The sequence below is a fragment of the Andrographis paniculata genome, unplaced genomic scaffold (genome assembly GCF_009805555.1).
Source record: "Andrographis paniculata isolate CXL003 unplaced genomic scaffold, ASM980555v1 Contig89END, whole genome shotgun sequence".
Classification (NCBI taxonomy): domain Eukaryota; kingdom Viridiplantae; phylum Streptophyta; class Magnoliopsida; order Lamiales; family Acanthaceae; genus Andrographis; species Andrographis paniculata.
Window position 1 is genome coordinate 679,344 of NW_026137627.1, and position 51,661 is coordinate 731,004.

The following is a 51,661-nucleotide window of genomic DNA, read 5'->3' on the forward strand; positions in this document are numbered from 1 at the left end:
GTCTTCAGGTTTTGTTTTGATGCTTTCTGAAGCACATTTCACTTAAAAATTTCTAAGTTAATGGCTGATATCACTTGGTAGCTTATTCTGTGAAATTTTATACTTTATTAACGTAATTATAATGCATTTTCTTGTTGCACTAGGGGTTCTGTTCCTCTCATTTTGTCACTACCATCTACTGTCCTTTCCACTTCCAAGAAAGATCAGCTAAAGGTCTGTTATCTCGAATTGCTCATTCAAATTGATTGACACTTACAATTATCATTTTCATTTCTCCAATTTCTTGTCTAGGTTTCATGCATACTGTAGAACCCTTCATTGCTTGGTGAATCTAATGTTGATTATTTCTGTATAATGGTGTTTAGTAAAAATATCGATGATAATAAAGTTGGTTGTTTGATTACGTTCTGCTTAATGTGTCATTCGGCATTGCACTGTTCAAGGCTTTACTTCTAGCTTATGAATTATGATACATTCCCTATTTTTTAGGTTCGGGTCAGTACAGCATTGGGTTCTCATCCTCCTCCTCTCTCAGTCAAGCTCAGACAGATTTTTTCCTCCAATTCGAAAGATGCCTCCGTCATAGACCAGGTATGCTTTGAGATTGAGCTGCAAAGAACTTAGAATATTCATACATAAAAGTTCTAAATCACCTTAATTTCCGAGACTTGTGGATCGTGTAATGCAGAAACTCAAGTTTGATCCTAGCACTTCAGTGCATGTCTTGGAAACATTACCAAATGGCGTTGATGTTGGAAGCCATGTCTTTTCTTTCGAGGTACTTACCCACTCGTTCTCTCACACACAAACCATCTAAAGATTGTACTTTGGTGTATTTATTACATCAGATAATATGATGATCTTCAATTCTTCATGTAGTAACACGTGAAGATTTATATATCCAATATATAAACACACCCTTTGACTACTTTGTTTAGGTCTGCAATTTACTTGTGTTTCCTTCTCTGTTGATAGGTTATATTTGATGACCCAGAAAGTAAGAAAAACTACGTGACTGGTGGGCGTAACAAAGTACCTATTCATGTTACTGGAGTCATTAAGGTTGATGCTTCTGAGATTGCAGTTCTTGATAGTGATCTTGGCAGCGTTGAAACCCAGAAAAAGTGCGTCCTTACTTTCTATCTAATTCATAGCACAGAGTGCTCATCCTTAATTATTCATTTTTGTTTGATTTGTTTACTCCTTTGGAACTCTGAATGCTTCTTGCGGGTGTCTATTTGTATATTTGATTAGTTTACATCGTTTGAAAGCTGTTCTTCCCATGTGAAAAAGTAATATATATATTTGCATGTGACTGTCTGTAATATATAGGGCTTGTTTACTTGGAGTTTGGTTTTATGTTTTGGTTTGAATACGATGTTTTGGAAGAAGAAATAATATATTTTTATAGGAAATCGTAAGGGTTGCATAGCATAGAAACTGTAAATAAACTCTACAGTGTATTTTTATAACATTTTTATGTGTGATTTGTCTACCTTCCCATTTTAGTTTTGGTGGTTTGGATGTGTTTATCTAATTGTTCGTCACATTGGTCTTCCCTGCACCTTTTATCAATTTATTTACTCATTTTCTTTTTCGTGGTTGGCTGAACATGACTGTTATATGTTAGCTACAATATTCACCTGTAAGAATTTTACGGTGAAACTGAAACATGAAGGACTATAACTCACATTGTACCTTTTTCTGTGCTTATAATCAGGCTGGAGTTACCGGGAGAAAATGCTGTTTCTCTATCAGCTAACCACCTTCAAAAGTTGCGGCTGTCCTTTCGCCTGACTTCTCCTTCCGGACATGCTTTCAAACCTCATCAGGTTTGTTTTTTCTATTATTTATTCGAAAGCACACACACATAATATATATATATATATTTATTATCTGTTCCTATTACCATGTTTTATTCAGACATTCCTCAAGCTTAAACATGAGAGTGGAGTTGAACACATCTTCTTGGTAGGAAACACTGGGAAGAAATTCGAGATTATATTAGTAAGTATTCTATATCTAATATCTGTCATCTTTCCTCGGATTTAAACTAGATTATTTCAGCAGGATTTGTATAAAACTCATATTTTCTCCAACCAAAGCCGCACATTGATTTTTCATTTCACTTTTTAGTTATCATTCCCCATTGACGAGCCTTATATTATAAATTCAGTTGTGCAACTACATAAGCTGTTCCATGATGTAAAAATTTGTTTGTGCTTCTGCCACAATATTTTCCAATTCTAACCTTTACATTTATATTGGTATATTATCAGGATTTTCTTGGACTTGTCGAGAAGTTATTCTATTTATCGGGAACTTACGATATTCAACTTACAGTTGGAGACTCTGCCATGGTAAATACTATATACTATCTGCCAATTATACGTAGCACTCAGCGGTTTCATTTTGTTCATTTTTCTCTATTTAGACCTGCTTTTACTGTCACACGTCTGATCGTTGCTCCTTTATTCGATTCAGGAGAACTCTTTCTTGCAACATTTGGGCCACATTGAATTAGATCTCCCGGAGGCTCCCGAAAAGGCTGCTCGTCCTCCACCACAACCTGTCGATCCATACTCTAGATATGGCCCTAAGACTGAAATCAATCACATATTTAGGGCTCCAGAGAAGCGACCCCCCAGGGAGCTTTCCCTTGCTTTCCTTGGCATTGTTCTCGTCCCACTTTTGGGCTTCTTGGCAGGGGTAATCTTCATTTATCCATTTCCCCTCTTCGGCTGGGCCTCGATCTTTCTGATCTCCGATTTAATGCTTATCATGTGTACGTACTTTTTGTCCTTGCAGCTTCTTCGCCTTCGTGCTAACCTTAAAAGCTTCCCCAAGTCATCTGTTCCCGCAACCTTTGCCTTACTTTTCCACGCGGGCATTGGCGCAGTTTTATTGCTCTACACACTCTTCTGGCTCAAGGTTCGACTCTTTCTTTTTGTGGTTTGAGTTTCTTTTTCTCCGCGGACATCTTTTATTACTGCCATAGCTTTATCTCGAATGTTATTTTCACTTTAAATTTTTTATATCGATTTGCAGTTGGATCTTTTCACGACATTGAAGGCGCTCGGGTTGTTGGGAATGTTCTTGATGTTCGTCGGGCACAAGACTCTCTCGTACTTGGCATCCACATCGTCCAAGTTGAAATCTGCTTGAGGAGTACTGATGCTCTCTCTTCCTTGTTCCCAGTGATCTGATCTGAAATGAAACTGTGCTCGGGATTTGGATTCAGGTTCGAGTTTGGATTCGGATTCGGATTCGGGTTCCTCTAGACGAGTAAGTTATCTAATAGCTAAAAAATTTTGTGAGGCAGAGGACCATCCCAATTGTTGGAGGCAAAAAAATATGACATTAGTGATTTTACAGAGCTTTTTTATGAGTATGTTATTACATGTTTTGAATTTTTGTTGAAGTCCTATTTTAGAGCGCTGATGTGTTAGGGGTAATAATCAAACATAGTAATAGTACAAATAATAAACGTCCTATTTGATCTAAATATAAGATTATATTAATATATAATACATACACTCACAATAGTAATAGTTTATATAACACAATTAATTTGGTATAAAATATATATATATATACACACGGTGGGGCTAATGTGCTGATATAACTTGGGGTTCGGGGGTGTGTATGAACTTTTTTATTTAGGGTATGATTTGGCAATTAGCTGATAGCTTCTTATTCAATTAGCGGTTTGTATTCAAATGTTCGGTAAAACAATTGTTTGACATTAGCTGTCTATACATAAAATGACTATTAAAGACATTAATATGTTATTTTTTAAAATATTTAATTTTGTTCATTTTGATTTGAAATTTATGAGAATTTTTGTTATTAATTATTGAAAATTATAAAATATTTATTTTTATTTTTATTATTTAGATATGAGAAAATGAATTTTACTAAAAAATAATATTTTTTTATTGAAATTATGTAAAATATAAAATAATAAATCTTTCGTATATATATTTTTATTATATTAATTATTATTTTAATATATATAAATAAATTAATAACCTTTATTTTTCCTATTTGATTTAGTTTTAAAAATTTATATATTTTACGAATAAATTAATTTATATGTAATAATTAATAATAGTAATTATTTTAAATTTACAAAAATAAAAATATAATTTAATAATATTAATATATTAAAAATAATTAATAAATATTGTTATAAAAATATATTTATATGTATATAATAAGAAATAAGGAATAATCAAAATTAAATTTTAAGGGTAAATAAGGAATAATCAAAATTAAAATAAAAAATTCTTTGAAAACGTTAGGTAGATGAGTCAAAAAGTATAGCTAATTTACCAAACGCTATTAATAAACTAAAAGCTCTTCAAAAACTATTTTTCAAACACCCTCTTAATCACAACATCTTAATTAATCTAATTAAATTATTCTTACTAAATTAGGATTATCAATTACCATAATTAATTCAACATATTACTTAATAAATTAATAAATGAAGGTATGCGAAATTTGAACTCGTGAATTAGAAAAACGCAACTATTAATTATACATCCCGACATAATATATAAAGAACACGATTTTTAAATTTTATTACACACACCACTGCAAAACATTTATTACATCCAACAATCATCTATTCACATTTAATCTAACTAAAATCAAAAGAATTGATCAATCAAATAACTTACAATTATCATTATTGTTATTTTTTATCCACATCGTTAATTCATAAAAAAAATAAAATTTCGTGTCAAATAATCAATAACGGCTAATTAATTAAAGAACGAATATTCGTCATTATACACCCGCCGCCATTTCCGCTGCTGCTGGCGGTGGCGGTGGCGGAGGCGGTGGAGGACGGCGAGCTGACGTCATTTCAGCGTAGTGGCGCTCGGCGACGGAGGCCGCGGCGGCGGTGCAGGGGGGCCCGCCGCCGCCGGGAATCCACGTGCAGCCGCTCGGCGACGGCGGACCGGTGGGGCCCCCCTTGGGCAAACTCGGGAGCAGCAGAAAAACCGTCTCGTCACGCAGAACGCGCGTGCCTTCGTTAACGGTCATCAGGAAAATCAGTACGGACAGTGCCGTGATCAGCTTTAATGACGCCGCCATAAAATCGATTGCTAATTAATATCTGCAATTAATGCTAGACGAGGAATTAATGATGAAGGTTGGTGTATGCTGCTGTATATGTATATATATATATATGTATGTATATATAGAGCGTGTTTGTGAGTGCATGGAGATTATTAGTATTATTTATGACTTGGAATTATTCATGCACAGGGATTTGACCGTTGACGGGGAAGAGTTCGTAATAAATAAATATTAATTGTTCATGTGAAAACGGTACTTGTCTATGTTGTTGACATAGTAATAACGTCGTTATGTAGGTTTTGTTTGTTTGATTTTTTATTGGTTTTAGAATTTTGACTGTTATTCTTTAATATGTATATATGTAGTAAGTAATTTTGATTCAGTATTATCTGTAGAATAATTGATTAAAATTTGATTTGGATGAGGAAAATTGGGAACTCAAAATTTTTATTTTTTAATATAATATTTGGTTAAAGTAGGTAAAAAGTAGAATGTAAATATCTAAAATACCCTTCTTGTTGGAGGGTTTTAAAAAATGAGTTACAATAATAATTGGGGTAATTTTGAAAAAGTAGAAATAATATTTTCATAAAGTGGGAACCACAGTTACTAGATAAGAAACATAACAATTGTTTTGAGAGATATGAAAATAGAAAAATAAGTCAACTATTTTGGGACAGAGGAAGTATTACATATGCTTGTAATTATATATATATATATTTTTCCCAAAAAGAGTACTATATTCAAACTATTGTTAATATAAAAAATCAATATTACAAAAGAACACAATAAAATTATTATTAGGAGAATATATGATCACTTCAAAAAAATAATATATTTGTAACGAAATTCCGTCCATAAAGTTCACGTAGCTAACGTAATTCTATTCCTAATTCCGTCTCTAATGTCATTAGTAACGAAAAAAAATAGATTTAAAGACAAAAACGTTTTGTTACAAAAATGATTTTTTCTTACAGTGGATAATGCATATGCATTTATATATACACGGGACGGTTACGATGTTGATTGTGGGAACCCGCAGCCGCTACCCGAAAGTGCGCACTAGGTGACTAGCCGAACCATGTGTGGCAGGTGATCTGAGGCGTCGGGGGTTTAAACCCATGGCCTCATAGTCATATGTCCAACTCCTGCACCGCTAGACCATCCCTTACTGGACTACATTTACATATCTTATAATTATGGTACTAGCCATAACTTATTTAAGAGATTTGTACTTATATTCTTCTAATTACAAAATCAATATAAATAAATAATAATTAAAAAAATTCAATATATGATAAAATAGTAGTTATCTAATTTAATATATAGTAATACACATATAAAATATATATCTCTCAATATTTTTTTAATACAAATATAAAATTTCCAAATATATTGTAACATGGAAAATGTATTTGTAACATTGGTAGAATATATATAGTGTAGATTTAATTAAGTGAAGAAATTTTGAATTTTTTGATTTTTGATACTTGCTGACTGCAATATGTATATAAAATCAGGTTATTTATGAATTAGGAATTGAATTAGTCATGTAAAAAAATTTAATATATTTAAATAATTATATATATATATGTTTATCTAAGAGTGTATTTAGTTTGTATTTTATATTATTTGAATATTGTTTTGTTATAATATTCTATAAAAGGTAATAATTTATTATATTTTTCTTGAAAAGTTTGAAGAAAATTACATAGTAATGGAACAATTAAAATTGCTAAAAAAGTAAGAATATAAAAGCTCCCTCCGTCCCATGTAATATGAGTGTATTACTGTAGATACGGTAATTTAGGTAAAGTATAATTAGTAAATAATTAAAAAATATATTAGTAAAAATAATTATAGATTAAGATTAAGATAACTAGATAGTTTAATTAAGATTAAAAAAAATTTAAATTTTAAATTTTAAAATATGATTAAAGTGTATAATTAATTTTTCAAAAAAAAAAGGACAAATTATGTGGGACGGACGAAAATAGAAAATATGGACAAATTATGTGGGACGGAGGGAGTATATATTTCTTGAACAATTTTATTTTTTTTTATTATTTTTATAATTTTAAAGATATAATTCGTGATATTCAAACATATATTTTTAAATGCCAAATTCACATGGGAAATAAAAATTGGTCTTGATCTTTTGTAATAATTCTGATTATTGACCATTAAAATTTTCTCACATTCTGACTGGAAAATATTTTATTTGGAATTTTAATGTTGAATATTATAAAATATAGGGTTCGCTTATGCGTGTGTGAGAGCCTTTTTTTTATTTATATTTTTTCATTTCAATTTTTGACCCGAAGTAATTTTTTAGTAAAATTCCCTAAATTCGCTGTTCATTTTATTTTTTTATTCCAAAAATATCAAATCAAACATCTATTTTTTATTTTTTATATTATACTAAAAATTAATTTTACATTCAAAACATCACATCAAACACCTATTTATATCACATCATACAACTATTCAAATTCAGAATTTTTACTTTTTAAATCCCAACTCAAAATCCAAACCCCCAAACAAACACACCCTTAGGGGTCTAAGGATGTCATTTATTTTTTGCGACGTTGATATTTAAATATTAATTATTATATAAAAAATAGTACAAATTAAAAAAAATACCAAAAATATATTTTTTATTAGTGTCTTATAATATGTTATAATGACATTTGTATAAAATAATATACAAATATAAGAATTTTAATTATGCTGATTTGTTGGTTTCTGTAATGCTTTGGTAATCAGACTTTAGGGGTAAGAAAATTAACGTGGAAGTTATTGTGCTAAGTATAGATGATAGTGATCAGGTACAAAAATTATCGAATAATTAATATTCTATTAAATATTGATAAAAAATAAAAAAAATAATTAGAGATATTTTTAAATTTTTTAATTATAACTAAAAAGAACAAATAAATATTACTTCATGCGTCCCATATAATTTGGGTGTGTTACTGTAGACACGAAAATTTAAGTAAAATATGATTAGTAAGTAATTAAGAAGTGTATTAGTAAAAATAATTATAAATTAAGATTAAAATAACTAAATAGTTTAATTAACATTAGAAAAATTATAAAATTTAAAATGTAATTAAAGTGTATAATTATATTTAAAAAAAAAAGAAAGGATAAATTATATGGAACGAAAATAAATAGAAAATAGAGATAAATTATGTGGGACGGAGGTAGTAATATAATAAAAATAGTGTAATTGTAGTAAATAAGTGTCGAATGAAATAAAAAAATTAAATGTTGAAAGTTTGACTTTAGTAATGTGTAGATTCAATATACCGATGGAAAATAAAAATGAAAATAAAATTGATCGACGGAAAAAATGTAATGTTTATGTTAATATAATATAAATACAGTTTATGAAATGACATCACATAATTTACATATTACATACACTATAATTAATTTTAACTTTTAACACAAGAGATATATATGTTCATATACAACACACCTACAAATATAAATCGTCGCAATATAATAAAAATTTATACAGTAAATATTATAGTAATTGAAGTCATGTATTGATAGACTATATTAGTGATTAAACCTATAAATACAATGCTATCATTGTTATAATAATATGTGACTTGGTAAGCAAACTTTAGGGGTAAGAAAACTAAACTCTTACATAAATAATTTTATTTTCATTCAAGTCAATTATTATTATTATTATTATAAAATTTCAAAACATCTAAAATAAAAAATAATAATACTATCTCCGTCCGGCTATAAAGATTATATTTACTTTTTGTGTGTTGATATCTGAATATTAATTAATATATCAAAACGTAGTATAAATCGTGGAAAATGACAAAAATATTTATATTAATGTCTTATAATACTAATACAATGACATTTATATAAAAAATTATACAAATATTCTTAAATGAATATTTTTTATTTGTTTGTGTTTTAATCTATGGTTTGATTTCAGGTCCGAAACTTATTCTCATGATTGATTATCACCCATGTTAATTTACAATACCGCAAAAGATAAATGTAATTTTTTAAGAAGGATATAGAGATTAATAACTTTGAAATAAAGGTAATTAATTAATCAACTATATATTTGCACATCATCAAATCCTATTATAAACTTGCAATCACATGTTCACATATACGAATACTATTTTCACGATTGAACTTTATTCTCATTTGATTCGATACAAATTTTAAAAATAGATAAAAAGATATATATATTTTTTCTTTTATAGTAATGAAATAATAGAAAATTTGGTATTTTTACTTTAAAAAAATATAAATAATATTTTTTTTATGACAATGAAAAAGAAAAATGAACATAAATTTAAGAAAAAATATTCAAAAACTTTTATTTGTTTAATATTTTTAATGTTAAAATATTTTTGGTATTAAGTATGAAAAATATATATTAATAATATAGAAAATACGAGTAATATTTTATGCTGAACTATAAAATTTTTTGTGAGTGTAAAAAATATTATGTATTACTCTCTATGTCCAGTAACTATTTATTCATTTTGTTATTTTGATAGTATATTAGTTTTTTTTTTATTATTATTTTTTTTCTTTATGTATTTTCCACTTTACATTATATTTCAATGAATTCCATAAAAATAAATAAATAAGTTTAAGTTTTTTTTCCCTAAATTGTTAATTATATTACTATAAGTACTACTCCTTTCATCCTATATAATTTATGTCAACTCTTTTTATTTCGGTTCAGTGCCACATAATTTGTCTTTTTTTTTTTATTTGGAAATATAATTATACACTTTAATCATATTTAATATTTTAAAATTTATAATTTATATATTTTTTGAATTAAACTGTTTAGTCATCTTTATTTTAATGTATAATTATTTTTATTATATCATAATTATTTTTACTAATACATTTATTGATTACTTACTAATTATATAATACTTAAAACTCCGTATCCAACTAAAGTGGACAAATTAGCTAGGAAGGAGAAAATAATATTTTAAAATATATTAAAAAAATTGTTAAATAGTGAATAAAGAGATTATATATGTATTATGTGAATTTATATTCTCCTTCAGTTCCATATATACAACTGGCACTCATCTCTATATATATTGGACGTCAATTACAAAGTAATTATTTTATTAATAACCTTACTTTTTTTTATATTTAATAAATACTCATATTTTATATTATATCATTACTTTTATACAAAAAAAAAAAATAAAGACAAAAATTGTCATTATATTATTTTTAACTATCCATTAAAATTAAAATATTATTATTTTTTAAATTACGTGAAAAAAATAAACGTGAACGAAGTATTTTTTATTTCTATCCATTTAACATTTATGTCACTGGAAATATATATTGTAATTTTTTTAATATAGTAATAGGAAAAATCGAATTTCTTTTTATTAGGGGAAGACTCCAATACACAAACACTTGCCCAAATTTAATAAACGAATTAATTAATTCTTCCAAAATTACAATACGTCCGTTCGTCCGTCCGTACGACCATCCAAACGAGCCCTTATTGATCACCGAGTCGACTCATCCCCGCCGTTCATTTTATAACGCAGAGGCGGACGGCCACGATTCCTCGCCGTCGTCGTCATCGCAAAGTTCCGTTGGCCGACAGACGCGACGGCGCACGGCGTCGCTCCGCTTCCCGGCGTCCATGTGCAGCCGCTCGGCGACGGCGGCGCCGTCGGCCCTCCCTTCGGCAGCGACGGCAGCAGCAGCGTTTTCTCGCCGCCGTCGAGAATCCGAGCTGACTCATTAGGCCTCACGATCGCTAAAATCACCATAATTGATAAGGCTGAGATAATTGCCGCCGTCGCCATTGTCGTCGTTCTTCTGAATTACAGTTGAGCTCTGTGACTGTACGGACTCACAATATGTATATACATATATATATATAGACGTAGAATGGGGATGTTGACCGTTGACCGAATTGTATCGAATTGAATTGGTCCTAATTCTGATTTATAGTTCCTAATTTATGACTGGAAATCTTGGAGTAAAAAATATATATATTCAAAGCTGAACGTAGAAAAAAGAAAAATGTAAAAAATCCTGACTTTGAACAGATTTTGGATTATGGATTGGAATTTCAACAGTAAAAATTTTGAATGCGAATATATAATGTGATATAAATAGGTGTTAATATCATCACTTTTAATGTAAAATTGATTTTTAGTATAATAAAAAAATAAAAAAAATATTTAATTTGATATTTTTAATAAGAAAATTGAATGAATAGTAAATTTTGAAGAAGATCACCCAAACAAACACACTCAAATTATTGATTAAACTGCTGCTCTTTGGGAGACACGTTTCATTTAATTAATTAATTAATTAGGAGTTTATTCAAATTTTTAGTGTATTTTTTTTTCAAAAAAATCTATTCTATTCATTATTTAAATATGGAAATTTAAAGAAATATAATTAGTAAATAATTAAAAATATATTAATAAAAATAATTATAATATAATATTATAAATTAAGATTAAAATTATTTTAATTATTTATATATTTTTATGATATAGGACGAAGTCACGAAGGAGCAATATAATTCAATTTTAATTAGTCTCTAAATATCATTTATTTTATAATAAATATGTATATTAGTATATGATTGTTACCCAAACATATATATATATATATATATATTTTAATGTTTTAATTTAACTTCTATTATTTGTATCAAAATTATTACCATCCAAACCTTGACTTAATTATAATTTCATTTACACAAGTCATTTTTTACACAAACTTAAAAACATTATGTGCCACAAAATTTAATTCAACAAAAATTACTTTCGTATTGTACTCCCTCCGTCTTATAATTAGATATCCATTTGTTTTTTCACGTAATTTTAGAAATATTAGTATTATATTGGGATGTAGTAGGAATAAAATAGAAAAGACTAAAATAACCTTATTAGTATGTGTGATATAAAAGTAATGTCATTTGTGTAATATATTGTAAATTGCAAGAGTATTTGTAATGTTAGGTATACAATACAGTTACTATTAAAAGAAAATTGATACTTTGTTACGGCAACCGACTAAAATAGAAAAATGGATATTCTTAAAATGAGTATTTAAATTTGATTAATCATATTCATATATATATATATATATATATAACAATATAATTTTACCTCAATTAAAATTTACAATACAAAATTTTACAGGAACACCAACATATAAACCCTAAATAATTAGCTAATTTTATTATGATTAATTTAGGTATAGTTTCAAGCCTTATTTATGTGACCAAGCTGGTTCGTTAGTTAATTAACTAATTTATTTATTTTATTTAGGGATGGTCAATTTCAGGAGAATGTATCTTGTTTGCATTTTAATAATAAAAAGTGGTCTAACCTTAATGCAAAACTATAAGGCTCTCGATCTTTATATACATATTTTTGTGATATTAACATTATTCATAATACTTTTTTTTTTTTAATTTTTAATATCATATTATTTTTTACATTAAAAAAATATCAAATTAGATATTTAATTTTTTATTACTTAAAAAAAATTAAAATTGCAGTGTATTTTTTTGGCAAAACTTTTTCAATTTCTTCAAAACTATTGTTTGTGGATTAGATTTTCAAGTTTGAATTTTTGAATAGTATAAATTGGAATTTGAATAATTATTTGATATGATATAAATGGATATTAATATCAATGTAAAATAATTTTTTTAGTATAATACTTCATCCGTCCCTTAACAATCTATCCATTTTTCGTCCCATAACAAAGTATTCATTTCTTTTTTAGTAATCGTATATACCTAATATTACAAATACCCTTCAAATTTATAATATATTACACAAATGCCTCTTCAAATTTACAATATATTACACAAATGTCATTACCTTTATATCATACAATTCTAATAGGGTTAATTTAGTTTTTTTTACCTTTATTTATACCTTATCTCAATATAATACTAATATTTTTAAAACTCTGCAAAAAAAAAAAAAAACAAATGGATATACGAATTTTGAGTTTTTTACTATTTAAAATAAAATTCCCCAAAACTCATCAAATCAAATATATACTCCCTCCGTCCACTTACAATATTTACATTTACTTTTGGCGCATTGTTTAAGAAATAATACTACCTCCGTCCCACATACCGTGTCTGCTACACTGTAGACACGGTATTTTAGGAGGAGTGTAATTAATAGATAATTAAAAATGTATTAGTGAATATAATTATCCGATAATATAAATAATTATAAATTAAGATTAAGATAACTAATTAGTTTAATTAAAATTAAAAAAAATAAAATTAAAAAGTTAAAAATGAGATTAAAGTGTGTAATCATTTTCCAAAAAAGGAAAGTGACATAGTATGTGTGACAGACAGAAACGGCAATGTGGACATGGTATGTGGGACGGAGGGAATAATATTTTAATTATAGTGAATAGTTAAAAGTAGTGTAATGACATTTTTGCCCTTAATTTTTTGTGTAAAAGTAATGATGTGATGCAAAGTAAGAATATTTGTGGAAAAAAGTAGAGTATTTAATGAAATATTAACTTTGTAATTGTACGCCTCAAAATAGAAATATGTAAACATTGTAAGTGGACAGAGGAATTATTTTTTTTTTTTTTGTTATATTACAATAAAATTTAATTTTACATTTGAAATATCATATCAACATATATATATCATGTTAAAATTCTATTTTAATTCAAAATTTTACTACTCCCTCCGTCCCGCTGCAAGGTTGCCATTGATTTTTTGCATGTTGATTTTTGAATATTAATTATTATATCAAGACGTAGTACAAATCGAGAAAAAAAGACAAAAATATATTTATTAATCTCTTATAATACCAATAAAATATATTTTTAGAATAAATTATTCAAATATAAAAATATTTTTAATGTCAAATTGAATTAAGTCAAATGACAACACTGCAGGGACGGAGAGAACAGTCATTTTTCCAATCCAAAACTCACAATTATGAGCATCTTACATTTTTCCAAAAAATAAATAATTTGTCTGTATTAGGGTGAAACCTAAGTCAAAATTCCACTAACTCCACTAGTACGAAATATTTTGGAGAATATAAAAAAATAAATTCGTGCGGACTTAGCCCAAAACGGACAATATCATACTAGTGTTGAGTTGCCCAAGTTCCAACAGTCGGGTAATAAATGTTTAATTTTTTTTTTTGAAAAAAAAACTGTTCATAAATAATAAAATCCAGTTAAAAAGACCACAAGCAAAAGCAAACACACGCGATTGCTTGATTTTGAAGTTCTTTAAAAAACACTATACATATTTAAATATTTAGACATAAGTTTTAATAAAAATTAATAATAATAATAATAATATTCTTAGAATAATAAAAATTTAAATTTTTTTACTTAAAAAAAACTAAAATATGTTTTTCTATGATAATCTAAAAAAAAAAACCACTATTCCCTCATTCTCTTAAACAAATTATTTATTTTTTCATTTTTTTCTAGTAATTTTATTTTTTTATCTAATATTACAACTTACAATATATTATACAAATATCATTACCTTTATATCACACAATACTAATAAAATTATTTTAATTATTTTTTATTTATTCCTACTATATCACGATATAATACTTATATTTCTAAATCTCCTTAAAAAAAAATAGCAAACAAATGCATAGATATAAGAGGGAAGAAGTACAAAGTATGCTCTTCTGTAAAACTTATTTTAACACCACCCCAATCTATATGATTTATTTTATTTTTTATAGGAAAATCAATCTTTAATAAAAAAATTATTATTTTTTATATTATAAATAAAAAGATTTTCAAATCAAAGTAATTTTTTTTTTGTTTGGTTTTGTTGAGTGATTGTCATCTTAATTCCCCCGGCAGAGGCGTATGCGCGCGAACACTTGTCTCGAGAAAGTTTCTAACAGTCTCCGCAAATGGTGCGCACTGTGCCTCTCCTCCACACCGCCCCATCCACGCCATTTCCATTCTTCAATTCAATTCCGACATTCCTAAACCTCGTACTTACCTACCTACCTACGTAAACGAAAACCGCGTTTAATTTGATTTTTTAATTTCAGATTTCATTCATTCACTCATTGATTGATTCTATTATGTGCCTTCGTGGTGGTGTGATCGATCACCCGGACAAAAAGGCATTCCAGATTTCCCAGACGCGAACGATCGACGACGACGATCGGAAACCTAATTGAATTTCTGTTGTCTCTCCAAACAATATGGTACGACGATGATGTAATGCCTATTCGATTCGATTCGATATATATATATATTTGTTTTTGTTGTACGAATGTTGCAATTTTCAGATTTGCAATTTTTCTCGCCTGCTCCTTTTCTGTTCAGTGAAGTTTCTTACAGTTATGCAGTACTTGGTTGTGTTATTACAGCGCATCTTTGATTAATGTTAGAACAGAACCACATTTCTTCATGGTATCGAAATTTGAGGAATCAAATTGAAATAGTGAATAAATTTCTTCTAACAATGGATGTTTCGATCTGTTAACGAGTAATTTCGACTTTCCTAAAATGTTCGCGCAGGGTACTCAAGTCAACATCATCGTCGGCTCTCATGTCTGGGTCGAAGACCCCGACGTCGCCTGGATTGAAGGCGAAGTCACGAAGATCAACGGCCAGGATATTGAGGTCGAAGGATCCAACGGCAAGAAGGTGCTTGATCACTCCTTTGCTTGCTTTTATTACAACAACGAATAGTTTGGACAGTTTACATTTGATCTCTTGTTTGCACATTTAGTACTATGTTTGAACCTCTAATTTTCTTTCATCAGATTACGGCTAAATTGTCGAGTACATACCCTAAAGACGAGGATGCCCCGGCCGGAGGAGTCGACGATATGACAAAACTATCGTATCTACACGAGCCCGGAGTGTTACAGAACTTGGCAACAAGATACCAACTCAATGAAATATATGTAAGAAAAACCATCGAATTCATGTCCAATTATTACCGTTCTTCAAAGTCATTTGCGGTTTCACGAAATTGCACGAAATTCTCCATACTTTTAAAATTACGTCAAACTCTCTCGTGGTTTTATAAACTCCGCGTCTAACTTCCTTGGCTCTCCTTATTTAAAAGTATCTGATCTACAGGCGCCCCAAATACAAATAAGTTTCAGAATTTTTGTTTCTAAACACTTAAATTACAAATATAGTCATTATTCTTATTATTTAATTCAAAAAATTAATCTTCATTTCTTATACTTAGAACTAGTTACTTTTATCTAATTTTAAAAGTTTTTATTACCGTTATTTAAGGCTAATGAAAATATTTATAACTTCAGAAGTTTAGAAATGATTATTCTGAAATTCGTTCGAAATTTGAGCGTGTGTAAGTAAAAAAATGATAAATAAGGATGGCTGAGGGGGTTTGACACAAAACTTATGAAACCAGGAGGGAGTTTGACGCAATTTTGAAAGTACGAGGGATTTTGCGCAATTTTGTGAAATCACATGCGGATTTTGTGCAATTTAGTCTAATGTTCGCGAAAACTAATGTTTTCATTCTATCTACATTGTCTAGACATACACAGGGAGCATCCTTATCGCCATCAATCCATTCCAACGGCTTCCTCACTTGTATGACGCGCACATGATGCAGCAATACAAGGGTGCGCCGTTCGGAGAATTGAGCCCTCATGTTTTCGCTATTGCTGACATGTCTTACAGGTGATCGACGGCAGTAAAAAAGTTTTTTACCCCCTTCTTTTAACCTTGGAAATTTATCTGATCATTGTAAGGTCGAAACAGGGCAATGGTAAATGAGGGTAAAAGTAACTCGATATTAGTCAGCGGCGAAAGTGGCGCTGGTAAAACGGAAACTACTAAGATGCTTATGCGATATCTCGCGTATTTAGGAGGCCGTAAAGCAACTGAAGGACGGACTGTCGAACAACAAGTTCTCGAGGTAAAAAAATGAAAATTAGTGTCCTAACATTAAAACAAGAGTTAGGACATTTGGACGCTCTATGGTATGTCTGAAACTTTCTGAACGGTTCCCCGCAGTCCAATCCAGTACTCGAAGCGTTTGGCAATGCGAAAACTGTAAGAAACAACAACTCAAGGTGAGTGTAAGAAAAACTGATTTGAATGATGGATGTTATTACCTGTTTCAAACTAATCTCCTACATGCAGTCGTTTTGGTAAATTCGTCGAAATTCAATTCGACAAGCATGGACGAATATCGGGGGCAGCCATTAGGACATATCTTCTCGAAAGATCTCGTGTTTGTCAGGTTTCGGATCCGGAAAGAAATTATCACTGTTTTTATCTGCTTTGTGCAGCTCCTCAGGAGGTATACTCTGTTTTCAGACAAACTTTTTATTTTTTATTTTTTATTTTTTTTTTTTTCTGATCGATTCATTCTCAGGAGATTACCAAGTATAAGTTATCGAATCCGAAGACATTTCACTATCTTAATCAATCGAATTGTTACGAACTTGTTGGTGTGAACGATGCTCACGAGTTTTTGGCAACGAGGAGAGCTATGGACATTGTCGGAATAAGCCAAAAAGAGCAGGTAATAATCTCAGCATGAGTTACTACTATACATGATGTCCGAAACAAACTTTTTTTTTTTTTTTGGCTAAATTGCCCAAAGCCTAACTGTGGCTTCATAAAATTGCGTCAAATCGCCTGTATTTGTAAAACTGACATCGTGGTTTTATAAACTATGTGTCTAATACGGTCCTTATTTAATGGTATTTGACTTAAATGCGCCGAATAAATTTTAGAATTTTAATTTCTAAACCCCTAAACTTACAAATATATTATTTTTTCTTATATTTAGCCTTAAAAAAATAGTTATTTTTTTCAGGTTTTAAGAATTTATTTTTACTATTTTTTTAGGCTAAATATAAAAAAAATAAATATATTTATAATTTTAGGGGTTTAGAAATTGAGGTTCTAAAATTTATTTGTAATTTTGGGCGCATTTAAGTCAAATACTATTAAATAAAGACCGCCTTAGACTAAGAGTTTATGAAACTAACGAGGGAGTTTGATGCAGTTTTACTTTTTTTTTTTTTTTGGATGGCTGCTTAAGATTCTCTCACTCCTCAGGATGCAATTTTCAGAGTCGTCGCAGCTATTCTTCATATCGGGAATGTGGATTTTATGAAGGGAAAGGAAATAGATTCGTCGGTTCTAAAGGATGACAAGTCGAAATTCCATCTTCAGACAGCTGCAGAGCTTCTGATGTAATGAATGAATGAATGAATGGATGAATGACTCTTCCTTTCGATCCAATACTATCTTATCTTCTGATTGTCTGAATGTTTTTATGTCTATATTATTATTAGGTGCGACTCTTCTGCACTCGAAGATGCGCTGCTGAAGCGTGTGATGGTAACTCCCGAAGAAGTTATCAAGAGAAGTCTCGATCCCAAAAGCGCGACAGTTAGTCGCGATGGATTGGCTAAAACGATATACTCTCGCTTGTTTGATTGGTACGATGTTAGTTAACTTCATCTTCATTCGCATTTCTTGTCATTATTTGTTACCTAATATCTGGTTATGATGCTGACTGAGGTCAATTAGTACCATGTTGATTAACGCCCCGGTTAGCACATTGTCTAGATATGCACAACATAGGATTGTTGTTTAAACATGTGTTGTATATATGATTAGTATCCGCCATTAGTTATATGCTCCATCTGTCCCTTAACAAACTATCTATTTTTTTTATTTTGGTCAGTCCTATAACAAAATATTTATTTTCTTTTTTAGTAACCATACTATCCATCTAACATTACAAATATCTTTACAACTTACAATATACTCCCTTCGTCCACACACAAAGTATACATTTACTTTTGGCGCGGTGTTTAAAAAATAATAGTATTTTAATTATAATGGGTAGTTAAAAGTAGTGTAACGATATTTTTGCCCTTGCCTTTTGGTATAAAAGTAATGATGTGATGTAAAAGTAAGAGTCCCAAAATAGAAATATGTATACTTTCTAGCTGGACGGAGGGAGTATTATACAAATGTCATTACTTTTATACATACAATACTAATAAGTTTATTTTAGTTATTTCTACTTTATTATTTTGCATATCAATATAATATACATAAAAACTCTGTGCAAAAAGTAAATCAATATCTAGTATATATTGTGTTGTGTTAACATATAATATGTACTGAGATTAATTATGACACTTACGTGTATCATTGTCATATGATGTCAGTTCATAGGCTAAATCATATTATGTCGTTGATATATATTGAAATCAATGATGACAAGTGCTCTGTGGATTATTGTAATGAACTGGCGGTTTATGTTATATTTGTCTTAATGTTAACTAAAACTCTGTGTTGTCTATTTATTTGTTATGTGCTGCACTATATTATTCAGTACTCTAACCGCCGCTCTTGATATAAGTCAATTCGATGCAATGTTCTTACAGGTTGGTTGATAAAATAAATAACTCCATCGGGCAAGATCCAAACTCCAAAGTCCTAATCGGAGTTCTCGATATTTATGGTTTCGAAAGTTTTAAGAGCAATAGGTAAGAGTTGGTTTATTACACAGCTTCATCGATCTCCCCGAACTAACACTTATACATTATGTCAATAGTTTCGAACAATTTTGCATTAACTACACGAACGAAAAGCTACAACAACACTTCAATCAGGTATTCTTCCGGGCTCTTCGCGCCTTTTTTTTTTTTTTTTTTTTTTTTCAAAATCCATAGTTGTCATAAAAGTCGATGTAGAACTAATACTGAAAATTGTAAATTCTATTTCCAGCACGTTTTCAAGATGGAGCAAGAAGAATACGAAAGAGAAGCGATCGATTGGAGCTACATAGAATTCGTGGACAATCAAGATGTCCTTGATCTTATCGAAAAGGTTCCTTAAACATAGTTTCTTACAAGAAGCAACCCTTAAATTCAATCGAATATATATACATATGGATATGAACAAATTTTCTTATTATAACAGAAACCTGGGGGAATCGTGACTCTTCTCGACGAGGCCTGGTAAGATTTCAGCGTGCTCTCGAAGTGGCGATGATCGATGATTTTCTTACAAGAAGCAATCCTTAAATCATTCGAATATATATGGGATATGAGCAAATTTTCTTATTCAATTTCTTTTGTTTGGATTTCAGTATGTTCCCGAAGTCGACACACGAAACATTTTCGCAGAAGCTTTACCAGACGTTTAAAAACCACAAACGTTTCATCAAACCGAAGCTGTCTCGAACAGATTTCACCATTGCTCATTATGCCGGAGAGGTAACTAACCTTAACATTACTACATTTTGTGTCTGTGTTTTCGATCTCAATTAAGGTTGTCGGGCTGTTCCCTCAATCAGTACATTATAATGATATATACAATATATGATTGCTGTTGAAACATGTGATATGTTGGAAGATAATAGCGACATGTGTTATATAAATTATTATCATATATATATATTAACATAAATTTGTCAGTTGTTCAACTATATTTATACCGAATATATTGATTCAACATACTAACAGTGGCCTTCCAGGTTATGTACCAATCCGACCAATTTTTGGACAAGAACAAAGATTACGTCGTGCCTGAACATCAGGATCTGCTAAATGCCTCCAAATGCTCGTTCGTCGCCGGACTATTCCCTCCTCTCCCCGAAGAGACGAACAAATCTTCGAATAAGTCCTCAAAGTTTTCGTCGATAGGTTCTCGTTTTAAGGTACTTCTTAAGATCCCTTCTTACATCCTCGATGTTTCCAAATTTCATCGTCTCCTTACAATCTGATGCTTCGAAAAATCGCTGCAGTTACAACTTCAACAACTCATGGACACGCTAAACTCAACAGAGCCACATTACATTCGATGTGTGAAGCCAAACAATCTCCTCAAGCCCGGTATATTCGAGAACAACAATATCTTACAGCAACTACGGTGCGGCGTAAGTTTCAGACAACTATTCGAAATTCGATTCTATAATATATCAACATTTGTCGTCGAATCCACCGTATTTTTTTTTCTTTTTTTCGAACTGCAGGGTGTTCTAGAGGCTATTCGAATCAGCTGTGCCGGATATCCTACTCGAAAGACGTTTTTCGAGTTCATTAACCGGTTCGGTATTCTTGCGCCGGAAGTCGTCGAGGGAAAGTAAGTGTGCTTATCTTCAATATATTGGTTCGATCATCGACCGTTTATCAGTTTTCTAAAGCGACGAAATCCTCTGATCAGTCTCGACGAAAAAACCGCATGCAAAAAAATTATCGAGAAGATGGGTCTATCCGGCGCGCAGGTAATCGATCAATCGATACTTACAAGCGATTTCTGTATCATATTTCTGTTCTTCGAGCATTTTTCGACGTTTAAATCGCTAAATTTCGACGCTGCAGACGGGGAAAACGAAGGTGTTCTTGAGAGCAGGTCAGATGGCTGAATTAGACGCGCGGCGAGCGCTGAAACTCAGCAATGCGGCGAAGACGATACAGAGAAGAATGAGAACTTATATCGCTCGAAAGTACTTCCACGCTTTGATGAACGCAGCCGTTCGAATGCAATCAGCTTCTCGAGGTTCGGATTTTTTTTTTTTCGGTAGATTTCGATTAGTCATTTCTTGATCGATCCATCGACGTTTTGGTAAGAAAATGTTTCGTTTCGTGTCGCGTCGATCTCAGGAAGGCTTGCTTGCAAACGCTTCGACAAATTGAAACGAGAGGCGGCTACTCTTAAAATCCAGACGAATTTGAGGCGGCATTTGGCAAGGAAGAACTACTCGATGCTCAAATCTTCGGTCACCGTCTTGCAAACTGGAATGCGAGCAATGGCTGCTCACAACGCCTTCAGATACCGGAAGCGAACGAGAGCTGCAACGACGATACAGGTGGTTATTGTTTGGTTTGATTTTTTTTTTTGAATTTACGATGAGTCGAGTTGAGTCGATGATCGATTTGTGACGGGGGGATATTGTTCGCAGAGCCGGTGGCGAGGCCATAGAGATTACAAATATCACAAGAGCCTTAAATGGGCATCGGTTCGGACACAATGCCGATGGAGAGGACGGCTCGGAAGAAGAGAGCTTCGGAAATTAAAAATGGTTCGTCATACGGTGTTTATATTCTTTCAAAGATTTTCTTTTTATTACATAAAAACTCGCAGTCATTACTCTTCGAGTGTGTATTAAGGAAAACCTTAAGCCGAGCACAATAGCTTTCGAACTATGCTAGCCAAGAAAGCCACCATGGATAAGTCCTGAGTGACAGACTGGCTGAGAAAAGGGAATAGTCACCCCATAATATATACAAACAACACATGTTCTTATTACACATAATATATATTGTATGTAATAAAGATATGTATTATTTGTTCATAATTATATATGTTGTATAAGAGTATCTCATATGCTAAAATTCACTGTTGTGTGTGTTGTATGTGACTATAGTATGTATTGTATTTGTATAATATTAATATATACAACGTGCTGTCAGTAATAATACTATGTACTTCCAGACACACTATAGCCTCCGCCACTGAGAAGACGTTGGCATGATTTGATAACATAGGAACTCGTAGTAACCACTATTCGAGTGTATATTAGGTAAACCTCCAGGTTGAGCACAATACATTTCAAAATCATGCCAGCCGATAAAGCCACCCTAGATAAGTCATGGGTGACAGTCTCAGCTAAAAAGACACTTGGCATGATTCGATAACGTAGAAATTTGCAGATGCTACTGTTCGAGTATGTATAGGTAAATTGAATCTATAGGCCGAGCACAATAGTCCTAGGTGACAGACTCGGCTAATCAGGTATTATTGGCAGAATTTGAACCAGTGATCTTATGGTTACCGGCCAACATATTACAATAACTCGTCCATAATTTTAACAACATTCACGCGTGTCGTAATTAGCTTATAATAAAAACTTCGAACATTTGCAGGCTGCGAGAGAGACCGGCGCACTTAAGGAAGCGAAGGATAAGCTCGAAAAGCAGGTCGAAGACCTGACGCTGCGCCTGCAGCTCGAGAAACGACGAAGGGTAGAAACTTACACTCAAGTGAAAATCGAGCGTCGTATTGTTGGCGCAAATTGTGTTCTAATCGATTTCTTGCGCAGGCCGACTTGGAAGAGGAGAGGACGCAGGAAGTGGCGAAGCTGCAGAGTGCAGTCGAAGGTTTGCAGAGCAAACTCGACGAAGCGAACGCATCGCTGATTCAAGAGCGCGAGACGGCGCAGAAAGCGATCCAAGAGGCTTCTGCAGTAGTTCACGAAACGCCGGTGCCTGTTGAGGATACAGCAAAGATCGAGGCTCTTACCGAAGAACTGGAGAAAACGAAGGTCGAAAATCCGGTGCTACTTTTGCTCGAATCACGCCATCTCCGCTTCCGTTTTTCACAATTTTCGATCGACAGGAATCGCTGGAATCCGAAAAGCAACGCGCTGACGACGCGGAAAAAAGATACGACGAAGCCATGGAATCGAGCGAGATGAAGAATCAAAAGCTCGAAGAATCGGAAAGAAAAGTGAGTCAGCTTCAGGAATCACTGAACAGGTAGAGTACCTCAACTTAAATTCTTCGATCGGTTCGACGCTTTTCGATTCTACGCCGACGCCCGATTCATCGCTTTTGCAGGCTCGAGGAGAAGCTAACCAACGTCGAATCGGAGAACAAAGTTCTTCGGCAGCAGGCTCTAGTAATGGCACAGAACAACAAACTGTTAGCATCCAGAAGCTCCAGATCGCTTATTCAGGTGAACTATGCAATAAAATTGACGACTTTTTCAACGCTAAATGTACCTCAACTCTTTTTTCACGCGAAATTTTTCCAGAGGACCGAAAGCACGAAAAGATCGATGGAGCTACACAGTCCGTCGATGAACGCAAGAGAATTAGAGCTCGACGATCGCCCCCAAAAATCACTAAACGAGAAGCAGCAAGAGTACCAAGACTTACTTATCCGATGCATCGCGCAGCATTTGGGATTTACGAGAGGCAGACCTGTCGCGGCCTGCATTATATACAAATGTCTTCGCCAGTGGCACTCGTTCGAGGTCGAGAGGACAAGTATTTTCGACAGGATAATACAAACTATAGGCCACGCTATCGAGGTAACGCCTATCGAATCTTTTACTCAAACTATATCGTCGAAAATTTTTTAATTTTCATAACATAAAATCGTCTCGTACCTTAGACTGGCGACAACAACGATCTCTTGGCGTATTGGCTCTCCAACGCATCGACGCTTCTTTTCCTGCTTCAACGTACTCTAAAAGCCGGGGTTGCGGCTGGCGCTACCCCGCAGCATCGGCGATCTACATCAGCTACTATTTTCGGGAGAATGACAATGGTAATAACAGAATTCACAGCACAGTAAATAATTAGCATTTTTACAATGTCGAAACATATTTTTTGCAGAGTTTCCGCGGCGCACCTCAAGGGGTAAATCTTTCTTTACTGAACGACGATTCTGCCGGCACCTTGCGCCAAGTCGACGCCAAATACCCTGCGCTGCTCTTCAAGCAACAACTGACTGCGTACGTAGAGAAAATATACGGAATTATTCGAGATAACTTGAAAAGAGAGATTTCTCCGCAGCTCGGGCTATGCATTCAGGTAAAACAACAACGTTGTATCTATCTAATCGAGCTAATTATAATTCTGCCGATCCTAAAACTTCTTACGAGTGATTTGATCGATTTAGGCTCCGAGAATATCCAAAGCGAACCTGTCGAAAGGCGCGGCTCGCGTCTCAGCCAGCGCTGCTGCACAGGAGATTTTGATTGCTCACTGGCAAGGAATCGTAAACAGCCTCGGGAATTTCCTGAACATTCTAAAAACAAACCATGTAAGCATTCGACATTGTCGATTCCTCTGATTTCTGCATCATTCGACATTATTACTAATAAAATTTACCCGAAATCGATCTACAGGTGCCGTCATTTTTGGTGAGGAAAGTCTTCACTCAAATATTTTCCTTCATCAATGTCCAGCTATTCAACAGGTGCCGTAAATTTACTTCTAGAAACTTCCCCGGCGCATAACTGGACTTATCGACTAATTTTTATTTTTTTTACCTCCTTGTAGCCTTCTACTGAGGCGAGAATGTTGCTCGTTCAGCAACGGGGAATACGTGAAAGCTGGATTAGCTGAACTCGAACACTGGTGTTACAAGGCAACTGACGAGGTATATATATTCGAGTCGGTCCTTATTCCGCACCTGTGATTTCATGAAATTACACCAAACTCCCTTATAGTTTCATAAATTTTGGGTCTAACCCTTGGCTGTCTTATTTAACGTATTTGCCAAACACGCGTCCAAATTTGCGAATGAATTTCATAATCTCAATTCCTAAACTCCCCAAATTACAAGTTATTTTCATTCATCTTATATTTAGTTTCAAAGAACAGTAAATATACTCGAAAATAGTTGTTTTTCTCAGGTTATAAGAGTTTTTTTTAACTGTTATTTAAGGCTAAATATAAGAGTAATGAATATATATACAATTTTAGGGGTTCAAAAATTGAGATTTTGAAATTCATTCGCAATTTGGGCGCGTGTAGGTTAAACACTTTAAATAAGAATCGCTGAAGGGGTTAGACTCAGAGTTTATGAAATCACGAGGGAATTTTACGCAGTTTTAAAAATACGAGGGATATAGCAACAAAAATTTAAACACATCCCTCGTAGGTTCGTTATACTAAAAATTATGGCATGTTTCAGTATGCAGGATCTGCTTGGGACGAGCTAAAGCATATTAGACAGGCGATCGGGTTCCTGGTATTCTTCGGACTTCTAGATCTTTCTAGATAAGCATAACGACTACAATGAAAGGCGATTTAATTTTCGAACACTGAAACAGGTTATACACCAGAAGCCAAAGAAGACACTTGATGAAATAAGCCATGACCTCTGTCCTGTAAGATTCTCGAATACGATTTTTCTTAAAAACATAGAATCTGGACCGCGCATTTCGTTGATTTTGTAATCCATTTCCAGGCCCTAAGCATTCAACAGCTCTATCGAATCAGCACGATGTATTGGGATGACAAATACGGCACGCAGAGCTTATCGCCAGATGTGAATCCCGACTACAAAAAATCTTATCTACTCTGTTTCATATATCAAACTAATCTCTGCCAATTTGCGACTACTTAATCGCAGGTAATATCGAGGATGAGGGTGTTGATGACCGAGGATTCGAACAATGCTGTTAGCAGTTCGTTCCTTCTGGACGACGATTCAAGGTTTCGGACAAGAATCCTATATTACTACTACAACAACTTGTTTTACTATTTCATCATTGTTCTTATCTTATTGCAGCATTCCCTTCTCAGTCGACGATCTTTCCAAATCAATGGAACGGTTTGATATTTTGGACATCGAACCTCCACCGCTCATCCGAGAAAACTCCGGCTTCAGCTTTTTACTACCACAAGCTACATGATAATTGGGACACATTTAGGACATCAAATCCGGCATTTTTGCTTCGATTAATACTTCAAGAACAACTCAATCTCTTGATTCTCATCAGGTATCTTATAATCCATATGTAATTTAAAAAGTCTACGCCATTCTCCCTTATGACTTAGAAATTGCATGAAGCTCTCTTTTCGTGTATTAGAAAACATTCGATAGGATCCCTTTTTGAAATGTTTTCTAAAACACGATGGAACTTCACGCAATTTCTAGGGATTCTGTGCAATGTTTTTTAAAATACGATAGAGTCTCATATAATTTTTAAATTATGAAGCAATTTTGCCGATACATTTGGAATCTTTTCGGGGCTAATAGCTATCTAGTTTATGCCTCATTGTAGATACCAAAGATCCAACTTCTTCAAAGAGCTGGAATTTGTGAATACATTTGGTTCGGGAGGATCCTCAGATCGTGTGTGAAGTTGATACGATTATATATCTTCTTCGCATCGCAGCCGATCGAATGTATGTACACTGATCGATACATATATATATATATATACACAATTAATCTGCAGATGGGATATTATATGAAGACACTACTAAGGTTATTATTTTTTTGTGTAGTTTTGTGCAGCATCTATACAAACTCAGCTCCAAAAGGAGCTATATATTATGTTATTTATCATTATATTTTCATCAAATCAAGTGTAGTTATTTTGATTGATTTTCTTGCATAAGGGCTCTTTCTAGTATTTTCAATGATCTGATTTCATGATTCTAAACTAATTGATACACTTCGATGAATGACAGACAATATATGACTTATATATTAATATAATACAAAAATAACACATACAACTGTGCACATAACATGTACTATCATTAATCTCAACATAAAAAATACTCCATTTGTCCTAAACATCTACAACATTTTCCTTTTAGTCTGTTACAAACATCCTACCATCATAGTTGTCGATCACGGATAACAGTGCGTAGCAGTCAATATCTAAAATGCTATAGAGGGATAGCGGATAGCGGTATGACTACTATTTAAATATTTAAGAATATATATAAATTATTATATATACAAAATTATAACAAAAATACATTAAAAAAGCCTATAAATTAATTTCATAATTATCACCCAAACCAATAAAATGTCAATGTATATAGATATGATCATAACTATTAGATAGTTATATAAGCAAAAAAAAAAATTAGATCACTATTGTGTAATAGAGATATATCAAAGCTAATCAGATTCAAAATCTTATAAAAAATTTTATTCCTCATTTTCATCATCTTCACTGTTTAATTACTTTTGTCTATATTTTTTTTTTCCTCTTCTTCATTCTCATCAATTTATTCAATTGCATGTTTGTCACCTTGTATAATATCATTTCTTTTTTAGAGTTAGAAGTATCTATAGCTTTTTTTTCTCATTGATGTATTGATGTTTGTATCTTAGTGTAGATAGCAGACCTATTAGCATTAACAATAATTCCTCTAGTCAAATTATCATTGTCAAAGACTAACTTATCCTCCCAAATTATCAACTTCTTTAATTAACCACTCATTGAAATCATTTAAAACAATAGAACCAATCACATCATTGCTACCATAATGATCTAACAAAATTTGGTTATTCTCGAAATGAATTTATAAGTTTTGTTAAGATTTAAGATAAATATTTTTTTTCTATATTATAATAAAAATGTACATTTTATAAGTTAAAGTTATATTTCAATTATTTTTCTGTTAAAAAATAATATAATAAGCTACAATAGCGGTATAACATAACATAGCGGAGTGCTGCTATAGGCTGCTACACCGCTATTGCGTAAGTGCGGAATTGCGGAGCGGCCGTAGCAGCAAAGTGCCTTTCCACTATGCTACGCCGCTATAGCGCGCTATGGACAACTACGCCTATCATATTTTCAAAATAGAAAATTATTAAATATATTTAATTCATAATAAATATACACCATACTTTACCAAGTCGTGTCACCCAAATAAAAATAATATATATATATACATTTCTCCCTTCTATTACATCGTCTAATTCCCAAATAATCCTATTTAAAACTATCCATTTAAATTCTCGTTTCCGAAAAATATTGCACCGTATTTGGGACAAAGAAAGTATATTTATACAACACATCCTGTAAATACAGGCGGCCGTTAGTACATGATTTCAATTAATAATCCTTCGGTCAACATGTGTTGTATCAATTGAAACTGTTGATTCCAACTGGTTACTTTTTATACAAATCTGTGGTTACTTTTTATACAAATCTGTGAATCAAAAGGGGGAAAATTTGTGAACAGAATAGCCATAGAAAGCCAAGTACTTGATTCAAAATCTGTATACTTTCTTTGACAAAGGACAACATATATACCAGAATGATTAATAGCACTAAAAAAAAGATATCATCATTATAATCATACTCTAGCTGCTTGACAAGAAAGTATATAATAATGTAAAGCTAGAGTGCTAAACATCTACCAGATTTGAGTTATATTTGGCAAAAAAAGGAACCCTAAACCTTCTGCATTCATTGCTTAAGCAATTCCCAGTTTTAGCAACAGACATTTTGCTGGTGAACTACCTCTAAATGCCTAGCTTTCTAGCTGCTATTCACTCTCACTCTAAAAAAAATTATTATTACTACAGACTCAAAAATAAATCAAGAAAAAGTCCCTAATGAATGAATATGTATTAGGTATTCTCTCCTCTCTTCTCTCTCTCTCTCTCCCTTCTCTGTGATGATTCTTGACTCAAAATCAAACCTTGAAAGAGCCTCTTCTTGTAATTCTCCTTGATTTCCTCTCTCCTGCTGCAAATTAGTTTTTTTTTGTTGTCTGAATCTTGTGTGAGAGAGGAACCAAGAATTTTATGGAGAGATGGAGGTGGAATTGTGGGCAGTTGATGAGGGATTCAACTTGGGATTTTACAAATTTGAGCTTCGAGAAAGATCGAGCTTATGGATTCTCATGGCCACAAAGGAACTACAAATGCAGCTTCTGCAATAAAGAGTTCAAATCTGCACAAGCTCTTGGTGGCCATATGAATGTCCACAGAAGGGATAGAGCAAGATTGAGGCTATCCCCTTCTTGGGATCCTCCCAATTCAAACCCAAACCCTAACCCTAACCCTAATTCCCCTAATTTATCATCATCTGCACCCAAATTTTCACCCTACAATTTGCCAATCCACTCACCATTACTGACTCCTGCTGCTGCTCCTACTTGGCACCAAGAAATGGCCCCGGAAGCCGACATCGACGACATTAGCAGAGGGGATAGGGAGAACAAGAACACAGGGCCAATTCTTGAGCTCACTGCAGGTTTTACAAGAAGAAAGGAAGCTAGGGTTTGGAAGGCAAGTGAGCTTGTTAGGTTAGATTTAAACTTGGGTTTGATCCAAGATAATGTTAAAGAGGATCTTGATTTGGAGCTTAGACTTGGATACTCTTAAAAATCAGATTTAATTGATTTATTGCATTCATAATCTAATATATATATATATATATATATATGTATATGCCTTTTTCATGTTTGGGATTTTTATGTAGAGCATGTTTTAATCTAATTTTTTCAGACTTTTTTTCTTTTAATTAACCTTCACATCTCTATTTGTATGGATTAGTTATCAAGGAGGAAGAAAAATATAAAAATAAAAATAACTATTGCTTCCTAAATTTAATTTATTTTATTCTTTTGTGAGTTTAATACATACCTAAGTCTCATTAATTAGATTGTGCATTAGATTTGCTTGCATCAGACAATTCAGTTTGCTCAGCAGTATTGTTCTTGTTCAGCTTTTTGAGGAATTTTATCAGAAATGATCATATACAAACTTGGGATCAGAAAGATAAAACATCACATTTCCCAATGACTAGAATTTTTATTTTTTATTTTTTTATTTTTTGGGCTTATTTGGCAGAAAATTATAGCATAATTTGTTCAGTGATTCATCAAAACATCATCGTTACTAGAACTATAATCATAGTACTTCTTACATATATCAACATAACATAAGACATGTGTGGATTTTTCTTGACCAGAAGCAAATAAATAAATAAATAAATGCTCATCATGGTGAAAACAGGAAATGATGAAATATATATTAATCAAATGGTGAGCGAATTCATCCCTTGTTTTTCTTTTTCTTTTTTTTTTTTAAAAAAAATTCAAATCAAACACTTTTTTATTTATTTAATATACTCTTTTCATCTCATATTTATTGTCTTATCTTATTATCTTTTGCCCATTCAATAACTATGATTCCATATCATAAATAGCAGCTTTTTTATTATTACACCTAATTACAATACACAATCATAAGAAAAAAAAAAAAAAAAAAAAACATTTAACCATTATTTTGTACTCACTACTAATAAAATACCAATATTTTCTAAACTCACTCACATTTTTTTTTTTTTTAATGATATGGCCATATGGGAGGAAGGTAATATTATATATATAAAAGATCAAATATTCCCTCTATCCCATAATTTTATTTTATTTTTTCTATTTTTGCATGTCGATCTTTTCCAAAATAAAATATCAGTTTCTTTAGTAACCTGCTTACCTAATATTTAAAATATCTTTATAATTTATAATATATTATATAAATATCACATAACTAATACACACCACTAATAAGGGATCGAGGAAATAGTATCACTTATATCAATCGTTATTTCAATTAAATTTTTTACTACAAATATAAATTCAAACCTTCAAGAAACACACAATTCGATTGAATTAACCTAAAATCAGATCAGCTGGGAATACAATACTTTGTGTGTTTGTTTGGGAGATTCTTCCCAAAATACACTATTTATCCAATTTTTTCTCTCAAAAAATATCAAATCAAACAACTATTTTTTATATTATACTAAGAATTAATTTTACATTCGAAACATCTATTTATATCACATTATACAATTATTCAAATTCAAAATTTTTACTATTTAAATCTCCAATTGAAATGCCAAACCCCAAACAAACAACCACTCCAAACTTTTGTGATTATTCTAAAGAATATGCACTCATCTCCAAGCTCATTAAATAATCCTTTTCACAAAAGAAAAAAGAAAAATGAAAAAGGGCACAGTAAGACATGTGTGAGACTACATAATACCAAAAGGGCCACTGCACACACACAGAGACAACAGACATTATAGATACACAGATAGATACATCCATTAAAGACAATGATGATGCAGTATAGGACAAACAATTCAAACAGCATGACATAATATATCACAATTGCATTTCTTCCCATCAATTCCCATTCTTCCAATTCCATTAATATGCAAGTAAGAATCAAACATGGAATGGATTTCTAAATCGTAAAAAATTTATATGTAATTTTACAAAATTGTGTGAAACTCTTGAATTTTTAAAATTGTTTGGTTTTATAAACTTATAAACTCTACGTCTAATTCCTTTTATTTAACCGATAATTGATCTAAACACACTCAAACTGCAAATAAATTTATAATACTAATTTCTAAATTTTTAAAATTATAAATATGTTTATTTCTCTTATATTTAGTCTAAAAGAATACTAAAAAAAAACTTAAGTTACGCAGATCAAATATCGTTGAATAAGTATAATCTAGAGAATTAAACACAAAGTTTATGAAACTATGTAATTTTGATGGAAATTTTGTATAATTTCGTAAAACTACGGAAGAAAACATACAGTAGTGTAGCCATTGCAGAAGAAATTACATTACATACATACCTGTCTGTTGGGGTGTGTGTATATCGATCGTCATGATGATGATGATCCTGGAATGAATTCATTGATTCAATTCAATTGATTCTGGACATTGAAGGGATATCCCATTTTCCAACACGACTGCAGATTCATCGAATTGCATGTTCCCAACAAAATGGCTAGCCAGGTTGTCCAATCCCATCATGCCTTTTTTCCCCCTTTTGGCAAACTCGTACTTTGCCCTCTTCAATGCCAATAAAAACACCCCTTACCACCTTCTTCATCCGCTCATATATATATATATATATATCTACACGTACGACTCAGAAGCATTTAATTGTGTACCTGTGTATATATGGATTTTGCAATTAGGGTTTTAGTCAAGCATTTTGTCGAACACCTTGTCTGCACAACCAATTTAGATTGAGTAATTAATCATGAGGGGTGGGGAGATCGCCAGAGACAAAAGATGTAGGGTGTTTGGGAAAGATGAAAGATGGCAGTCTTGTGATAGAGAAGGCTAGAGCGAGAGTCCAGTAGAGAGAGATAGAAACAGAGAGTCGCTGCTGTATCTATCTGTATGTATAGGGTGAATTTCAGTTTACTTTTGCTCCCTATTTGAGTCCAAATATTTATTTCGATATTTTGACTCCTCACTTATTTTTAAAAGTGGATCACAGTTTTTTTTTAGTTTGATTTAAAATATTTTTGTTTGAATATTTAAATGTGTATTTTTTGAAAATATATAATACATTTGTAGTTCAAATTTATTCTTACTTTTTTTTTATTTTTATTGTCATCTAAATTTATTTTTGTTTTCTTTTTTAGTAAAAAAATACAACTTTTTTTACCAAAAAAAAGTAAAAAAAAATTACTTTTACATATTTTTCTTAAAAGCTGTGTCCAGTCAAATGAGCACAGAATTAGATGACGGAAGGAGTATAAATTTTTCAGTAAAATAGTACTCATCCGTCTCAAAAAAGGTGCAATATTTACTTTTGGCACAAGTTTTTAAGTGAGAGAAATATATATTTTACTTTTTTATTTGGATGGTGCGAGAGAATAAAGTATGGAGACAGAGATTAAATATAATTAATTATTTTATATTTTAAAAATATTGCAAAATGTTTAAGACGTACCAAAAAAAAATGTTATATAATTTTTGGAACAGAGAATATTAATTAATGTGTGTTTTTTATAAATGGAAATATCAAAATACTATTGAATTTAATAAAGTTTGACAAAAAATAATCAATAACATAATTAGATTTTGGTCAAATTTGCTGACTCAATTATATACTCTCTTCATTCACAAAGTAACGTCCCATTTTTGCTATTTAAAAAATTCAATAATTATTGTCCTCTCTTTATTTTTATATATATAATTTACTTTTTATCAAATAGAATATTAAAAAAATAGACGGAGGAAATACATATTAATATGAATATAATACAATGATAAATATATCCGATTAGAAATAAGATTTTCAATTCGAATCCAAAATAACATTAATTAATTAGGTAATTATATATATATATAAATATAATAAACTTTAATTTAATATTATAAATTATAGTTCATATATTAATTTAAATTGAATTCAATCCAATCTTAAACACACTTTAGTTTAGCTTTGATTTCTTTATTTTTCACTTATTTATTTATTTTTAAATGTATGGTGTGCGATATGATTTTTCTTAAAAATAAATATATATTTATCTCATCACAAATTTATTGTTTGTGTGGGAAAGCAGAAATAGGAAATTTTTAAAAATTCCAATCAAACAACCCGCAGAGTATTAACTGGGCTTGTTGCTCTAATGAGGCTGTATTTATTAATTGGGCCCATTATTGGGCCAAATTCAAGTAAGCCCATTTCCAATTATGGGCCTCATTAGTGTGTTACAATTGAATAATGATTTCATTTGTTACACCAATGTTAAAACATTAGTATAATATATTATTCCTTCGTTCCATAACAAAATATCTATTTTTCTATTTTAGTCCATCCTGTAACAAAGTATTTATTTTAGTAATTGTACAATCTACCTAATATTACAAATACCTCTGCAACTTACAATATATTACACAAATGTCATTACCTTTATATCCCACAATACTAATAATGTTATTTTAGTCACTTTTACTTTATTCCTACTACATTTCAATATAATACTAATATTTCTAAAACTTCATGCAAAAAACAAATGGATACATAGTTATGAGACGTAAAGAGTACTATTTTTTATGTCCGATTGAAAAAAAATACTTCCTCCGTCCCATTGAAATATTATCATTTTCTATTTTCGTCCGTCACAAAACAAGGTTATCATTTTCTAATTTAGTAATTGTACTACCTATCTAACATAATAAATACTCCTTCAACTTACAATATATTACCCAAATGCCATTACTTTTATATTACACCATACTAATAGAGGTATTTTTGTATTTTCTACTACAATCCAATATAATACTAATATTAAAAAATCTACGTGCAAAGAAACAAATGTCACTCTTCCAATGGGACGGAGAGAGTATCATTTTGTCAATTTTTTTTTTTTTTTCTCATTTTGTCAATTTTGATCGTACAACTAAAAATTGGATGTTTTTTTTTAAAAAATAAAAAATAAAATAATTTAGCTTGAATTTTATATTTAAATAATATTTAATCCGATGTTTTGTAAATTCTTACATCTAATGAAGAATGTACATTAAAAAAATATATATTTTGCTCCTAAAATTTAAAAATATATTATTAATATTATAATATTCATATTTAAAAATATGTCTATTATTTTTAGAATTTAACAAAATATGTTACGAGAATAAATGAAAGATAATAGTGAAGGTTGCGTTTATTTTTTGAAATTATTTTCAGTTTTTCTATCATACAATCCTAATTTTTTTTAAAATAAAAAACATTTAATTTTTTTTTTTTTTACAAAATGTTATATGCAATCTATTATTTAATTCAAAATTTAAAATAATAATAAAAAAACAAGTAAATACTACCTTATAAAAAATTTCTTTTGTGCAGGAGAAATCATGCCAAATTGGTGTTAGTTATTTATTTATTTAAATTGGTGTTATTAATTTATTTATTAATTTATTTAAATTGGTGTTATTAATTAATTAATTTATTTATTTATTAAAAAAAATTTATTTATTTATTTATTTATTATTATTGGGAGGGAGAGAGAGTGAGTGTAGTAGGTAAGTTGAATTAATAAAAATGTAATTTATAGACACGTAGCAAATATCTTAAAAATGTAAAAAGTTGCATGTGAATGTCGTTAAGTAAAAAACCAAAATCATTTCTCAACAAATTCCCAATTAAGTAAATCAACCAATAATAAATAAATAAATATATAAATAATAATAATAATAATAATAATAATAATATTATGTCAACTTAATTGCATCACAATCCACTAATTATGATTATTTATAAAATTTATTGTTGGTAAGTGTTTTGATATGTTATAATGATTGATAAATTGTGAGAAGACATGTCTATGTACGTACTAATAATTCCATCTCTCTCTTCTTCTCTCTCTATCTATATTCTTACTTACTTTTAAAAATAAGTTACTAACTTAAGAAAACTTACATTAAGAAATATTCTCTCCGTTCCGGATACCGTGTTTGTTATACTGTAGACACGGTATTTTAAAAGGGGTGTAATTAGTAGATAATTAAGAATATATTAGTGAAAATAATTATCCTATAATATAAATAATTATAAATTAAGATTAAATAACTAATTAATTTAATTAAAATTTTAAAAAAATAAAATTAAAAAATTTAAAATGAGATTAAAGTGTGTAATCATTTTTCAAAAAAGAAAAATGACATGGTATGTGGGACGGACAGAAACGACAACGTGGACATGGTATTTGGAACGGAGGGAGTAATAAATAATAAATAATTATTTGAGATATTTAGAAATAATAATTATTTTATTTTATTTTTTAATATATTAAGAAATAATAATATTATTTTATTGCTTAGTAGCCGTGTATAAGATATTTTGATATTTTTATTTTTGAAAATATAAAAAATATATAAATATTTTTAAAAATTTAGAGATATTTTGATATCTAGATATGATTACTTGTACTATAATTAAAAATAAATATTTTTGAGTGAAAACAAATAAAATAAAATAAAAAACTACATTGAGTTAGAACATAAAAAATATAAAATATCACATTCAACCACTGTATCATCCAAATACTAAAATACAAACACTTTGAATGTGTTTACCTAATACTCCGTCCGTCCCATGTAATATGAGTGTATTACTGTAAACACGAGAATTTAGTTAAAGTATAATTAATAAGTAATTAAGAAGTGTATTAGTAAAAATAATTATTATTTAGTAAAAATAATTATATATTAAGATTAAGATAAGTAAATAGTTTAATTAAAATTAAGAAAATTATAAAATTTAAAATTTAAAATGCGATTAAATAGCATAATTATATTTCCAAAAATAGAAAAGACAAGTTATGTGAGACGGGCGAAAATAGAAAATATGAACAAATTATGTGGGACGAATGAAGTAATTTTTTGCCGATACAATTTCTGACGAATATTACTAAAAAAAAAATTGACTGATAAATTGTAATTTTTCTTTTTTACAATTTGGTCTAATTTTGACCAAAGTCAAAATTTATTTATTTTCTTTCTAAAAAAAAAGACAAACAAAAATTAGTGAATATCAGTAGCGTGACACCGTCATTTCAATCGCATCAACGCCGCATCAGCACCGGCTAGACATGGCGGCAAATTTGACACCAAAAGACTATTTGAATCAAAATTTTTTTATTTGCCAATTTTTTAAAAAATAGGATCTATTGTGTGTTTGTTTGGGGATATGATTTTAAATCTAATATTCATCCCATTTTTTTTTTCTCAAAAAAATATCAAATCAAACACCTGTTTTTTTTTTTTATATTAAACTAAAATTCAATTTTACATTTAAAACATCACATCAATACCTATTTATATCACATCATACAACTATTCAAATTTAAAATTTTACTATTCAAATCCAAATTCAAAATCCAAACTTCCCAGACAAACACACCGTTAGAGTCTAATAATAAGTGAAACCACATGCATTACTAAAAAATAGTTTAACACTAAAAATGTACTCCCTCAGTGTTTGCGTTAGTTCACGTAGACACGGAATTTTTGGTAAAATATAATCACTAAATAATTAAAAAATATATTTGTAAAAATAATTATTATATAATAAAATTAATTGTAAATTAAGATTAAAATAACTAAATATTTTAATTAAAATTAAAAAAAAAATGGGACAGACGAAAATAGAAAAAAATAAACATCTTATGTGAGACGGAGGAAGTATAATATTGACACTCTTACACATTATGTACTCTATCTATAAAAAAAAAAAAATAATAATGCAATACAAAATTATTGATAAGGGTGTGTTTGTTTGGGGATTGGATTTAGAATACGCTATTCATCTCATTTTTCCCTCCAAACACAGCAAATCAAACATTTATTTTTTATTTTTTATATTATACTAAAAATTAATTTTACATTCAAAATATCAAATCAACATCTATTTACATCACATCATACGACTATTCAAATTTAAATTTTTTACTGTTCAAATCCCAACTCAAAATCCAAACCCCCAAACAAACACAACCTAATGGATAAATTATATACATCTACAAACATAAAATAAAGATATCACTAGTTTCAAATTTATCTGAAACTATTCTAAGGAATAATTTCAAAATTCATGAAGTTGAATAATTGGTTGCTTGAAATTATTGTTGAAATTAGCTCCTATACCACTCTATTTATTTTTCTACTTAAATATATTTTTTTCATTTTTTGTCAACCCATCTTAGAATATTCATAACTAAATACTCTAATAGTCTTATTTATCATTTTTTTTCTGTCCAAAAATAATAGTCTCATTTTCATAAATAACTATATCACTATAAAACTATTCTTACTTTTTCATTATTATTACACAATTGTCACTATTTTTTACACTAATACACTCAAAATGGCAAAAAAAATCTTCTATCCGTATTTTTAACCAACTACCAATATAATATCAGTATTTCTTAAATCTCGTTTCAAACACAACCCAGACCATAGTTCTGAGATGGAGGAGTATAAAATTAAACCCTTCACCTTTATTTTCATCATCATTGTCAATAATAATAATAATAATAATAATAAATAATTTTAATAAAATAGTATATTATTTTATATAAAATATTAAAAGTATTTTTATATTTTTATTCGGTACACATAATATAAAAGAATATGCGCTTAACATTTTTTGCATTTATTTTTATTTTTTTATTTTTTATTTTTTTTACGACGAAGAAAATAATAATTATTTTATTCAAATAATATCATAATTCTCTAAAACATTCTCATAAACATAATTTTATTTTTCTTAAATTAGATATACAAATATATATTCAAAATTTTGACTTAGTCTAACCACTCATTAGTAGTGAATTTTACTCAACCAGTAGTATTTCATGTTTGACTTTTTTCACAAACACATTGGTGCGTATTTGTGTATATATAATTATTTAAAATTAATTTAATTGTCAAATACTCCCTCCATCCCGCGATAAATGACTCATTTTTCTTTTTTTTTTTTTTTTCCGTTTCATTAAAAATAATTCTTTTCTATTTTTAGTAAATTTATTCATCTTAAACATATTTAACAAATATAAATCAATTTAATTAAATTTCTAATCAATTTAGGATCCACTCGAAACTTCTTTATTTCTATCTCTCTTCTCAATAAATAAATATATTTATCTGTATTTAAAACTTCTTATTTTTAATAAAATTAGTTTTAAGTTAATTATAAATAAATTAATTAATTTTTTAATTATTTGTATTATATAAAATTTTATTCTCTGCAAAATAATATCCATATTGTATATATTTTATTGATATATAATGCTAAAAATATTTAAAATGCCAACAACACTACTCATATAAAAATAATAAAATAATATCATAACTTATTAATAACTTACTAATCTACGCTACATAAAATATCGTGTTCTTAAGCAAATAGGTCATCTCGACGGGACGAGGGAGTAGTATATATTATTAGAGTTGACTCGGTCGTCCACAAGAATTAAACACTGGAGTACTTATTTATTTATCCAAAAATTTGAATTCGAATTTAAAATTATTTTAATTTTATAGTATTTTATCAAATATATTTTTTTTATTAAAAACAGTGAAAATAAATAATCAAATATAAAAAAATAGTATGATATTTAAAAAAGTATCACTTGATTAAATTTTCAAGTTAAATATGTATTTAATCAAATCAAATTATTGTCTAAGACATATTTAGAGTTCTAAACGATCGGACAGTTCGTGAGCCAAGTTGGACCTGCTTCGGTAATATCCCGATTCAATTCGTTTATCTTTGAGCTCATGCTCAGATTGCGAATAGTTCAATTGAACTCGATATTTTTAATAAATATTAGTATAATGTTATATATCAGTATATTATATTTCATCAGTCTTGTAAAAGAGTATTATTTGCTTTTTTGACGTAATTTTTTTTAATATTATACTTCTATTAGTATTAGTATTGTGTAATATAAAAATAATAATATTTGTATAATATATTGTAAATTGTAAGAATATTTAGTACAATTAATAAATTAAGAAACAACACCTTTATATTGAGACGGACCTTAATAAAAAGTGATACGCTTCTTATGAACCGAAAGAAGTATATAATTTTATATATTAAAACTTGTAATTTATTAATACAATTTGAATAATTTTGTTATAATAAATTGTTAATACATTAAATACTATATTAAATTATATATTCCATCCGTCCCAATACAATAGTCTTGTTTACTATTTTTGTCCGTCTCAGAACAATAGTCTTATTTCCATAAATAATCATATCACTATAAAATTACCCTTACTATTTCATTATTATTACACAATTGCCACTACTTTCTACACTAATACACTCACAAGGGCAAAAATGTCTTTTACCTGTACTTTTTATCCATTATTCAATATAATATCAATATTTCTTACCCGTGTCCAACACAACAAAGACTATAGTTTCGGAACAGATGGAGTATTAAAAAATATGTATAATATAGTATATAAAAGTTGAGTGAAACTCAAACTTGAGTTCGAGTTTGAATCTTGTAAGGTGAATCTAACGACCTATGCTCGAGCTAACATTTAGATTGAATCCTAATGAGCCGAGTTTGAATCTATACAAATTGTATGTTCGAATCGAACTCTAGTTGTATTGTGTATCACAAAATTATATTGAATATTAATTTTTATTTAAAATATTATATGAAAATATTTTTGATTGAAAACATAATGTATTGAATCACTTATAATCTTCATTGTTCTTAAAATAAAAACCCTCATAATCTTATCGTAGTTTGTAGATTATTACGTTTGATATTAAAAGTTTTATTAGTGGAGTTTTTCTAATATAGTTTTACTTTTGGGTAGTTATTTATTAAATATTCGAAAAATAACAGTTGTGGATTCGGATTAAAAAAAAAAAAAAAAAAAAAGAAAGAGGAAGAATATATATATATATTTATAATTAATCATAAATTAGTGAGTTGATTTTGATGCATCTGAGCTCATACGTACGTTACCATCTTTTGATTTCAATGTATAAAATGATATAATTTCATTTATAAATTATACATTCCCAAATTAATTAAGATGTGGATTTTATATATATATATATATATAAGGCTTAATATTAAATAAATATATGATTAAGACAGCATCGATATGTGCTAATTGATGGTGATTGTGACGACCTTAGATGCAAAATTAATTATATATTATTAATTATATAGAAGAGACAATTGAAAACTACAAATGCACTTTTCATATTTTTAACTGTATGCTATATATAAAATTTAGATATAAATATAATTTTCATTACATGCAGACACCGAGGAAAAAGGAAAAAAGAAAAACGTAAATTTTTATTAAAATTTGAGGGTGGTCCTTTTTTTTTTTTTTTTTTCTAATATATAATTTGAATTTCATTTGTTTTTTAATTATTTAGCGTGTACCATTTAAAATAAATTAAAGATACAATATATACTTTTTTTAAAAAAAACCATATAAAAAAATTCAGTCTGTTTACTCAGTGTTTAGATGGATTCATTTTTTGTGTATGGTATAAAAAATTGTGTCGGTAATATAAATTATAATATTTTGTGTTAAAATGATTGACTTTCTATAAGTGAATAATATATATATATATTATATTAATGTATGTATATTTATATTTTTGAATAATATTTATGAAAAATTGTTCTATTGAAAAATACCGATAAAAAAACCATTATTTAAATTAAGATTTAAATAATAATGAAAAAAACTCAATATCAAAATTATATAGAAAACCAACACTACACCAAAAATAGTATATTTGTAACGGAATTCTGTTCCTAAAGTTCACGTAGCTAACGTAATTTCATCTCTAATTCCGTCTCTAATATCATTAGTAACAGAAAAAGTGAATTTAGGAACGAAAAAATCTTGTTACAAAATTGATAATTTCTTGTAGTGCAAAGAAATCGCCAGAAAATTTTGAATATGAATATATATATATATATAAACATTACATGTTTGTTTGTTTAGTATTTTAGTTGACACATTCCTAGTAAATATTATAAAAAAAATATAATATACACATATAAATATAATATATATTTTATCTGTGGACAAAAAGTTTTAACTCAATAAAAATTTTACTATATTCGTTCAGTTCTAAGGGTTTCATTTATTTTTTGCGTGTCGATAGTACAAATTAAAAATATATATATACAAAAATACTTCCATTAGTGTCTTATAATACTAATAGAAGGACATTTGTACAAAACATTATATAAATATAAGGATATTTTTAATGTTAGTACAATAACTAAAAATGTAAATCTGACCTTAGAAGCAGACGAAGAGAATATTTATTACTAATATATTTTCTCATACCTAACTTAAAATTACGTGCACCTAAAAATACAAAGTGAACAAACATTGTTAAATAGACTTTACATGGTAAAAAATGAAATAATAAATTTAAAATTAAATGAAAATTTTCAATCCCAATTTTTATTGAGATGATTATATATATATAATATTCTTTCCGTTCAGCTACAGATGACTCCATTTCTTTTTTGGTACGTCCTACCAAAGATGACCAAAATGTATTTTTGGTAAATTTATCAATCTTAAACATACTTAACAAATATAAATCAATTTAATTAAACTTCTAACCTCTTATGCGTAGGACTCACTCAGAACCCCTTTATTTCTATCTTTTTCCTCAATTAACAAATATTTTTATCTACCTTTAAAACTTATCATTTTTTATTCATTTGTATTATATAAAATTTTATTGTCTACAAAATGATATTCATATTGCATATATTTTATTGAGATATAATTCTAAAAATATTTAAAATATCAACAATATACATATATAAAAAATAATAAAATATTATATTAACTTAATAACCTACGTTAAACTGAATACCGCGCTTCTAATAAAAAACTCCGTCTTTCGCGAGAATTAGTGAGGCAGCCGGCCATTGATCACAAGCTATATTGAACTAGTCCATCCACATAATTCAAATTTCAAGAAAAATACAAATTTACATAAGGAGCTTTTGGATTTTTCAAGTTTTGAAATATTTTAAATTAAATTATAAAAAATTGAGTATTTGATGTATTGTTGTATAAAAAAAAAAAAAAAAAACTAAATATTTAATATAATATTTTTCTTAAAAAAGTATTAATAAATAATATCGAAGGTTACAAAAGTCCTACATACTTAGGCTCAATACTATTTTTATCATGCATGTTTTATTGGGCTAATTATATTTAATTATACATCTTACAAGCAATTTACTTCTTTTTCTTTTTTTTTTTTTTTTTTTTTTTTTTTTTGCCTTGATTCTTATTGAAACGTAGTTTAAACCTTAATACCTCCAAATTTTATCTGTCACACATGATTCATCGAGCGTGTGACTTAAAAATGATATTTGAAATTCTAATTTAAAATTAATTTATAATAAGTGGAAAACCCTTTACCTTTATAAATTATAAAGAGTTTTAATATCTTTTTCTACGTGGGACAATATCAAAATAATTTTTAACCCGTCCGTATTACAATATGACCCGTATCGCCAAAATCCATCAAATTATCGATTAATTCGCTCCGCTAATCCGTCTCGACAGCTCTAATTAATATAGCCATAGATTTAATATAACCTCTCCCTTTCATTACATACAATATATACATATATATATATATCTTTCTTTCTCCTCAATCCCTTCTCACTTCTGTCAATCAATTGACAACAATCAAACACTGATTTCTCTCCCCAATTTTCCATCAAAAATTCAAAACATATACATACATATATATACATATATATGCATACAGCCAATAGGGCTGACTAATATCAACCCACATACACACTGCGCCATGGATTCCAACTGTACCGAAGAATCCATAAATTCCACCGACGATTTAACCGACGCCAACGCCGGCGCCGCCGCCGGCCGTTCCTACGACTGCGTCTTCTGCAAGAGAGGATTCAACACAGCGCAGGCCCTCGGCGGACACATGAATATCCACCGGAAAGATCGAGCCAGGAATAAACCTAATTCCAGCAAGCACATCAGGCTGCACCACCAGATCACGGCGGCGCCGGCGGCGCCGCCGATCGGCGCCGATTATCAGTTTGAATCTCCGGATCAAAATCAGGTCTTCGCCTATTCTTCGGGTATTGGATTATCCTTATGTGATAATTACAGTTACCAGCCGCAGCAGATCATGGCCGTTGATTACAATCATCGCCGGCGGTCGGATCAGTCGCCGGCGGAGGATTGGTCGGCCCTGAGCTTGAGGTTTGTGGAGGATTTGGAGAGGAATAATAGAATTCAAGAAATGAATCATAAGGAGTTGGATTTGGAGCTTCGACTTGGCTATGATTAAATTTTTATATGATTAAAAAAAAATGTATAAATGTATATTTTTTCGCGATATTTTCTTGTAGTGCATTAGTCTATGATGTCGCCGGAAAATAAAAATCGATCGAATCGAACCCGTAGATGGTCAATAACAAGTTGTAATAAATTGTTAGCCTTCTTAATTTTTGAAGCTAGAAATGCAAAAAGGGTTATTAATAATAATACATGAATTTATATATATATATATATATATATATAGCATTGTTACATCCTACAATATTTCAAATCCTAATTTTGTTAACATTTGAATTAGGGTTTAGGTTCTTTAGTATTCTTTTATATAATCTCTATTTATAATTTGAATGTTGATTAAGAATAATATTTTTTCATTTTGTTCTTGAATTTTTTGCTATTATTTATTTTGAATTTGGGACATCCTAAATTTTTTGTAAAATATTTTTCATTTATATGATTTTTTTTTTCTTTTTAAAAATAATTAATAAAAACACACCCCACAAAAAGTTGGGGGTGAGAAGGTAAATTATACATCCTAAAAAAATTGTGTCAAATGTAAATAAAAAATAATTGATGAAGGTAGTATATGGTAAATAGCATGTGACTATAAATTCTTAAATATATATCATTATGTTGTAAAAGTTCAAATTAAAATAAGAAATGACCATTTTTCTACTTTTATGTGAAATTATTGTATATTTTATTAATATTATTGTAAGATTCACACTTACAAAATAAGGGCATATTTATTGCTAAGCAATATATAGACAATTATTTCAAATTATTCCAACACACACATATATGTGTGTATATATATATATATATATACATCTCAAGAAATTCAAGTTTTAAATAATTGTCATCTTAAATGTGAGGGAAGAGTATTATTTAAAATTTGAATTTCTTGTGGGATATATAGTAATCATATCATTCAAATTTGTTGATTAATCAATGTGAATATATTAAAAAAGGCAAAATAAAAGAAAAGGGTGTATTCCAAAAAAATATATAAGATCATCAATTTTAAATTTTCACAATGTTCATCATGAAGAGGACAAAATCAAAGAAGGGATTTGGTAAGTATGTAGTAACATTGGATTATAAAATGTGCAACCTACGCCAAAAGCATCGATCCAATCCACGACTCGATCTGACTGACGATCTTCGACTGCTTCATGTTACATCGGCAAAATTGTTCTGTCGATCGATAGTTAAGTCTCTACTATTAGTGTGTTTGTTTGATGGTTTGAAAGTTGAGTTTTGAATTTTGAATAGTCAAATTTTTAATTAAAATTTATTACTTAATATAATTAATATAAGTAGATGTGATATTTTGAATGTAAAATTAAATTTTAATATATAATAAAAATTAAATATATATTTGATTTAATTTAATTTAATTTTTTTTTTTTAAGAATAAAAATGATGAATAGTAAAATTCAAGTTGAAAACTCACAAAGGTGATTTATATGCAATTATAATAAAGTTAGTGGTAGAATAATATCTTGCCTGGGTTTTAATTTTGGCTGATGCATTTTTTAAAAATATTTTATTTACTTTATTATTATTATTGTTATTATTATTATACTCAACACTCATGAATTTCTGAATCACATAGCTAAAATCAAATTTTTATTATTCAATCTACGTAATGTTTAATAAAAATATATTATTACATCTTATATATAAAATATCATGTTAAAATATTTATACAAATTTGACTATTTCATCTAAAAAAAAAAAAAAAAAAAAAAAAAAAAAAAAAAAAGGTTAAACTATTTTTTTAGTCCCGTAACCCTTTATCATTTTAGTCTCGTAAGTGGAGCCTGTCGCAAACTAGTCCCATAAGTGAAAAATTTTCGTTGTTTTAGTCCTCCGGCGCCGGAGACGCCCGCGTGGCTCGCCGGAGGTGACGTGTCCGCCAGGTCAGCAACACCTGGCAGACACGTGGATTTTTTATTTTTTTCTTTTCATTTTTTTAAATTTTTTTAAAACTTATTTTTCATTTTTTTTTAATTTTATTTGCATTTTTTTATTTGGTCTAATTAAAAATAAATAAATAAATCCACGTGTCCGCCAGGTGTCGCTCTCCGGCGCCGGAGGCGCCCGCGTGGCTCGCCGGAGGTGACGTGTCCGCCAGGTGTCGCTGACCTGGCGGGACACCTGGCGGACACGTCACCTCCGGCGAGCCACGCGGGCGTCTCCGGCGCCGGAGGACTAAAACAGCGAAAATTTTTCACTTATGGGACTAGTTTGCGACAAGCTCCACTTACGGGACTAAAATGATAAAGGAGTCCAGTTACGGAACTGAAAAAACAGTTTACCAAAAAAAAAATATATATATATATATATACTCTCTTCATTCTGTACAAATATATTTATTTACTTTTTACAAAAAATTTGTAATATACTATTCTATATGCATGTAGTATGATAGAAGAATGAGTGTACAATTTTTCCTCTAGATATTTTGTAATGTAATTAAATTATATTGATGGTATTGTTGTAATATTGTCATTTTTATTATTTCGTGACCACAATTATTAAAAGAACAAATAAATTAATTTTGGACTCAAAAAATATCTAAATCACTATTATTATTATTATTATTATTATTTTTCCTTAAGAAAAGAAAAGGGACAAGACCTGAGTCATGATCATCAATAAATTATCCTAACAAAACGAATGAAGACATCTAATGTGGCTCCAAACTCAGGCCTACCTACCTCTTAAATTAACTTGCAATCAACAACTCATCCTTTTCTTTTATATATATATATATATATATATATAAAATTTTATTTTTATTTTTATTTTTTTAAAAAAAAAGACTTTAATTTTGGCATTATATATATATAGATGTAATAAGATCAGACAGGCAATGGGATTGTAGCAAGTAGCCTCGAATGATTCATGTGTATTATTACAACATATGAGGGGCATTTAGTTTAATTTTATAGCTAGTAAGAAAATGCGCGGCGCGATCGATATATGTATGTGTAGATATATATATATATATATATATGTCATTTTAAAGTCTTCTTGTGGCTTTGATTAACTTTTGTAGAAAGTTTAAGACATTTTATTTGAACCATACTCTGTCTTTGGAAACCATGTGGAAAGTTGAAAAGGGTTGAAGCCATTGATCTCTTTATCGAATTCAATATTATATATGGCGAGTAGGAGAATGGTAATATATATATATATATGAAAAGATCGAAACAATAATTTCTAGCTAGGCTATGTGAAAAATATGTGAAATCATTCAAGAAAACAATCTAGAATTAATCATAAGTAAAAACCATTTAAATCATTGTTATGAGTTTGTTTGGTTTGTGTTTCAATTTAAATTTTAATATAAATGTTATTTCGCTATAATATTTTGTGAGAAGAAATAATAATATATTTTTATTCAACACTATGAAGACCGAAATAGTAAAATTATTAGTTTGGAGTTCAAACCAAACAAGTTACTTTATTTATTTTCATTAAAAAGAAATGAATCATGCCGTTATTTTACAAATGTCTTCAAACTTTTTTTAAAAAATACTATCATTATTTAATTTTTATTTAAAATGTTATATTCAAAATATGGGTATCTAAGCATACCTTTTAAGGGTGTGTTTGGTTTACGTTCACATTTTTTCTTTTATATTTGTATTATATATTTACACAGTGATTCCGAATATTTTTTTATAAGATGAAATAATATAATTTTATAAAAAATAAAAAATAAAAAAATTCAAAAAAGAACAAAACTTAACACATTATCCAAATTAAATAGTGGGCTATTCGATGTCGATCTTTTTAATCTCTACAAAGCCAAATAAATGGAAGCCTCATTGTATCCAACACATAAGAGATGGAACCAAATCGAATCGATTTATATAAATATGTAAATATATATACATGTGTATGTATGGTGTGTGTTGGTTATACTAACCATGGTTTATGGGCCTTGAATCAAGTAGGTTTACCTAATATTTGGTGTCCCAAAGAGCCACAACAACATATAGAGAAGAAACCCCAATAAATTAATTAGTTAATGTGTAAAGAATTAAGAATTAAGAATAAGAATAAGAACAAGATCAAGAAGAAGAAGAAGTGTGTGTAGGCATATGTTCAGACCAAATGTTCCCTGGATTGTGTGCACACACACCAACACTGGATAATTTAATTAGGTTATCTTTTCAGGGATCAAATAATTAATTAAGATTATATATATATATATATAAATTTAAATTTAAATTTTGCCAAACCCCAGAATTATATAGTAATTACTTGTGATCATGTCTGAGTACTAATTGAATATTTTGTTGAGACAGGTTGCTGATGACCTGAGGATTTTGTTTTCCACCTCCACTTCATGCATGTTTCCTGCTTCTTCTTGCTTTTACTATATATATATATATATAAATATTAATTTGTTTGGTTCTTGAAGTTCTTCATCTTATATAAATGTGTACATATATATTTTCTCTATTAATTACATGTGTGTGTGATTAGAACTTTAGTCGAGGTCGAAGACTAATAATTGTATTGTTAGAATATCTCTTGAAGTTTCCAAAATTCGAATGTAAAAAAACCTATACTATACACTCTGCCTACTTTAAAAATTTTTAGTTTTTTATTTTACTATACAATCTTGATGAAATTCATTATTAACTAAACCAAAATTTGAAAACAGAAATAGTCAAGTAAACTAATTAATGTTTTCAAATTATATCATTATTTTTTTTTGGATGTGTGGTTGTTATGTTTCGGTTAAATATCAGCACTGTTCTAATTTTCTACAAAAACATACTCAGTGAATATCCATATAATATCATTATTTTGAAATATCGGTTATGTGCTATCTATTTACTTCTTCCGTCCCAGAAAAGATGTCTTATTAGGAGTGGGTATAAAGTGAAGGTAAAAGACTAAAATACATTATTTTTTAAATAATTTTAAAAAAGTAAGTTAGAGTAATAATTAGGGGTAATTTTGAAAAGTATGAATAATTTTGTTATAAAGTGAACTACAATTACTAAATAAGGAAACAAGATAATTGTTTTGAGACGGACAAAAATGAAAAAATAAGAACTCTATTGGGACGGAGAGAGTATATATATTTTTTGAAATATGTTTGGTGCTTCATATAGTATATATTGTGCTCTATGCAAATATATCCGGTATTATTTGTGCTTTTGATTGGTGTATCATAACAGTTGATTGATGCTTTCAGAAAACTTAAACAATATTATAAGAGAAAATTAGTATTGTGCTGATTTTTTAACACCGTAGTTGTCAAAGAAGTTTCTAATGATTTATAAAAACTAAGTATAATGTTAGGGTTAAGTGAGAAACTAAAGATGTTGTATAATGAAATCTTTTATTGTCTTGGCTAGCATTTGAATTGAAAAATCGAAATCATCCCCCAAAAAAAATATTGTAGTAGAAATCGACTTGATCGATAATGTTACAACGGATCGACTATGGAAGCATTAATCTTAAGTGTAGACTTCAAAAAGGTGACAAAATTAATTAACACCATTCCATTTCTAGGGTTTCCAAGAACTTGCAAGAAATTCATTCATTCATTCTTGGGGAGGTTTTCTAATCCAAAATCGACAGAGCAGTTGTATTCATCTCCACCTATCATCATTATTCTACATACAAATATTATATATATATATATATTTCTAGTTTCTGCTAATAATCGAAAAGCCCTAATTGACGAAGAAGAAGCCAACCAAATTAATTAAAATCAACATTGATCGATCATCTCAAGAAGATCAAAATAGATCATAATTAATATCATCAATGGTGAATGTATCTGAAAGCCACAGACTGAAGATCATCAGCATCATCCTGAAACGACGTCGTCGTGTTCCATTCCCTGTCGTTTGACTGCGAATCGATCGAGGTGTTTTCCATGGATTCCGAGCTGCTTCCAAAGTAGGGCAAATTCTCAAACCTCTCATTGTAATAATCATTATTTCCATTCGAAGATTGGGGAGGCATCATCGAGCCCTGATTCTGAAAATTCTGAAACCAATTCTGAAAATCCTGTGGGAAATTGCTGTTAGAACAGAAAATTTTGGGATCAGGATTAGGGTTAGGGTTTTGCATCGCCCCCAAATTAACATTCCCATTGTTCATGATCGCCTGCTCCCTCAGACAGGCCAATTGCGCCTGCAGATTCACCACCTGAGAACATCAAATTCGAACAAAACACAGATTTCAAATCAATCAAAATCCAATCCAATCAAATCGATAACTATTAGGTAAGATAAAATTAAATCATCAAATTAAAAAAACTAAATTTGACCTGCTGCTGGAGGGCAAAGATATGAGAGACACAGCCATAGATGGGGTCCTGGAGCCTGGCCTGAGCTTCGTAAGAGATCGTGACGGCGGCTTCGCAACGATCGGTGACTGGAAGATGGGCGAGGAGCTTCGAGACGTTGCTGGCGCCGAAGACTTTGTGGATGGCTGCAAAATGGGAAGCTCCTTGTTCATGGCAGAAATATGGGGCGAAAACACATCCTCTGATACATTTTCTTCTCAGGAATTTGCAGGCACCACAGGGGGAACCTGATCCTGTCATTTTGATTGCAAATCTGATGTTGAAAATGTCGAAATTGAGATTGAATTAGGGAGATTTGAGGGTTTTAGGAGAAAGGGGGATTATAAAGAGTGCAGAGATTAATAGAAAAAAAATTGAGGGTTTTAAAAAGGGGAAATGGGAGAGGTGTCTCTCTATAGTTTATTGCAACTGGTTCAGTTATTGGGCTACAGATTCCAATTATTTTATTTTTATTTTTTTAATTTTTATTATTATTATTATTATTATTATTTATTTTTTTCTGAAAAATTAATGTAATCTTTATTGGTATATGTATGTATGTATGTATGTATGTATGTATAGGGATAAGTATATATATGTGTTTTTTTGATGATAATCAGTGTCATGAAATTGTTGTTGTTGTTCCTTTTAGGCTGTTTTTGAGATCTATTTTAGTTGTTGCATTGTCTCTTTGAGAAATCATGGTTAGAAGTATATATATTCATTGTCAATATATGTTTACATTGTCGCTAATCGACGCATAAATAATTATTTTTCAACGATTTTTGAATTAAATTAGAATATATTGTACTATGAATTATTATATTTGTTTCAGTTCGTACTATATACAGTGGCGGAATCAACTTCTTCTGAACTTCAGGGTGGATATTTTTATCGATTTGATACTGTTCTTTTTTCTTATTATATAGTAGCAACTGGTGAAAAATAATTATAATACTAAAAGACATAACATATTGATAAATTTTACTCTTTTTCTTCCATATAATTTGTCTATATTTTCTATTTTCGTTTGTCTCATATAAT

General features: G+C 29.6%; 5 protein-coding genes and 1 long non-coding RNA gene across 7 annotated transcripts in view; 4 read left to right on the forward strand and 2 right to left on the reverse strand.

The window, feature by feature from the left end:
• Window positions 1-3,421, forward strand: part of LOC127243012 (dolichyl-diphosphooligosaccharide--protein glycosyltransferase subunit 2) — a 6,997-nt gene extending 3,576 nt beyond the window's left edge. Inside the window, exons 11-20 of the mRNA XM_051262845.1 lie at window positions 144-213; window positions 490-591; window positions 689-778; window positions 976-1,124; window positions 1,721-1,832; window positions 1,924-2,007; window positions 2,280-2,360; window positions 2,485-2,709; window positions 2,809-2,931; window positions 3,049-3,421. Of these exons, the coding sequence (XP_051118802.1) occupies window positions 144-213; window positions 490-591; window positions 689-778; window positions 976-1,124; window positions 1,721-1,832; window positions 1,924-2,007; window positions 2,280-2,360; window positions 2,485-2,709; window positions 2,809-2,931; window positions 3,049-3,165 (1,153 nt within the window). The 3' untranslated portion in view covers window positions 3,166-3,421. The remainder of the gene's footprint in view (window positions 1-143; window positions 214-489; window positions 592-688; window positions 779-975; window positions 1,125-1,720; window positions 1,833-1,923; window positions 2,008-2,279; window positions 2,361-2,484; window positions 2,710-2,808; window positions 2,932-3,048) is intronic.
• Window positions 3,422-15,642: 12,221 nt separating this feature from the next.
• Window positions 15,643-26,667, forward strand: LOC127243074 (myosin-11-like). The gene is made up of 36 exons (XM_051262929.1): window positions 15,643-15,783; window positions 15,903-16,046; window positions 16,655-16,800; window positions 16,882-17,038; window positions 17,137-17,195; window positions 17,266-17,425; window positions 17,501-17,650; window positions 18,193-18,329; window positions 18,432-18,578; window positions 19,539-19,640; window positions 19,709-19,766; window positions 19,882-19,983; window positions 20,077-20,114; window positions 20,246-20,372; window positions 20,633-20,815; window positions 20,903-21,034; window positions 21,131-21,240; window positions 21,322-21,382; window positions 21,480-21,657; window positions 21,762-21,967; window positions 22,061-22,180; window positions 23,025-23,123; window positions 23,201-23,422; window positions 23,497-23,636; window positions 23,718-23,835; window positions 23,914-24,192; window positions 24,276-24,431; window positions 24,500-24,697; window positions 24,786-24,929; window positions 25,015-25,085; window positions 25,169-25,268; window positions 25,806-25,862; window positions 25,945-26,001; window positions 26,082-26,162; window positions 26,247-26,329; window positions 26,406-26,667. The coding sequence occupies exons 1-36, from the start codon at window positions 15,643-15,645 to the stop codon at window positions 26,527-26,529; spliced, it is 4,587 nt and encodes a 1,528-aa protein (XP_051118886.1). The 3' UTR covers window positions 26,530-26,667.
• Window positions 22,696-26,502, reverse strand: LOC127243075 (uncharacterized). 2 transcript variants are annotated; one of them, XR_007836932.1, is made up of 8 exons: window positions 24,998-26,502; window positions 24,810-24,905; window positions 24,516-24,614; window positions 24,271-24,408; window positions 24,038-24,092; window positions 23,882-23,943; window positions 23,646-23,775; window positions 22,696-23,524 (listed from the first exon to the last, which is right to left on the reverse strand). It is a non-coding gene; the product is annotated as an uncharacterized LOC127243075 (long non-coding RNA). The 2 variants fall into 2 exon arrangements; XR_007836931.1 differs by having other exon boundaries at window positions 24,810-24,914; window positions 24,998-26,499.
• A 2,732-nt stretch (window positions 26,668-29,399) lies between the features above and the next one.
• On the forward strand, window positions 29,400-29,981 carry LOC127243037 (transcriptional regulator SUPERMAN-like). The gene has a single exon (XM_051262875.1). It carries the CDS (start codon window positions 29,400-29,402, stop codon window positions 29,979-29,981), a length of 582 nt encoding a protein of 193 aa, XP_051118832.1.
• Window positions 29,982-43,783: 13,802 nt separating this feature from the next.
• LOC127242850 (transcriptional regulator SUPERMAN-like) lies at window positions 43,784-44,296 on the forward strand. The gene has a single exon (XM_051262560.1). The coding sequence runs from the start codon at window positions 43,784-43,786 to the stop codon at window positions 44,294-44,296; it is 513 nt and encodes a 170-aa protein (XP_051118517.1).
• Window positions 44,297-49,987: 5,691 nt separating this feature from the next.
• Window positions 49,988-50,943, reverse strand: LOC127243066 (LOB domain-containing protein 29-like). Its single transcript, XM_051262917.1, has 2 exons — window positions 50,600-50,943; window positions 49,988-50,478 (listed from the first exon to the last, which is right to left on the reverse strand). The coding sequence occupies exons 1-2, from the start codon at window positions 50,876-50,878 to the stop codon at window positions 50,089-50,091; spliced, it is 669 nt and encodes a 222-aa protein (XP_051118874.1). The 5' UTR covers window positions 50,879-50,943; the 3' UTR covers window positions 49,988-50,088.
• Between the last annotated feature and the right edge of the window lie 718 nt (window positions 50,944-51,661).

Excerpts from the sequence above, each read along its gene's own strand:
- LOC127243074 (XM_051262929.1), top strand. The coding sequence starts at position 15,643 with ATGTTCGCGCAGGGTACTCAAGTCAACATCATCGTCGGCTCTCATGTC. Across the intron at positions 17,651-18,192 it reads GAATAAGCCAAAAAGAGCAG|GATGCAATTTTCAGAGTCGT; the intron begins GTAATAATCTCA and ends CTCACTCCTCAG. Across the intron at positions 23,423-23,496 it reads AAGAACTGGAGAAAACGAAG|GAATCGCTGGAATCCGAAAA; the intron begins GTCGAAAATCCG and ends TTCGATCGACAG.
- LOC127243037 (XM_051262875.1), top strand. The coding sequence starts at position 29,400 with ATGGAGAGATGGAGGTGGAATTGTGGGCAGTTGATGAGGGATTCAACT.
- LOC127242850 (XM_051262560.1), top strand. The coding sequence starts at position 43,784 with ATGGATTCCAACTGTACCGAAGAATCCATAAATTCCACCGACGATTTA.
- LOC127243066 (XM_051262917.1), bottom strand. The coding sequence starts at position 50,878 with ATGACAGGATCAGGTTCCCCCTGTGGTGCCTGCAAATTCCTGAGAAGA. Across the intron at positions 50,479-50,599 it reads TCTTTGCCCTCCAGCAGCAG|GTGGTGAATCTGCAGGCGCA; the intron begins GTCAAATTTAGT and ends TGATGTTCTCAG.